Source organism: Akebia trifoliata, chromosome 5 (assembly GCF_017979445.1).
Source record: "Akebia trifoliata isolate Shusen 1 chromosome 5, ASM1797944v1, whole genome shotgun sequence".
Lineage (NCBI taxonomy): Eukaryota > Viridiplantae > Streptophyta > Magnoliopsida > Ranunculales > Lardizabalaceae > Akebia > Akebia trifoliata.
Window position 1 is genome coordinate 5,475,179 of NC_141379.1, and position 71,516 is coordinate 5,546,694.

Sequence of the window (71,516 nt, forward strand, 5' to 3'; positions counted from 1 at the left end):
AGCCCCATGTTTACACGTTGAAAATTCGTGGACCGTCCATTTTTTGTAAATCAATTTTGATGGGGTTAGAAGTTTTGGAATGAGCTGATTTTTGGTGAGGATGATCTCCTCACCATAGAGATCATCCTCACCAAAAATCAGCTCATTCCGAAACTTCTAACCCATGTAAGACAAAACGCGTTTGTTAAAGTGTGTGGTAAAACTAAGGGTGGCGAACGGGACCCATATATATATATATATATATATATATATATATCAGCACCCTAAGTTTTACCACACATTTTAACAAACGTGTTTTGTCTTACATGGGTTAGAAGTTTTGGAATGGGCTGATTTTTGGTGAGGATGATCTCTATGGTGAGGAGATCATCCTCACCAAAAATCAGCTCATTCCAAAACTTCTAACCCCATCAAAAATGGTTTACAAAAAATGGACGGTCCACGATTTTTCAACGTGTAAACATGGGGCTAAACATTTCGGAATGGACTGATTTTTAGGGAGGATGATTTTCTAATCATAGAGATCATCATCACCAAAAATCAGCCCATTCCAAAACTTATAACCCATGTAAGACAAAAAACGTTTGTTAAAATGTGTGGTAAAACTTAGGGTGCTGAACATTTCCCATATATATATACGGTTCAAGGGACATATGTAAAAACAATGGTTTCTCAAAATATGGGTTAGAGGTTTTGGATTGAGCTGATTTTTTGCGAGGATGGTCACTATGATGAGAAGATCATCCTCACAAAAAATCAGCTCAATCTGAAATTTCTAAATCCATCAAAAGTGATTTACAAATTATTGATAAAAATTGACAAAAAATCGATGATCCACATTCTAAATCACTTTTAATGAGGTTAGAAGTTTCAGATTGGACTGATTTTTTTTTTCCTGATGATCTTCCCATCATAGAGATCATCCTAACAAAAAATCAGCTCAATCCGAAACTTCTAACCTATATTTTGAAAATTTATTAATGTTACATTGTTTTTACATATGTTTTTTCACATGTCCCTTGATCCTGACCCTATATATATATATATTTTGGACTAAAAGAGGGTGAGAAAACATGAAACTGTATCTGGCCAACATCATCAAATACAGTCTCTACATTACAAGGCTCCTATGAAAGATTTACTAAACAAGTGGCTTGGCTCCTGACCTGATAAGTCAATTCCTTCTATTCCTCAAATATCCCAACGAGGTCAATGAATTTTAATTACAAATCAACGTTTTGAGTGCACTATTACCATATAGATGTTGGATCCAAAACATTTCAGGATTAAAATGGCATGAACACCCAAAACACACAAATGAAATTACATGGGACTTGGGAGAGCTACTACACTTTCTGATTCTTAGTTGTAGTCGAACAGACAGGCAGATACTTTCCATCTGTTGATGTTGTTGGAAGGTTGAATAACCATCGTATGATGTACAATTTGTTTGTGATTGATTGCTCTTCTTTAGAATGTTGTCTGCAACAAAACAAAAACAACAATTCTCTTTTTCAGTGTGACAAAAAAACTAAAAAAAATGGGCGTTTACGAAAACGGGTATGAAGTTGGCAAAAATTATAGTCATGAAGATCACTGGATTAAAGTATTTTATTGGACAAAAAATAAGTTCATACTGGAGCTGCAAACCATAGAGCCATGTTTGGGAATCACTAACCTTCGAGTTGATTGTCCCTATGTTGTCCATTTCTTGGCATGACGTGGGAGCCTTCTCGCGTTCTATCGACTTGGTGAACTGTCCAAGAAAACACCACGAATAAAATAAGTTTATACTGGAGCTGCAAACCATAGAGCCATGTTTGGGAATCACTAACCTTTGAGTTGATTGTCCCTATGTTGTCCATTTCTTGGCATGATGTGGGAGCCTTCTCGCATTCTATCGACTTGGTGAACTGTCCAAGAAAACACCACTATAAAAATAATAATGCATACCTTACAGTTTCTCTGAGACCTTTTGTATTATCCAAAATTTATGATTCATAAACATGCATGCTTGCAGAAACAGGTGCACACATAGGGGAGTGAGAAGGGGGGGGGGGGGGTGTGAGGACCTGTGATGCTTTGAGTTCGAGTTCTTCCCACTCTAAGGATGGATTGGTTCCTTTAACTATCCCAGCTCCTGCATAAATTAATGCCCCAAGACCCTAAGGACTCAAGTTGATCAGCACAAAACATATTTTCATGATTAGTATTCAAAAACAAAAGAAAAAAAAAAGAAGCCTTCTAATTGAGGGGTTATTCACGAAGTTCACCTTTTCCACTAGGGCTGATCTGATCCCAACAGCAAACTCTGTCTCTCTTCCTCCAAACCATCCAACAGGCCCAGCATACATTCCCCGGTCAAACATTTCTGGATTACCCCAAGAACCATGTTTAAGTAGCTAAACTTCTTCTTCTTTGCTCTCTTTTTTCTTTTTTTTTTTTTTTGCATTAGATAGCATTTAGAATTTTGTTCTCTAAGATCAGATTCAATTAATTATAGAACTTGAATTAGCACCCAAGAATAAACAGTGATGGGCATGATGCACATGCTACCTGACAATGTTTTTATCTCTAAACAATTTGTCCAGATTTATCATGGTATCAGAGCAGGGGCATATTAAGTTCAGTCCCAGATCGGGGAGAGTTGTACCATGACATGCGATATATCTCACAGTTTCTGTCGAGTTTACTCCCAGATCGGACACTCATTGCCTTGTCCCTCTCCTTATAAGCTCCTAGGGCTCTCCACTCATTGCCAATTGGTTTTGAGTTGGACCCTCAAATTTATCATGGTATCAGAGCGGGCCTTTCTCTTCTCCACGTCGCGCAGTTCATATCTCCACATGCTTTGGCTCAGTCCAACCCACACGTGCGGGGGCGTGTTGAGTTTAGTCCCAGATCGGACACTCATTGCCTTGTCTCTCTCTCTTTTTAAGCTCTTGGGCCTCTCCACTCATTGCCAATTGGTCAAAGGTGGAAGCCCAACCTTAGTCAAAGGTGCTATTATAATGTTTTGTCATGCTTTTGTGAATCATGTGGAAAGAGGGGGAACATGTGATTCTCTTCTCTAAACCTAAGCATTAAAAAAAAACAAAAAATGGACCTCTGGACTAAGTAGAAACAAAACATTCAATGGTTAGTTTCCTCGTGAAATTATTGCTAAACAGGAGTAACATAATGGAGTGTATATACCAGTTTCTGCTATGAATTGACGCGCCACTTCTGTAGGAAATCCACAAACTGCTGGGCTTGGGTGAAGAGATGACAAGATGTCAAACTGGGAAAGAAGAGGAAAACAACAAAGCTCGCCATAAATGAAAACTAATCCACATTCCAAGATAACAAAACCACATGCTCAACTCATTCTTAACGTGTTCATCAAAGTCTTCAACTCAGTAATTCTGTAATTAAATAAGGCAGCCGAAAAATGAATGAGGAATCCAAGATTTATGGCTTGTGATGATGAGGATTTCATGATGTGATAATTAGAACAGAGTTTACCTCATCATCTTCATTTCTCAATCTGCCTGATAATTGAGCATACAAGTGTTGTACTCTTGGAAGTTTCCGAATTGCTTTCTTTGGTTCTACTAATACCACGCTACATACATCCTGCATAGAACAGACTTTCAGGAGAAAAAGAAAAAAGGAGTCCGAGAATCATTGATCTCCCAAAACACTAGTGGTTTAATGACACATTCATGTCAGATCATGAGTGAATTGTTAGTTGGATTGACAACCCCTTATTTTAACTTTTCTTTTCTGGTTCATTTAGATGGCAAGAAAGAATTTTGTCTTCAATAGAACCAGACAAAGCCCTGCAACTATCAAATGAAAGATTTTTTTGAAGCTATGAAACAGACTTGACGTAAAGGAATCTAAAACAAAGTAAATATGTGTACATGTTTTGGCATCTGTTTAAGAAGAAAATAACTAAGATATGAAAAGGGTATCCAAAGTCAACTTGCCTCTAATTTCCTTCTAATGCTCTCTCGTACTATAGTAAACTCAAGATGATCCTTTGGACTGAAAAATGAACAAGAAACCACCATTTAATGGCATAAAATTGAATGTCAATTGAACATGAACAAACCGGATTATTCCTAAACCATGCATAATCAAGACCGGTGCTTAGGAAATTTTTTCTTTTAAGTTGAAAGTCAGAAGAAAACCTGCAATGTAAATCATTTTCTATCTGAAGATCAATAGCCTTTGATCCACCCCTGGCACGAGTACCAGCTAAGGCTTCACTAGAAACAGCAAGGCGTTTTCGGTGAAATAGTTGCTCTGGCTATTCACAAGTTTGCGTAAGTAATTAGTCAGAAATAATCACTTAATTCAAGCACTAATTCTATCTGTTAACTCCTAGCATTTTATAGAAGGATATAAAGAATAACATAATATAAGTGCAAGCATATTTGCATAAAAATAGAGAGGGCATAAAAGCTTCCTTATTGTCAAATTATACATACAGTGTTCCCGATAAATGCAGGTGCGTTGGGTGGCTGAATACAAAACTGATAAGCATTTTGTCCTTCGACCTGCATTTATAGAGAAATACTAAATTTTTATCCCCAAACTGAATGTTATAGCAAATTTCACTGACTAAGAGATTCTAAAAAGAAAAAGAAAGACGGGAAGTAGTACCTGTAGATAAGCTAACCATGCTATAGGATCGATATCAGTTGCAGTAATTACTCGACTACGACGTGCAAGTACAACCTAAATTTCCATGAAAAACTTGCTATATCAAATTAGGCCATTGTGATGAAGTGGGTCACAAGTTATTTGATGTCCTCATTATTAAGTAGAATGCTTGAAGCAAGCTGTTATTGAATAAAGAAAAGTAATGCATGGTACCTTAGAAGAAAAGGTTAGTATGATACCCTCAAATACCTTAACTAGCTCTGAGTTGCTTCTATTGATCTTTTCCAAAGCTTTATTGACACCGATGTCCCACAATGCCTGGTTTGGAACATGATTATTTTGAAGGATGAGTGTGCCTGGAACTTCTTTCCGTAACTTCACGACGATGGAGGAGATCTGCAACACTTTTAACAAAATATCATATAGGGTGTTTTATGAAAATGGGTATGAACATTTTGACAATTACAGAAGCGGTATGAAAAAAGAAAATTAATTACAAAACAAGCATATACCCATTTTCATAAATAACTTTTTGTTACAAAAATGGATAAAGCAGCGAATTTACTGCTTTTTTTTGTTGTTGTTTAAAAGCGGAGAAATCTATATTATCAAGACATAACTTTTGACCCAGGCATCTATTTGCATATTATTATATGAGTCAAGATCCAAAATGCTGTCCCATTCCTATAGCAACATACAGTGTCTACGGGGCATGTTTTGGTTGGAGATTGAACACATCGGACTGCATGCCATGTAGAAAACGGCTTGGTTAGGAGCCCAATGTATTTAAACTCCAACCAAAACGTGCCGCATAGACATGGTTACTATTCTATAGGAACAGGACGCCTTACCTGATCCTGATTCTTATTATATATGCTTTTGGGGTAGTTCGCGAAGATCTATCCAGATGTAACAGCGAAGCGGTTCGACTGTTCTTATTTTTTGCCACAAGTTTGTAATTGTTCAGTTCAGTTTCACTACTAAAATAACCTTGAAATGAGAAATATAAGAATGTTTAAACCACTTTATTGTTCCATATCGATATTTAACCCACAAAGCATCTATCATTAAAAACTGACCTGACACATTGTGGCCCGAAGCATGTCCACTGCTTTTCTCCAAGACCACAAAAGGGTGTCGTCCCATGCTATAGTTGCTGCAAGCATAGAACTTCCTTCAAGCTCATCAAATTCGACCTGTCATTCAATTTCTAGCAATGGGTTATTAATTACTGAATTAAGACTGCAAAAATTATTCGCATAAACTTGACTGGAAAAGAATTTATAACTGGTTTACCAAGGGAACCATAAAGTAGAATGAACCAAAGCCCTCCCATTCAAACGAAATGTTAGTCCTTGCATCGAAACGAATGGCTCCATATGCACGAATTAGAGGGCAGTCCTCAGAGAGGAACCTTCATTCAAAAGTTATATTCAAAGTATTCAAAAATTAAGAAAAAAAAAATATATTTTTAATTGCAGTTATAAAGGTAACAACAATGTGATTTAGATGTACCCCTCCACGTTTTGGTGCATGTTTGATGTAGGTGTATAATTACACCTGCTGACTGAGAATTCTTAGATGAATATTACATGAATCCTGATAGGATATTTATAGGGATTACATCAACCAAGATAAAAAAACTAGCCTAACATAAATATTCAAATTTATTAGAACTTCCTAATGTAGAATATCCTAATTGATATTGCTATATATATTATTCTCCAACATTCCCTTTCTTTTGAGATGAGATACATTGATATGATACAATGTATCTCATGTATTATAATATGTTGCATCTAGTTCTCTAATATCCTCCCACAATTGTATGGTCCCTTGAAGAAGGAATATGCAATTGGCTTCTCCGAATAATTTTTCTCGATCTCATTAAGTGGCACGTTATTAGATCGCCAAAAATCCAATTCTATTTCTTGGAGGTCACTGCCTGTCTGTGAAGGCCATCACTATCGCATCCCACTCTTTTTTTTAGTCCATTGGAGCCAGTGGCTTATGAGACTAGGTCTGTCATGATCTTTCCAAGAGCAAAGAAATTAGGATTGTGCGATTTAAATGAAAGAATTCTCATTGGAGAGATTTTTTTTTTGTAAGGAAAAAAAAATGAGATCGTAAGAGATGAATGTATAGACGTGGGAGATTTGTAGAGAAAAATGAGATGCGATTTTATTAAAGAAAACTATAATAATAATAATAAAGTAAAAAAATGGATTTAGGTCCAACGATGGCGGTGGCGCCATCGCCAAAAAACAGCATACCAGAATCGATGCGTTTAGTGGAGTTTGAGCTTTGATACCATGAAGAAATCTTAATTTTATTGAGAATTCTCGGATGAATATTACATGAATCCAAAGGATATTTATAGGTATTACATCAACCAAGATAAGGAAACTAGCATAACATAAATATTCTAATTTATTAAAACTTCCTAATGTAGAATATCTTAATTGATATTGCTACGTATATTATTCTCTAACATTCTCTTCATTCTGAGATGAGATACATTGATAAGATACAATGTATCTCATATATCACAATATGTTGCATTTGGTTCTCTAACACTAACGTGTGTCAATAGAAAACCTCCACATGGCCGTTATTGCATGAGTTAGATGAATTAGGATGGAGACATGTTGCACGGTTTGTGTTAAAGAATTGACTCAATTGACAAGTGGTTTAAGCTGAGACTCCCACGTGGCAACTCTTCTAAGTCCCAAAGAGGACGTAACATGTGATTGGAGTGAGCACTCGACTGAAGACTAAGGGCATTTAAGACAAATTCCATTGGTCTTCTTAAGGGTGTATGTCATTGTCATCAATTTGAAAATACACGGGCATCCAAATATTCACCAAAAAAGGAAGGGTATGTCTAAATCAACCATAATAGTTCTTATATTATAATTTATAATGAGGATTGAGGAGAGACATAAATAAAAGCTTTGGGTTAGTATACCTTTGTATGCACTTCCAGTGATCCAATGAGAATGGATTGGAATGTTGGAATAATACAGAAGCCCCCACTCCAGCAACGCTAAGTAACTTCCACCCCACAGAATTCTTATGACTTTCTCCATTAATGGAGTCGAAGATGAGATCCGACACAGTACTACCCTGACTTCTACCAGAGAAGAAACAACGAGGAAACAGCGGGTGTTGTGCCTGGAGCCAATCAATTGCTTCTAATTCTTGCTCAATTGGCACCTTCACTTCCACCACAACATACAATTTCAGTCATTTTATGTTGGCGTTTCATCAAAGACTAAAGTCAATAAATATGTCATTAGCTCGAAGACACAAAACATAGGGGGGATCTCTAATTTCCAAAATCCAGGAGGGTTCTTCAAAATTAACAAACCCGTAAAAAATTTAAAAATAGGGAAAAATTCTTAATGCACCATGTGTGAAGGTGGTCTTTTTAAATGCACCCCGAGTTTTGGGGCGTATTCTTAACAATACAGTAAGTAAAATTTTTCTAAATGCCCCCTCACAATGATGACAAGGAAAACTCAAATCCTAGAGATCCAGGATTTGAGTGGATGATCTTGACGATTAAAATTGTTGATTCATGTTGAAATGTCGAGCTCTACAATTGTGATAAGGTTGATCTCAATGATTTACAATTTTTTTATCATAATGGTTGTAAAAGATGATCTTGGAGATTGGAACAAAGATTGATTTCAATGATTTGAATGGTCCATCTCAACAATTTGAATCATGGATCTCATTAATTGAAGCGGGTGATGGCATTAAGGAGGAATTTTGTTTTCTAAAATGGACCATCAAATAAAGGTGAAAAAATTAGAGGGATTAAAAAAGAATTTCATCCTATGGGGGTACAGTATGTAATTTTTCCTTAAAATAAAAGTTCAGTTATAATGTTATTTTATGATATACCAAGACCACAGCCCTGATATGACAGTGCACAGATAGCCATAGATTTCTTTTCTTGAGATAAAATTTTAAAAAATAAACTATTCTCTATACATTGCCACGTCAGCTCAGCGTTGAACACAGTTTCCAATAAAGGCATTCCAGCATTTTCCTTTAAAAAGAAAAAAAAAGAAAAAATTTACAACATCTCACGTACTATCTCAGTTTTGACTTTTGAATCCATTCAGATATTTAAAATGGTGAAGTAGGTAGTACTGGACGCTTTCTCTGAAATTATTGTATTAGTAGAAAGGGCATTTTAGACCTTATACAGATTTGGATAGATCAACTTCTTTTGTTATCTCTTTCTTCCAACCAACGCCAACGACAGAGAATCCAAAATCCTATCTTCTATCTACTTCGAAGAAAAAGGATTCACTGTAAAATGTAAATTATTATTATTACCTGGAGACGAATGATTCCAGAACTAAAAGCCGGTGGATCGGAATTTAACTCAGAAATCGCCGAGTTTAATCGTTCCATGGCCATTTCTGGAGTTTGGACAGGCGTAAACGTCCGAGTCTGAATCGTCTCCACTGGAATCGTAAGGCCTCCTTCGCAACCATTCATGGACAATGAGCAACACTGGTTCACAAATTCCACTCAGAAAATTTAAAATCAAATCACTTTGGATACCAAAATTAATTATTTCACACACACACACAAACATAGAGAGCAAAACTTACTCTAAGAGTTGAACGAATGGACTGATGGCTTGGAAAAGCTGAAGCAGAGAAGTAACTTGTAATGGATTCCAGAGATGAAAACCTTGCAATTGAGTGCTTCGCCATCGCAGCCATTAGAGAGAAGAGATGGCTTCAGAAATGGAGATATTTAAAACTTCATGTTTTGCTTTTGCTGTCCAATCTCCAATGGGGACTTTGGACTCTTATCTCATCAACTGATGTATATAAAGACTAAAGAGTGATTTAGATTTTAGACTTAACCTCCACGTTTTCATTAATATTTGATATATATACCCCTATACTTTTAAATCTTATAAAATGACTCTCTCGTATATTATTTAGCCAAAAATCTATTTTCTTCTGTTTTTTAAATATCCTATCTTCTTCTTGAGGTTTGAAGTAGAAAAAAAAATCTCACATTTGAAGATAAATTGCACTCAAGAGGTTAAGATTAACTGGTTTTGGGTATTAAAAAAAATCCAGAGGTTTTTTGGCTACAAGTTGAAAAGGAGGGTATTTAAGTCATTCTAAATGTGTATATAAGAGTAGATCAAGGTCAAGGGGGCATATCATCAATTTCGAAAAAAAAAACAGGGGCTTCTGAAACATTCACCAAAAAAAAAAAGTTGGCATCCGAGTCGGACGAACCATTGAGGCAGTACAGTGACATCTGACATGTAGGAAAAAGGAAAAGAGATTGCAGATTACCAAGGCAAACTGTATCCTTCTTTCGCTCTCCCTCTCTCATGTATAAAAAAGGAAACTGGTTGCTTAGGTAACCGGTATGTCTTTCCACATTCCCTCTCATTGATGAGAGATGAGTGCGTCATATAAACAAAATCTTTCTCAACTGCAGCAGGAGGTTACTTCTGTAACTTCACCCCTCTATACCAGTTGAATGATCTTCTTGGTGTTCTTCACACAAGTAACCTCAACCGTTGAAACTTTACCTTAGACCATATTTCTAGCTAAAAAATGGCCAGGCCCCACACTACAAACATGAAAATATATACAAAATTAAAAGAAAAATGTCTTGGGTTCGGCATTCATGTAGCATTTTCATGTCATAATGGTATAAAGTTCCTAAAATATTCCATCAAGAACTACTACTACTAGAACAACTAAGAGAGCAACACCACTACCGCTGTACGATAGACTACTTGCTGTCAGATTTGTTCCCTGAATTGACCATAGCTGGAGCACTCTTGTACTCGCCCATGGCTTCCTTATAACGCTTCTGATCAGCTCGAGCCATTGTTTCGTAAGGCTCTTTCTCCTCCGCTGCTCACAAAATGAATCAAGAAAAAGGTTTAGTCCGTCACCAATGGAAGGGCAGAGTGGTTCACACTAAAACTAACAAATTAATCCATCCTAACAAACTGCAAATATGGGTTTAATGAGTAACAAACAATGCAACAAGTTCCCCTTCTTTTCCCTTTGTTTTTCAGAAGGGGAGCTGATTCTGTCTTGCTCTTCCTACATGTCAGTGTCTCATTGGTCATGAGACGTATAGACATGTGTCCACTCCATGACTTGGCCCATAGCACACTAATCAACATGCAGGACAAGTCATTCAGGGGTCAGACTTTTCATGAACGAAGTAAGCATGGTCTCAGCCACACTAGAAACCAGGTTCTAAGTTGACAAAATGAACAAACACATTGATATAAATCTAACAGAATTAGATAAACATACATGTCAAGTTCCTCCATTTCTCTCCGAGAGCCCTCCCCACATCAGTAAATGCCATACCAGGATTACTTTTCCTTACATTCTGCATATACATAAACAACAGAGTCAATAACCATTCCAAAGGTCTGAATGGGACACGAAAATGAGACCATAAAGGTGTATTTGAGAGTTTGTTCACTAAAATCATCATTATCAAAGCATTATTATTATTGTTGCTACCATTATAGGTAAAAAATTTATTAAAGACAAAAAAGGACACAAAAGTGCTCCAAAGGAGGTTGAGGACCTACATTAAGTAACATAACCAAAGACCTACAACAAAAAGCTAAGAAATTATGAGTTCCCTCCCAAGCTATTTGAACAAACCATCTCCTATTTGAACATAAAATCCCCAAAAAGAACCCAATCAAATCAGGATGCTCAATCTCGCAGTCATTAAGAATCCAATGCCAAGATCCTAAGGAACATCGTCCTCCCATTCTAAGGGTTGAAGCATGATGCATGAGGTGTATAAGCCTTGAATAAATAGGCTCATTACGTGTTTAAAAAGTTATTTTATCTTTTAGTGGCTAAAAATCAGAACATTCGGGACTACTCCAGAACTCATAACTAGGGCCCAAATTAGAACAAAAAATTTGGATAATTTTCAGTTAAATGGCAAGGCATTAAATTTCAGTGTCTATTGTGGTCTTCCCAGAAATGGGAATGTACAGAATTATTTCTATCCATATGGAAATTGTAAATGTAGTGGAAATATTGAGGAAAGTTCAACTGAAACCACCGGAACTGATAAAATAGACATGGAAATACACTCATAAATCATCAAATTACAATAAGTAACCATATAGAGTATAGAAATGAAGATGAGTAGCGTATTGTATGTAAAGATTATATAATCAAATCTAAAATTAATATCTTATTTATACTAAATACATATGTTTTATTCAACTTTTCATAAGGCGTACACCCGGTGCACCTTGCACCTTGCCCCTAGACTAAGGTGCAGTCAAGGTGTGCGCCTGGCTACGCCTCACTTACACTACCCCGCCTCACATGTATTAAGGCGAGTTCGGTCTGCCTGCCTTGAGGAGCACCAAGGTGCTCGCCTAGATTACACTTTTTATAGTAAGCTCACATTTTAATATTTTTAGTAAATTATGAAATTAGTAGTTTAATAAATTATTGTTTTTGTAGTTGGTTAATTAAAGAAATGATTAGCGATTAGTTGGTTTGAATTTACTAAATTGAGTAGTCTAAAGGTTTGTCTCATTGGAATTTTTAACGGTTGCTTAAAGTATAGTATTGTCTAATTAGGAGTTTCTATTTCCATAAAGGAGTTTCTTGGTTATTAGGACCCTAGAATGTAGTAGTTCAAAATCCTAGTAAACTTCTGTTTCTTTTAATTAAATAGTCTAAGGTTGAGTTTGGTTCACAGAAAAATGAATAGAAATTAAAACATTTTCCTTTAAAATTCAATTTCCATGTTTAGTAAAAATGGTAAGAAAGCATAAATGGAAAATTGATTTCTTAAAATGAATTAGGAAAATTGAAAAAGTCTTCTTTTAAACTCCATATATCTTCCATTACTGCCCACCTCATTCTTTTCATCAATTTGGACGGTTGAGAGACTCCCCAAAGTTTCTAGCTAAGGTAAAAAATGGAGTTCTAGTCTACCTGAACAAGATTTAGCAGGATTGGATCCTTAGGTGTTAGGAATCCAATCTTGTTAGCGAGTATTTAGATTCAATTATCAATCAAATGTGGTTGACGAGATGAGGATCCCTAGTGATTTGAAGTAATTAAGAAGCTAACTTCAATAACAAATCCCACTTGAATAATTAGTGTTCAAAGAAGACACCCTTAAACTCTTTAAATATCTTGCTATGAAAAGCCTACAATGTTAACACTTCTGGGAATGGTTGCTCCTTGCCTTTTAAGACAACTATTTCTCTCCTCCCAAAATCTCCAATAGGTGATAAAAGGAATTAAATACCACACTATTCTCTCTTTACCTCAAAAAGTTCACGATTTCTAACTTTCAAACAAATAAAGAACCGAACTAGGGAAATATCCAAAATTATGAAATAAGGACACAAAATGAGCCCTCATGTTCCATGCAAAAGACAAATGAATAGGACGTGATTACCGACTTATCACTAGCTTTACATATGGAGCAGAAGTTAATTGATGTTATTCCTCGGGCCATAATGTTGTCTAGGGTTAGAATTCTATTTGAGTCGGCCAAACATACCAAAAAGGTTATCTTTGAAGGTACTTGATGCCCCCAAGTTTCCACCTCAGGAAAAACTCGATGAGTATTTAGATATAACAAGTGATAGAAAGGCTAGACCAAAAACATATTATCCATAATACCTTCACAAAATATACAATCCTCTTCTAATGGGTGGATATTCAACGAAGATAATATGATTGATAGAATGATAGGAGCAGTTATAAATCGGATTTCCCAATCATTGAAGTATCTTTAGAAACCAAATTCCAATTAGCTCCTCCCTGGCCCGAGTCATAAAACTATCCATGGCCAGCATTTTTTTTATAAAAGATAATATAAATGTGGAAACTTTTCTTTCGGTGGTGAAGCACAACGCTAATGATCCTCCCATAAACAAACTGTACTCCCATTTCCAATTCTAAAGGATATCCTCTTTCACAATTCTGCAAGAATCATAATGATAAATCTCCACACCCCACTCCCAGAAGACACTTGACCCCACCTCCCATCCAAAGTTACTAACCTCAAATTCCACCTAATGTTTAGGAAGTAGATTATAAATAAGGTTTTAAGGATTTGGAATGAAAAATTTGGGAAAAGATCATTATGAGGTTTTGCCCCCTCAAGTCTCTCTAAAGATGTATGGATAAAGTGGTCAGATCAATAAAATATATTAGTTTTTTTTTTTTCTATTTTCTTATATTTTTATTTTCATGCATTTTCTTGGACGAAAGATTGTAGCTCAATGGAGGATGAAAATGTTGTAGAGGTTAAAGGTCGGACGAAAACTCCCTCGAAGTGGCTATTATGAGGAAGACTCCCTTGAAGCAATCACTTTGATTTTACAACTATTTCATAATCACACTGCACTTACGTGATGATATGAAGATGGAAAGGACAAGAAGAATAAAATGCGACCAACAAAAGTTGGAAGACTTTAATTTTCAAATTTTAACCTTGAAGACCAAACTGGTCTCATTCAAATGATAACCATACATACACTTACTATTCTTACTATTAGAAGCTATAACTATTTTAGTACTTATTAGATTTGGTTTAAATAACGTATTTAATAAAATTGGAGTTGTATTGGACTAAGTTTCTTAGAGATTTGATTGATGATGTGATTGGTTAGGTTAGTTTGACATCCCTATCTTGTCTTTAATAAGTAGGTTATAAATAAGGCATTGGGGATTTAGGTTGGGAAGATGGAATGTTTGAGAGGAGTCCATTACGAGGCTTTTCCTCCTTGAAGAGGAAAGATGTAAGGAGATTGTACCCCTCAAAGTTATATATATATATAGAAAACAAGTTATATGATTTGGGAGGCATTGGCCAAACTCGGATCTGAGTCGAACATGGATCCACCCTAAATTCAATTGGATCCATAATACCATTTCATTATGTATGGGTTGGGTTTCCTCTAGGGCTCTATCAACAAACCCAAAGCCGGCATTTGATGTATAAAATTGGATGTTGGATTGGATCAGTTTGGTTGAATTGAATAGTGTCAGATATAGTTTTAGTTATTGGGATCTGAGTAGGATCCTCGTTTTTGTTGCAACAAGTAAATATTTTTCGTCATTCTCTCGCATTCAAGCAGGCAAAAAGAGCATGAATTTCCTACATGATTTCTAGCAACCTAATTGTGTAAGAAGAGGACATACCAATCCTTGTAAGCATGAAGCATGTTTGCTAAAAACGTACCATGTTTACTTAATGGATTGATCAATGAACGGACAATACCACATGCAGCGAGCATTATTGAATAAACATTAACAAAGAAATGAAATAGGAACATGTGATAAGGCCTTTAAAAGATAAAAGGTGAATTTTCCCTTCATGAACATCACATAATAATAAGCTAATATTTTAAGAATAGAGGGCCTTGGGTGTGTCATTGACTCATTGTGAGGATAAGTGATCAAACTGGATCTCCAAAATCTGTTCTTATTTATTTCATTATTTCCATAGTTGATTAGTTATATTAACTTCATAACTCTTTTATGTTTTTCTCAAAGCTTTACATTTTTAATTCAAGACCTATGCCTCATAACGCTTTGAGTTTTGCACTTCGCCTCATTAAAGGAAAAACACTCATTCAAGCCTAGTGATTCTTAAAAACACCAATCCCACCTAACTGGGTTGGCCATGTCAAATAAAGATGATAAATAGAATAGCTCAATTATTTAAAGATCAGATATGATACCAAGAGAGAACCTGAAATGTATTTGTCCACTCTTGCACTATGTGCAAAATTGAATTGGACATAATGCAGTAATGAGTCTAGCAAAAGTTTGAATCATAGGTTTCACAGAGCTATGAAATGTTTTAAGTGAAACAAGCAGAAAAACTGTTCTAGTTTACTACCAAGAGGACTTACTTCTCTTTCAGCCTTCGAGAAGAACATGAAACCAGACATTGCTTTCTTTGGTGCATTTGGATCCTTTTTCTTCTTCTGTTTTCTTCTCTTCTTTGAACCTTCTCCATCTCCATCTTTGGTTTTCTTGGCCTTACTTGAAGATGGCTTGGAAGAAGCTTCTTTCTTCGGTTCCTTTTTGACTGGTTTCTGAAATGGCAGATCAGACCATTTGATATGAGATACATTAGAGCTACAGATAATATTCAACTTAGTAAAATGCTGATGGAATATCCAATGACCCGAAACCCAATTCCCCATTGATCCCATGAACTTTTGGTCCATGTATGGTGAACACACACACACACACACACACACACACACACACACACACACGCAAACAACACACACACACACCCCAAAAAAATCAGCCTGATTAATGATTTCTAAGCACTGAGCTGGAGCATTTTTTTTCCCATGGAGGGCTTGATAAACAGGACCAAGGGTGGACTGCTCAAAAATCAAAATCCACGGAGGCATGGTCTACTAATCAAATGGGTAAGCCCGGTGGTTCCAGTTGAGCCTAGCCAGGTGCTGGCAGTGGACTGGTTCAAGGTCGTAATTTACGGGATCAATGCAACAACTAAATATCCCCAATCAGGCTGATTTTCAGTGTATAGGTCCAGCAAAGGGTGGACCAAAATTACTGGGGTCAGTGGACCTAAACGAGACATTTTTGGGTGAGGAGACTGATAGAGTGGTCCTTCTGATTAAGATGAGCAAAGAAATGATAATCAATTTACCTCTTTGTCATCTCCACTTTCACTTTCAACAGATTCCTCTTCCCCAGAATCATCAGAAGGACAGCCTCCGTCATCGTTTTCAGCATCAAAATCCTCATCCTGGAAATATAAGTACAAAAATTAATAATCTAATATATAAAGATCTAGGATTAAAATCTAAATCTTTTCAATTTAAAGTTTTTATGAGATTTAACCACAAAAACAAATTTATACATATGCAAAACTAGTGCAGAATTGTCAAAAAATCAAAGACTTAGTGCAAAAACTGAGATGTACCTCCTCATCACTATCGTCACCACCAGCTTCATTTTTAATCCGCTCAAGATGTGGATCAACAGCATCGTCGTCACCATCTTGAAGAACAGCAGCAACACCATCTGTCTTTTGGACACCTCCCAGGTTCATGATTTTCAAGCCCTTTCCACTGCTCAATACCAAGTGGAAGAATAATGTATAGGATAACCAATCTAAGGTATTGTCCTTGATAAGGATGGTAGGGGTGGTGGTGTGTGACAAACCTAATGAACTTGATAAGTCTATCATACTCATTCCTCTGAATATTCCGAAAGAGATGTTCTTGCTCATTCTTTAGTTTGATGAGAAGATCAAAATAGTGCATACTTGCACCTCCTGCTCCATGCCTCTCAAACTCAACATATTCAATCTATATTAACAAATGAAGTAGACAAGGTCATACCCCACCAATCAATCGAGATTTAGAACGTTCATATCTATTATGCATGTTAAATCTATATTCCAAAGAATGATACCTCATCATGGAGAATGAGAGTTGGTGGTTTGGGTAGAAAGAAGAAGCCCTTCTCTAGTGGATACAATACTCCATCTTCAGCTTTCAAGGATGATTTCACCGCATATCCATTCTGACAACTACGGAACTTTCCTGGTCTAGTAACTTTTGCGCCTGATAGGCCACGCAATATCATAGTGAAGACCTCATGGATTAGCCCCTGAAATGCATTAGAAATCCAATTGAAACATTACATGAACATGTAAAACACAAGAGGTAAAGCTGGAGCTTCTCAAGGTTTATAATGATCTAATATTGTTGCAGAAACAAAGACAAAAAAGATTCACAAATATCTAGAGCTCAAGTATGAGAAAGCAATTAATTTATACTTTATAGGATCCTTCCAGCCTGTCCTTATACTTGGTATTCAAGAGATCTTTGTTTATTGTTAGGATACTCTCAATCACGAAATCTGTTTCAAACTGTACAAGATGGGGTACAAAAGCACGTCAGTTTAAAGTTACAAAAAATTATAAGGGACCAAAAAACGAAATCATAAATTAACTAAAAATACCTGCAACACAATATGAGGATACAAAGTTTGCCCTTTACGTATGGGTGGATCAAGAGTAACAACAACAAAGGTATGGGGTTGATTAGACTGTACATATCAGAAAACATGTCCACATGAGAACTGAATAAGGTTTGCATATCAATTAAAAGAAAGAACTCGATTAAAACCAGAAAGATGACAAATTTATAATTTGTTAATAGGCAATATGGTGTTGAGATATGCAAACCTTAGGCAATAGAAAAAGACGAACAACACTGCTGTATTGAATTTTGAAATCATTAGCCTGTCCTTGGAGCCGGAAGAAAGAAAGATGAAGTTCAACACTATATCGTCCCCTACAAAAAGCATAAGTATTTTGTTAGCTTTCATTCAGATACAGATTCTGAGGAAAGAGAATAACAATGACTACAATAACCACTTCTTCGCCTTGGTATTATATGAAATGTACCTTGGAGTAAGAATAGCAATCCCCTCAAATGTAACAACCGCTTCTTCGCCCGATGCATCAACATCCGCCATTGACATAATTTTGTCACGGAAAACCTAATAAAAGAAGTCAATTCACATGATAATGGTACAGATTCATCAGAGATTTAACCAGAGATCCCACCAAACGGCATCGATTTACCTGGGCTGGAGGACGAGCTTCATCACCAACATATTGGGTGTTGGAATTAGGTATGTGAAAGCTAATCTCCATCAATGAATCTTTCTATATGATTACAAAAATTGAATGTCAGAAAAATGTGCAAATTACTACGATTGGGTACCCTTAAAGGACGGAGTTTAAAATTTCGTACTTGCAAAGCTAAGTTTAACGACAACTACCATTTTTAAACAGAAATTAAGGTAAGATACTTCATTAATCAAAGTCTTCAGACATAAGCCATGTGAGTATGCATTTCTTAAGAAGATAAGTAAGTAGTTACACATGGAAGTATATTGCAAAAGTTCAAGAGAGAACATTTGTCAAATTTAACTTGTAGATAGTGCTTCAGTTGAAGATCAATTAGGGCTTGACCTGTACACAGCTAGAGATTGTCAAAATTGCAAACTGATTAGGCTTCTAGAGTTAGAGCTTAAATAATTAAATGTTATAATACTGAAAAATTATAATTATAAAAATCATTACATAATGATAGTATGATAATACCCCCCCCCCCCCCCCAAAAAAAAAAAAAAAGAAGACGAAAAAGAAATACAATGGATTCCCATAAGGAGCATGACTTAGTCAAAAAGTACCAAAGAGGTGCATGAGTTCCCCCAGGCGCTTGCTTTTCAATCCTCTTGACATAAAGTGTAGCCTTAAAGAAGGAAAAAAAGGCTTTTTCTTAAGGCACACGCCTCCAACTCCTTTGAAAGCATTGAGCAAAGCTCGTGGGGAGTTCACAGTAAGGAGGATCAGCTAGGCCATTCATGCTAAGATAACTTTTAACTAAAGAAAACAAAAGAAGAGCTAGGATGAGAATTTTGAAAATTTACAAATGCAATAAAGCCTAAAATGGTTTCATTCCTATTTCCATGAGCCCAGGAAACAACCAAGGCATATGATAAGTGAAAGGAACTAATTATGCTCCTATTTTCTTGTCAAGTTTTATTTAAGACAATTAGGATATGAGCAAAACCGAAACATGTAATCAAAAGAACGATAGTGGAACTTGACAACGTGTGCAATTCAATTGGACAATGAAATTACATTCAAATTAAACTATAAGGATCCAAAAAGGATAAAACATTTTGAAAAAGAAACGATGCATGTAAGAGTAACCTTCCTACTTTTTCAAGTCATGTATTCTCTCAAGTAAGGATATCACTTCCCTTATATTTCACCCTTTTAATCGATATTGGGAGTATACGAGTAAAAATATATACCCAAAGGTAAGTATAACTCATAGATATGACCAAGGAACAAGTATCTATGTCAATATCACCATGGTGGATTGACAGAAGTTAAAAGACACAACATACATGCAAATGCCATGACCAACAAATGCAAATACCGCTTGCCGGAATACTAGATTTTAGAAATGTAATAATATAAAGGAAAAATATGAGGAAGTTGGTAAATGAAACTAGTTATTTAATGAAACATAGAAATCGATAACAAAACCTCATTAGCCCCAGTTGTGTCATCCACATGGAACTCCAAGGAGACGTCATTCTTCCCTTGAAGTTGTATTTGCGAGACATCTGCTAAAGATATTTCAAAAGCCTGCTTTGAACCTACTTGAAAACTTAGCATATTCCCTGTGAGGCATATGTAAAGTTTTGACAATTTCAGAATGATAAAAGAAAACAATCATATGAGTAACTAAAGGGATAAGTATGTAAGATTAAGGTTAAAAGAAGAAGACAAAGCAACAGACCAGTCAATGCAAAATAACAGGTTAGAAAAGTTATTGAGTCAGTCCGAAAATGAAGGGAATACAAGAGGTTAAACATATATCAAATCCACAAGATCAACCTCATTTTGAGTGTACAAAAAAAGTGCAATAATTAGACCCCAGATGCTGTCCATAGGTAAAAATCAAATAAGGATGCAGTAGAGTGAAGCCTTAAAATTTTGTGCCTGAATATACCCAGGTGAAGTATGTCAAGATGAAAAATGTGGTAGACAATACAGCGTGTCTCACTAAATAAAAGATCATGCTAAATGCTAATTCAAGTGCGTTGGTGAAAAGGACCATGATGTTCCAAAGTTCCAACCAAAAAATATTAAAAAATCATTTGTTTTCTTTTCATGGTTCTATAAGCTCAACCATAACATGAGAGAAAAAAAATACACAATCAATTGTACAAATAAATTAATCAATATCAAAAAACGTTTGCAATAGCAACTTTTGCCAATAGAAGTTTCTGATAGGTATAAGATAATGGAATTACTCATCAGATACAAGTCCTTCAAAACATATGATGGTAGTACCTCTACCCACAGTAACAATAACTCAAAGTAAAATGGTTAGAGTTGGAGTAGTAGAAGCATGTAATATTTAAGAAAAAGATGCAATGGAAAAAGAAGTTACATTAGCAAGGGGATAAAGATAAGAGTGAAGCCTAATATAAAGCCCATCAATAATTGTTTATCAAAAAATAAAGCACATCAATATTTGGGAAAGAAAGCTTACACACCGTTGATATCAATGTCTCCCCAGTTCCAGCCACTAACGGAAAGTTGTTTTTCTTCTGGTTTTATTCCAATACTGTTTTGGATAAAAGTTGTTACATTAGTAACATCCTGCATAGGAGCATTGAAGAAACAAATTAGAAAGTAACAAGAATGTACAATCACTTAAACATATCTACAAGAACCTTCAAATAGCTTTAGTGAAGACTAAAAACAACAAATCGCAGGGATGGTTGAGTGGTAGACTTGGGTATTATTAGGTTTGCTCCCTAGTTGGTCTCAAGTTTGAATCCCACCAACTATGTTCCTGTGGTGGCCACGCACTGGCTTGGACCAAGCAGGCACCAGCCATAGCCTGGGTGTGGGGCGTAGGGACTAGTCAGGATGCGCGCAAGCTGGCCCGGATACCCTTCATTTTCAAAAAAAAAAAAAGACTAAAAACAAGAAACAATTTTTTACCAAGAATAATGTGAGGAACACAATGGTCAACTCATAATTTTTACTGCAAATCAAATAATAATCACTACTCAATGGAACATGAAATGAAGGCTTCAATTTTTCATTGTAGAGTGAAATGAACTCCTCACTGGTCCAAGTCAACTTTTTATATAATATTCTCAATATTAAGAGAAAAATGACTACACTTTTCCTAGAACATCATCATAAGGTACAAAGAATTCTCCACAAGACTTGGAAAGAAAAAAATATGAACTTTTCATCTCATAACCAAAAGCGACTCGAATCAATTTTTATTTTTTATAACGCAGGGTATCCCAAAACCCTTTTGGGATATGGACTACTCCCTACGGTTGCACGTCCCAACCCCATGGAAGTTTCCCGACATGCAATTGGGTAAATCAAGAGGCCACCTAGTTTCGAACACACAATCATAGGGAGCAAACCCAATGTTGCTAGTTTTACCACCGAGCTAACCCCTTGGAGGTTAGCTCGAATCAATCCATGGTATATATGGAACAATAAATTGGAGCCAAAACTCGATAAACTCGGCACAATGCTGCTTAACAGCAAACTAAAGCAACCATCCTTCATGATGAAAAGCTTAACAAGAAAATTTTTGAGCATATAAAGAACATGAAATAGAAAAATAATCAATCCAGCCAACACAGATGTACTTGGTAGATCACTGCATGACATATTCTATATTTAAAAAAAATGAGGGGCTGAACTTGCAATTTCCAAATATATTCCTAAATGAGTGAAATTTTAATTTCTAGAACTATGATTCAATTCCCACCCTATTTCAAGGTGCCTAAACTAGAAAAATTATGAGTGATTAATAAGCTTAGAAGATTATAGTTAGGAAAGTTTTTTAAAGTTAGCAATCGTAAGTGCGAGAATTTTTAACTCATTCTGAGTAAAACTAGGATGATATGTATAACCAGGTGTGTCGGTTAAATCCAAAGTTATGGTGCCAAGATACGAAGTCAGTGCTAAATCCTATTGATACTGGTACTCTGGTCATATATAGATATCCAGATCATGGTCTAAAGAGTGGACACTGTGATTAGTTGGTAACCAATCCAACACTAGTAGTTGACTCTAGGTTGGGTGGTTTGTCTTCCATCACAAACACCTAGAATTCCATTTCAAGTGATAAACTATTTAAGTAACACTCCAAAGCCCAAAGAAAATACAACTTTAGGAAGTGAAGAAAAACAGTCAAGGAATTTTTTTGCCAATAACCAAAAATAAAAATAAAAATAAAAATAAAATAAAATCTTCACAAATGCTCCGATCAATTGCAATACTCAAGGTGTTCAAAATCTCCAACAAAACGATTTTTTGGATCATTGCCTAACTCCCTTTTCCTCTCAACTTATCAATTCAGCACTATTGTCGTTTCTTTCTTATTTCTAAAATTGTAGTAGTAAAAATTTCTAGTTACAACAACGAAAAATAATTCCTCAGAAACTACCGATTTTGAAAAAGATAACTCACCGAACAAAATAAAGAAAGATGATATCGAAAACAACAAATAAGAGAGCAAAATGTAAATGAACAGCGATGAAGAACACCTGATCATGGAAACCTGTAAACTTATAGAATAAGCCATCTTTTATCCGAATCCCAAGCTGATAAGTCCTGGGAACCTTCATCCATGTCACGCCGACAATGTCTGCCTTGTCTACTTCAATTGCTTTTCCACCGCCCTGTTTCTTCCATGAAATACCTCCCGAATGAACTCTTAGTTGCCCAGGCTTCTGCAGTGCCAACGTAAAGAAATAAAACACCGAATTTCCAATATCATGCATTCCAAAGTAAGATAAAAATTGAAAAAAATAAAATAAAAATAAAGAAATTGTACATCTATCTTAAGAATTAAAATTTACAATCTTGAGTTTTGAAAAAGAAGTTTGGAGAAAAAATCAAACCAGAAACCTTAACAATACATTAATAGAATATGGATTTTTGAAACCATTTGATCAAATTGGGGGCAGTAAAGTAGACAAAGAGGGCTTAAAGAAGGGGGAAAAATCCATATTTTTAGAGGAACCCTCGATATAAATAACTGGAATTGAAAGTTTGAAATAGTAAGTCCAAACCTTCAATTTTTTTTAAAACGATGAATGAAAAAGATATCATAATGGGAAAATTTTCAAATTTTACAATTTACAAACAACAAATTTCAGAAAAACTCGCAAAAAAAAGGTTGAAAATTAAGGTTTGTATGCCATGCAAAAGAATTAGCAAAAAAATCGGAAGAAACCCTAATCCTAGGTACCCTGTATGATAGTTACGCCCAACACTTCAAATAATAATGGCGAAAGAAAACCCACTTTGCTCACAAACTAAAAGAAACCCAAAACAAAAGAAGAAGGAAAAAAAAAAAAAAAAACAGAACTAAATTGAAAAAAAAAAAATTCAAAACCAGGCACCTTGGAAAACTTCAAAGATCACGCATCTCTTCTTAGTTTCAATCATAGCTACCAAAGCTGAAGGAAATAAATCGAGACTCAAAACCAGAAAACTAAAAAAACCTCACAAAACAGGAAACTTTTCTGAATTTGGAAACACAGATTCAAGGAAAACAGAGAGAAAAAGAAACAATCAAAAATCAAAAATCAAAACTTCACTCAAAATCACTAAAACTTAAGAAAGCTATGATTTTTTTTCAAATTTTTTTTTTTAAAGAGGATGATTAAGGTTTTGAAGACGATCAGGGTTTTCGAAGATCAAAAGAAAAAACGGAGACAAAAAATATATAAATAAACAAAAACAGAACTTACAGTTCCACCACGACCACCAAGAAGAATGTTGTTAAAGAGATGACCGTCAGACATGGTTGAAAATCAAGAGAAAGCTTCGAAGCAGAGAAATGGAGACTCTGGGGTTTGGTGAGAGATGCTCTTCTATATTAGATAGAATAGCTCGAACGATAACCTTAAGCGTTATAAACCATCACCAACAATACTCTTATACTCGTAACTGGTTTTGCCGCCATTTTGCAAGCTTGTTCTGACGAGAACAGTAAATATATGACACGTGGCATCATGCATTGTCATTTATAACGTTTTTTAATAGAGAAATGCTAAACTGAATTTCTACAACTCAACCGCTAGCCCTGTACTTTCTTGGTAGTGTACAAAGAACCATAGATTCCTTCTTCGCGATACGTTAAAACTTCTCGAGGAAAATGGTGGTTATCTGGACACATAGTGCAGTAGGTAGTGTTGTAGAAAGTCAGTGTAGTCTGGCAAGGCTCTTTAAATATTATTAATTAGGATTACTGGGTATTTATATATACCCCTTCATGTTTTTTGAATATTTGAGATAGCCTGTGTTTTAAAACTGATAACATACCCCTTGACCAGGGTCTTCTCTTATAGAGATATAAGAAAATGACTCAAATGACCTTGTCTTCACCTCTAGTAAATCACTGATTTTTTTTTCCCCCAAGCCCCAGTCATCTTCAATCTCTAGAGTAAACTTTGGTTTTCCTCATTTCAAACTTAAGATTCCATCTAGTTCAATCTTCAAATCTCAAGCAAAGATTGAAGTATTTATGAAAAATACAATACGATAGAATTTTAGGTAGGAAAATCTAGGATTTCTAGATAGGGTTAAGAAGAGATTGAAAATGATGTAGTGAAGATAAAGTTAGAGTAGATTAAAAATAATTTATCATAGAGGTGTACAAGAGTTTGAAGATAGCAGATTTTTGGGAAGAATATCAAGGACATATCATTTATAGAAGACCAATTTGATAATCGGTATTTTATATAAAGAATAAAGGGTATTATGGGTATTAATCTTTTAAAATAATATGGATCTCACTTTTAAGGTTTGCTGGGTAACAACTTGATAAAGGAAAGGTCTCTTTGAGATGTCAGAACTCTAAGGGAGTTTTGTTCTAAAAACGCAATAGTGAAATTTGCCTAATAAATCTCTCTAGATTGTATAGTAAACTTTCTATATTAGTATTTAAAATATTAATTTTCTTACTCAACAAACCTTGAAGTGGGACCCACATCATTTTAACAAATTACAACCAGTAAAGTTCTGTACATCAAATATTTATTATATCCTCTCTATTCTCTCAACAATTATTATCTCCCAAAACCATGAATCAAGTCAAATTATGATTTTTGTTTTTTTATTTCAAGAAAATCTGAGTTTTATCATGGAATTTAGAAAGTTGTATCGTTGGAATGTGACCCAATGATTATTTTGGGAAATATAATTGATATTGAGAAGAAATGTTATACTAAATATTTGATTTAAATAAGAGATGTGTTATTGCCACACCAATTCGTACATAAATCATCAAAGAATTGCACATAGTTGGTGTGGCGTGAGTAAAAGTTGGTGTCAAAATAATAACTCTCTTAAATAATAAGGATATTATGAGTGTTTAATTGTTTAAAATGATGTGGATCCTACTCTAAGATTTTTTGAATAACAAACTTGATAAAGTAAGGTTCCCTTGGAATTGTCAAAAACTCTAAAGGAGTTTTTATAATAAAAATGCAACAATGAGATTTGCCCGATAAATCTTTTTAGATTGTAATAAACTTTCTATATTAAGATTTAGTATTATCTAACAAACCTTGGAGTGGGCCCCAATAATTTTTAAAGAAAACATATCTCATAATATATTCAATTTTTTATATCAAATACCTATTGTATCCTATTTCCCCTCTCAACATTTATTATCTCCCAAAATCATGAATCAAGCAAATTATGTTTTTTCATTTATTTTATAAATTGAGTTTTATCATGGAGTTAAGAAAGTTGTGCATAGGATTGGCAATGTGACCACATGGACCCATGGTTTCAAAATTCGTCCGAGATCGAGATGTATTGCCCAAGTCATCTCAATATCAAGCGTGGGTGAAACGAATGGACAAATCAATTTTTCGAACGAGTGATTAAACCCCGCGTTCATTTTTTATTTTTTTGAATGAGACATCTCAAACGTATCAAAAAACTCATCGGAAATGACTTGATATCTGGCATGGACGAGACAAGACACGAAATCGAGTTTTCAAATCATGAATGGACCTAATTATGATTTTGGGAAATATAATTGATATTGAGAAGATATGCTATAATAGGTATTTGATTTAAATATCAATGATATTATGAGTATTTAATCGTTTAAAATGATATAGGTCTCATTTCAAGATTTGTTAGGTAATAAACTTGATAAAGTAAGGATCCCTTGGAGTTGACAAAACTCTAAGGGAGTTTTTGTAATAAAAATGAAACAATGAGATCTATCCGATAAATCTATCTAGATTGTAATAAAATTTTCATTTTAGGATTTATTATTATCCAAAAACCTTCGTGTGAGACCCACATCATTTTAAAAAATTAAATACTCATAACACCCTCATTTATTTATATCAAATATCTATTATATCATCTCAACATTTATTTTCTCCCAAAATCATCAATCAAACCTAAAAATATTTTTTTTAAATATTTTTTTCTAAGTGAAGTTTTATCCTGAAAATTAGAAGGTGGTGGCCTTAAATTTTCAATGTGGCCATGTGGGCCTAATGATGATTTTGGGAAAGATAATTGATGTTGAGAAGAGAGAGGTTATAATAGGTATTTGATCTAAATAATGATAGCATTATAAGTATTTAATCTTTATAAAAAAAATATGAGTCTCATTCCAAAGTTTGTTGGATAACAAGCTTAATAAAGTAAGGTTCCTACTTCCTATGGAGTTGTGACAACTCCAAGGGAGCTTTGGTAACAAAAATACAATAATGGGTTTGCCTGTTAAATCTCTCTAGAAAGTAATAAACTTTCCATATTATGAGTTGGTATTAGAGATTTGGTTTGATGTGGGGATCAATTAAAAAATATTTTTAGAATGTTGTGAGATTTAGGAGATTTTCCTTCTATTCATAAATTTAGATTGATCCACCACAACCATCTGAGTGCCGGGTTGGTGATATGGCCAAGACACAACTTAAGACATGGAAGTCTTGAGTTTGAATCGCCGAGAAATTACCTAGTGCGTGTGTGGGAGGGGGGAGGGATTACACGAGCCATGAGGATTAGTTGGGTTAGGGGAGGGGGCTGCATGTGGCCCAATGATTAAACAGGTGCTCTAAGAGGTCCATATGCCTTAGTCCCCCCCCCCCCCCAAAAAAAAAAAGAAAAAAAAAAAGAAAGAAAAAAAGCTCATCCATCCACACAATCAATAGGCACTAACAACCCAATACATGCAAACCATCTCATTAACCTCTAACCGATACCCACACCTAGGAAAGAAGGCTTCAACTTGTTGGAAGGTAAAGATGTTGACGGAGGGACGTAGAAATAATACAATCCCAATGCATGATAATTTGAAGGAATATTGTCACCTTATTGAAGAAATGTTGCAAAGAAATCAGGCATTGTCTCATTAAGAGATCATCTTGTAAATGTTTGTTTGGATGTAGTTAAAAATGATCCCATGATATTGAAATCTGGTTTGGGTCTTGCCTTAACCCGATAATCTTTCAAAAAAAAGAAAAGAAATGAGTAAGAAATACATTTAGAATTAATCTATTTGAATTTAGGAGATTGACTATCTCAAATTAATCTAGGAAGTCTAAAATACCCATTATTAATGTTGTTATTAAGGTAGCTTTGAGATCTTAAACTTAACTAGAAGTCATTAAAATGGGTGGCAAAGATCATCTGATTGGATCAAATTTTACTTTCACGAAGAAATCATAGGTAGCAAATGATGGAAATTATAAATAATTTATTTTTTATTTGTATATTTTCCATGTGACTGGTCAAGGTTATATTTGTTTACGCATGGAAAATGGGTGAGAAAATGCATTTTCCATGGAAAATTGCTTTTTAATTTCATTGTTTAATTGATCATTTTATGTGGAAAATGATTTTCCATCCTCATCTACAACCCACTCTTTGAAAACTGAAGTCCACCCGCTCTCTCTCTCTCTCATCCTGTTTTGTAGTTTTTTTAATGGTTCCCATTTTCCTCCTTTCATTTTCCCAAAGAAATAAAAATTCACAAAATTTGATTTCCCATAATTTAATAGACCCTAAATATATTTTTTCGTTTACTTTGTGGGAGTCGTAGAAGTCTTCCTAACTTCGTTTGGTCACCTTGATTTCTATTGCACATGGATTCCGCACTAATGCTCTATTCAAATTTGTGAATATCAGAGTTTAGCGTGATTGTGTAAAATGACATGCCACTTCTTTTAATCTTCCTCCACTGTGTGTATGCTATCAACTTCCATGATCTGTGGGCAAATTTACCAAAACATGCATAAAAAATCGAATAATTCTCAAAAGGGAGTACTTTTGAACTTATTTTAAAAAATAGTAATTTATTGTGTTCGAAAATTTTTCATATCAAAACGATAAAAGGAAAAAAAAATGAATAATAAATGAATAATTTTATATATTGAAACTACCATTTTTTTTTTAAATGCTCAAAGCCAATGGGATCCTTTAGACATTATAAAAATTAAATTTTGATCTCCTATAAAGGTAATTTAAAAAAAAAAAAAAAAAAAAAAAGAAATACTCAATGATTGACAGGACCCTTTTGACATGATATCAGATTTTTATGCTGTGTTAAAAGATCCCATTGACAAACATGGTTTTTAAACTCATCCAAGACCAAGACGTATCGCCCAAATTAACTCGGTATCAGAGTTGAATGAGATTAACTCACAAAGTCATTTTCTTGACCGAGTTTTACATCTCACGTTTAATTTTTTGAGTTATCTCACGAGACATCTCAAATGTATCAGAAAACTCATCTAAGACGACTTGATATCAGAGCTGAACGAGACGAGACGCGAAACCGAGTTTAAAAACCATGTTGACAAAGAATATTTAAAAATATATATACTCAATGCTAACAAAATATTTTTGACATAAGATTAGAATTTATTTTTGTACAATGTCAAAAGGATCCCATTGACGCTGGACATTTTATTTTTTTTTAAAGGATATTTTTGATAATAAATATTTTTTTTTTATACCGTTTTAGTAAAAATAATAATTCCCAAAACGATAAATTACCACTTTCAAAAACAAGTTCAAAAGTGCTCCATTTGAATAATGCCTTTGTAGGGAAATCAACCTGTATTTCGCATGTGCATCTCCAACAATGGGGCTGCCTCTCAACTTATCCCCATCTCAACTACGACAATATCATCACTTGGAACATATACTAGGAATTAGGAGGCAAATATTAGGAATCTCAACGTGATGTGTGTTAGGAGCCGAGTTGACTATTTTAGACTTCAGTTCCATCATAAAAAAACTGCAATATCTCAAACAATCGGAGAAGAACAAAAGAAATAAAAAGCTAGAGATAAAAATGCTCAGCAAGGAAAAAAAAATAATCCCATCATGTAAAACTACCTTTCATGATACGTTTAATATTCAACAAAAACGTTTAGGATCTCATTTATTCCAACCGATATTAATCCATAAGAAATGGATGACGTTGAGGTCAGTTACCAACTTGATCTTTCTTTCTACTAGGACACGTCCTAATGTTGTGCCCTTTTCCCTTACATAAGTGGCATGAATAACTCCTACCTCTGGGAGGCATGAAGCCTTTCTTCAAATCATCACTTGGTTTTACTCTAACCCCTTGAGGACATGTCCTACGATTATGGGCACTTTTACCACACACCCGACATTGGTGGTGCCTTCTGTCCCTCCTCTTGGTGGGTTCACTCGATCTTGACTTCTGACAAGTTCTTCGGTTATGCCCCCTTTGCCCACATAACCCACATCTGAACCGCCTTTCTACTGAACCATCCTTGATAAGTTCTGGACAGTAGTGTCTCCTATGCCCTTCCCTTCCACAGTAACTACAGAAAAATTTCACTCCTGCAACAGAAAGAGGAACTTGGTTGACATCAAGTAGATAACAGCAGTAGTAAGATTATAAAAGAATAGATTACATGAAAATATGAAATATAACAACAAATGCATTTATAATTTTTTTCTTTTTTGATAAATGCATTTGTAAATTAAGCATGGAAGTCCCAGTGTGGTTGCTTAAGTTTAGAATGAACATATAGGTAAAACTTTAATATACATCATAGGGAAGGAGATAATTCAAAATAGTTAAGAGCATTACTTTGGTTAATAACATGAAGAATTATATTATTAATGCTATTTTGATAGAACAGCTGTTCTGACCTTTCATGGAAATGCTTCTCTTGCGACGGTTCTCTGGATCGCGGAAGAAAGCTTTCAAAGTTTCAGATGCTTGTTTCCTTGCTGCAGCAGTCCCTTTAGTTTTCTGCAAATATAATAAATTACTACTAAACGTAAGGATTTCTATAGTTTTTTTTCTATCATATTGGATATTGTGGGTTGAGATGTAGTCCGTTTCCAGTTTATGCCACTTCATAGACATGGTTGAGCATTTTGATGTATAAAATCTATTATTTTTTCATTTACTTAGCAGCATATGCTTTTTATTATTATTATTATTACATGAGTTCACATAGTGATACATGATAGTTCTATTCTTACAAATATGTGATGTGCTTGTATGTTGCCCGGGCTCATTCAGGATAATAGTGGGTAGTAGATTGAAATTTGATAATGGGATTGGACCATAGAGATCGATCAGCGTAAAGGACTAAATTCTATGAACTTTGAACACAAAAATTCCACAAAAAAAAGTTATTTTTCACCGTTGAATTTTAATATCAAATTTGGGAGCTAGGTGGAAGTTCGGTAGCCATCCTTTTTCAAGACCTTGAATCAAGTCCAAAAGAAAAGAAAAAAATGATTTTTTTTTTTTTTGGATCTGAGTTTTTCCACGGAATCTGGAGGGAAGTGGTGTTGGATTGCCAATGTGGTAATTCATTTGAGCAAAACGACCCTTAGTAAGGCTTAAAATCTACTAAATTAGAAAGGAAAGTGTTAATGATATTTTTACTATTTGGGGACATTCTAGTTCTTAAATCTATTTCTTTTCCATACTAAAATGTCATAATGCTAGATAAAGAACTATGTTTTTGTCATGAGCAAACCTTTGAACACGATATTATTAGAGAGAGAATTGACTTTGTTGCCAAAGATCTAGAAATCTTCCTATGGATGAATGTTTTTAAAAATCCTTCTGCAACTATAAAAGAAAATATGCATGTAAACATAAATTTCCTTACTATTGGATACACATGCTTGATTATTTGCAATCAGGTAATGTTTAGAATTGAAAATCAAAACTCTAATTTTCCAAAATAATAAATCTTCAAATACCAGACCTTAATTGCAGCCACCCTTTGTGCATGAAGCTTAGGATCACGATGAAGAATCTTCATATGTTTACTAAATAATCCTGTTTTTGCATTGAGACTCTGCAAACATCCAACTAAACGTAGAAAATTAAACTTATGGTCCCATTCGCATAATAAATCTATGCTAGTTCATTGAAGCTATCTCCCCAGAGTGAATAGATCTGCAAACTAAATATTAATGTGAAACTTATGAAATATCAAATGCCTTCGGGAAAAAAATTGACTAACTGGGCTTTCCTAGGAAATACCACAAACAACGTAAGCCACAATAGTTGGATTGAATCATAAAATGGGAGTCGTTCCATGTACAAATGTAAGAAAAATTAAAACAGGAAACTAACTCTTAGTGCTCGGCTGATCTTTAAGCCCACTTCAGGGGGTGGTGATTGGTATACACGTTTTGATTTCCTTCTCACATCTAACTTTATATCTAGATTGTCTACTTCATCATCTTCCTTGACTTTAAGTGGAGATCTGCAGAAGGAACAACAAGCACAGATGAGTATACCCAAGAGGAGCATGTTACATCCACCTAAAATAACTCCTGTAAGTGACACACAGAAGCATCATTATGATCCTTTAGGGAATTACAGCATATAATAAATCAATGTGCATTGGAGATTCAAATTACCCATCTATAAATAAATGAGAATCATGATAGATTTAATTTAAAATCTAGAAGATTATTTTTAATGGTGAATGTTTTAAGCAAAATTCTTATAGAAAACTTTAACCAGGGAAGATATCAGATCTAGTTATATAAGAACCACCTATGACATATTTGGGGCCATGGCATTCACAAGTAATTGATATTTGATACTCTTAAATTGATCACTCTATTTTGTTAATGGGTGGATATATATCCATGGAAAAATGCCATAGGGAATTTTTTTTGAAAGCAGTGTCATGAATCATCCCAAAACTGCAGAAGGAATGGTAAGGTGATCAAATAGAGAGTGAACCATGTAAAGTAAATAAATAAAACTTAGTTCGAGCTCACTTACGTGCTTTATGAAAGGTATCCATATAGACAACGATTTGCCCGAACCCAAATTTAATGTGCTTATAATTAAAAAATAAAATAAAAAATAAAAAATTTTGAAATATCTTTTTTTCTTTCTCATTCACAGTTCACATTTCAAACTTTAGTTAACCATCATCTTTTTCTTTACATCTACTTGTAATTTCATGTATGTGAACTTTGAAATATATTTTCAGGATAAATAATTGCAAATTTTATATGTTTTTTTACATACCACTTATCTTTATATAAGCGATTATCATTACTAAATTATCTAGTATTAATGAGGAATGAACCAACCCAATCAACCCGACTTGGGTTAGGCTTGGGTTGAGCATATCATGCCCTAGGTTTGGCTGGCACAGGCACAGGTTGGTGTTTGTCCAGTGTGGGTTGGACGCAGGTTGATCCCCAACCCAACCCAACCTGCCTGAGTTGCAGCCCTACTATGCAATGGTGATACAGACATGTGTCAACGTTCAATAAAGGTACAAGGCGTCAAAAACATTTCCTTGAAAGTGGCTGAAGTGAGGGCAAGTCCATGCATGTGTACTATTACATAAAGTTTAAACAAGGGGATTACTAAAATAAATATATGGAGAAGTAAAAGGAAACATTTCAATGTACCAACGAGCTATCCAACTTAATACAAGACTAAATTTATATTAGGGAATGTTATCAAACAACTATAGTTGTATTTTGCAACTAAATAAAGTATTGTATAACACCAACCCTCCTTTAGAAATAATTTTTAATAAAAAGAAAAAAAAAAAAAAACCATTAAAATAAAGGATGAAACTGAAGCATGTCCACATGTCGATTTGGAAAAAAAATTAAATTAAATTGTTGTGTCTTTGATACAAAAAATATGTTCTTCCTAACACTGTGCATAACATCTATGTTAGAGAATGCATTCATTATGCAATTCTCCAATAATGCATAGATCGTGAATCAGTTTAGTTAAATAAATGACTTGGTTGATAAGAATGGCAAACGAATGAGACTTCAGGATCAGAAAGGGCAATATAGGCGAGATCAGACTACAAGCAATTGAGAAAGTTTCAGAAATGGACCATGAAATGATTTATACCAAAAATAACCTAAATCTTGAAGCATGATAAATTGGGAAGTAATATGCGCATGATAAATTGGGAAGTAATATGCCGCCCTCCCCACTTTCTCCTCTCTTTCATTAAATCTCTTCCCATAACTTGGGAAGTAATACAATATTTAGCAACTACATAGATGTTAAAGGATATGTGACAATTACAGAGTTAAGTGCAACTTATTGGCCATGAAGATCACCAACCATGCAGATGTGGGTAAATTGGCAGCAAATTCTACGGAGAATATCAAAACCATAATTTAGCAAACGAAAAGAACACTCAAAAGAAGTTAAATACTTACATGGACCGAGCCCTTTCCCATGGGCGTTCATCAATTGATTCCTCCCATATCACACAGTCTCCAAAGCACTGACGACAAGTCCTTATACCCTGTTATCATTGATGCACAAGCACAAGTACAAAAACCATGTGTTAGAACTTCTACGTTTGTTGAAGAGAATAAATACCTATTTGGATCGCCATTGTTGCACCCAAAAAAGATGTTTTTTGCATGAAAAATCTATAAAAACGTGTTTTTTCTAATCCAAAAAACAAAAATTGGTGTTTGGAACATGAGCCACACCAATGATAGAAGTACTGACGAAACTATTAAGAATAGTTGCACCCTATTCAACAAATATTACAAATAAATGTGCATGGCTAGTAGCAAATGTACACACCTTTCCATTACATTGTGAACAATCTAACCTAGATCTTTCTATGCCCCCACACTCGGTACATTGCATATAACCCCTACCCCTACAACAAGGGCAAGGTAGCTCTCTGATATACTGGCCATTTGGACCAAACCAAGACCTTTGTTTGGGTGCCTTGGAAACAGCATTCCTGAAACAACAAGCTATAAGTCACCCACCAAAAAAGAACATAACAAATCGTCACCGGCCACGAAATCTGAATGAAATGTCATTGCCAATTATATAGGAGTCGCTTCAACATACAACAATTTGTTCAATATTAAGAAAACAATGCTAGAGTGAATGCACAGGACCACTGCATTCAACATTGAGCTACGTCATGGTATGCACGGAACCATAGATGCTTTTCACTCGTATCTCGAGCAAAAGCACCCATGTTTCTATGCACACCTCCACGTCAGCACAGTGTCGTAAGGAAGTCACTTTAGAATTATTCTATATAGAAATTAGAAGTACTTTACCAGAAAATGCTGAACTGACTTCCCTCGACACTGCACTTCAACACTGTGCTGACGTGGCAGTGTGCAGAAATCATAGATTTTTTGTCTTGTATCTCGAGGAAAAAAATCAATGCTTCTCTGCACACTGCCACGTCAGCTCAGTGTTGAAGGAAGTCAGTTTAGAACGACTTGTACATTACCTACAGATGCTTTTATGTGACAAAGAAAAAGCACATAATAATAAACATAGAATAGCTAAAACCTTGGTTTTAGATCGACTTCAAGTCCAAAGAAATCCTCCGAAGGATCATAATCAATCTGTGGAGAAAAAGCAACGAAAACAAGTGATAATTCAGGGAAAAAACGAATTAAAAAAAATGCTGTTTTTAGTCTAAATTTCTTAATAATTCTCTATAATAACACAAAAGAAAATAAAAAGGGGAAATCGAGTAAGAATTAGAGATTACCCGGTTTTGTTTCGGGTCCGAAAGTAAATCGTCGTCCATTGAAGAAGAATTTGTACAAGAAATTGAGCTAATTATTCGATCTGAGTGGAGAAAAATCCATAAATTTGCCTTTCTTCGTCTCCATTGTGGGATTAGGAGACGAGGAGATGAACAAATGGAGAACATTTGTAGATAATTCAGAGATTAGAAGGTAGAGGTACAGCGGTCGGAGCTAACGAGAGCGATCAAATTATAAGATTTTAAGCTAAAAACGATCTTTTGAATTTGCAGAAAATTAGTCTAAAAGGTGGAAAGGAAATTGGGAGAATTTTATGTGTGGTGAGATAAGATATAGTAGGAGTGTTGGACAAGTACCAGCCACCAATGGCTAAGGTCCTGTGCCGGGCACATAGCCACATACCGTACGTGGTTTTTTTTTATAGGTGATTTCGATATACCCCCCTAATTTTTTATGAATATTTGAGAAGCGCGCTATATTTTTAAAATTATGACATGCCCTTTGACCTCAGTCTTTTCTAATAGACTAAAGAAAATCGATTTAAAAATTCCCTTGTCTTGTAAAACAAAACAAAAAAATTGATTTTTCTTCTCAAAACAATTCATCTTTTTTAGCCTACTCCTCAACTTTGAATTATTTTTTACTTTTTTTTACCATCCTCTCTTTGACCCCAAGATTCTACCTACTTCAACCTCCAAACCTCAAGAATGGTAGGTTTGAGGTAAAAGATGATTGAATTTTTTTATTAAAAAATAAAAAATAAAAAAATAGAGGATTTCTTTTTTAACATGGGATTAAAATAAATTTGACAAAACAAAAATAAAAAAATTGAAGATGTGGTTGAATAAATTAAAACTAATTTACTATAGAGATGTAAGATGATTGGATTTTTTAGAGGTGATTTCGACATACCCCTTTAAGTTTTTAATATTTGAGAAGTCCCCTGTATTTTTAAATTGATGACATGCCCCTTGACCTCAATCTCCTAATAGACTAAAGAAAATCAATTTAAAAGTGCCCTTGTCTTGAAGTCGTTAAAAAAACAATTTTGATTTTTAATTAGTTTTTTTACCATACTCTCCTTGACCTCAATATTCTACCTACTTCAACCACCAAACCTCAAGAACACTAGGTTTGAGGTAGAAGATGATTGAATTTTTTTATTAAAAAAAAAAAATTAAGGATTTTTTTTTTACTTGGGATTAAAACAAATTTGGAAAAAAAAAGAAGAAAATAATTGAAGATAAGGTTCAATAAATTAAAACTAATTTACCATATAGATTTAAGAAGAATGGATTTGGAAAGAAAAATTAACATGATAATTGGCATCTATGGTTCTCATACACTTTCACGTCAAGAAGTGTGATACGAGGTTCAGCTTGAGGTCATTTCAGCATTATTCTAAAAAATGTCTTGTGAACTTTTGATAAAAGACATCTACAATCCTAATTAAAGTTTCTATTTCTATTTTTAGTAAGATTTCTATTTCTTAGTTATGTTAGGAGTACAATTCCTTATTAATTTCTAATTCGTTTTTATTATTTAGACTATAATTAGAGATGCTTAGAAGTCTTCAATTTGAATTCTAATAGGATTAGAAAATTAGTATTATGTTATAAATAGTTTAATAATGTTAATTTTTAATATTTTAGTAGAATTACAAGTTGTTATGATGGAGTTATTTATATAAAGAACTCCAAATCCAAAAATTAATAAATCAATCAATAATCAATTCAATTATTTTTTCTCTTTTAATTACTTTTTAACTTTATATTTTATTTTCTTTCAAACTATTACTTGTTTATCAATTGAATCTATTGATTCAAATTAATTTAAAATGTTCCATTGAACACAACTTATTGAATCTATTAATTCACACACTTTCGCTATGTCAACTTTGGATTGAACTGTCATTGTTATAAGGATAATGTTGAAGTAACATTGAAATGTACATTGTTAAGGACATTTTTTATGTGAATGTGCATTAGGACCATAGATGTTTTTTTATCAAGAAACGATGTACATCGTAGGGGGCATTTTTGACGTGAATGTGTGCAGAACATAGATGATTTTCAATGAGATATCATGTCAAAAATGTCCCCCATGATATACATTTCAATGTTACTCCACATTGGCCCTAATGGACTGTCTATCACAATAAATAAATTAAATAAAAAATTAAAAAAAAAAAAAAGATCATACCAAATCCAGTAAAAAATTATTGTTCCAAATAAATCGATAAGAAGAATCATGCATATTTTATATATTTTACTTTATCGTTGATCATGTGGGAATAAAATAAAATATATCTAGTCCATTTATTCTTTTAGAGCAAGAGGATCTCCTACATTAAACTTGTAACAAGAGGGATGCAATTATTTATCAGATCCCATTTAAGGTTAATTGAAACCAAACCCTATTCCCTTCTTATTGGAACTGATTAGAGTCGGATAAAAAATGGATCTAAACTGATGGGTTCTAGAGTCGTAAGGTTTCTTCTATTTGACAGGTAACCACAGGTACTCGGAATCGGATTAATTTATCATTTTTTTAATAATATAAATGATTAAAGATTTCTTATCTTTTAAAATAAATACATTTTACATAAAAAGTTCATTAATTTATCATATAAACTATGTATTAAAGTTTAAAAAGGGTCATCTCTTCTAAAAGTTTATTACTTTTAAAGAAGATAAATTTTAGTCTTTGAAAAAAAATCATTAACTCCTATCTTTGGTAGAACAAATCGTAATTAAGTTGAAATTTTTGTAGATTACAAGTTTTGAAAAGAATTTTTTTTTACAAAGATTCGACTTAATTTAGACTACATTTCTTGATAGTTCCAATTCTAATTCTAAATACCTTAGGAAACGACTCATTGACACCCCTAATCCATTTTGGGTATGTTTGATGGGTCCCGTTCACCACCCTACGTTTTACCAAACGTGTTTTATCCTACATGGGTTAGAAGTTTTAGAATAGGCTAATTTTTGATGAGCCATTCCAAAACTTCTAACCTCATAAAAAATGGTTTATAAAAAATGGACGGTCCACGATTTTCAACATGTAAATATGGGGCTAGAAATTTTGGAATGGGCCGATTTTTGGTGAGGAGGATCTTCTAATCGTAGAGTGATCACCAAAAATCAGTCCATTCCAAAACCTCTAACCCATGTAGGACAATACACGTTTGGTAAAGCATAGGGTAAAGTGTAGGGTGTTGAACATTTGATTCCACATGAAAAAATAAGGTAAAAAATATATATTTTTAAGGAAAATGACATTTTCATGTGTTTTATTGCAATTTTTGATGGAAAGTGATTTTTCACCCTCTTCCAAAAGCCCCAAAAAATCTGGATTTCATTTTCCGACTCTACCTATGGGAAAATGAAATTCACTAGTATTTTTCATCTTCAAATCAAAACCCTAACTTCATCTCTTCTTCCCCACCACCATTATCAGCATCATAGCCATCATTAGTATTATTTTTCATCTTCAAATCAAAACCCTAATTTCATCTCTTCTTCTCTACCACCATTACCAGCATCATACTCATCATTACGTTCATTATCACTGGCAACCTCTCTCTCCCCCTCTTTTTCCTCAGATTTTTTTTTTTCATGATTAAATCGAACAATGGAATTTGATTTTTCAACCCTCTCCATTTCCACTATGGGTATGTTTGATTGCATGGAAAGTCACTTTCAATGGAATTTGAAATCCATGGAAAATTAGTTGTGGAAAATAGGTAGGGTTGGAAAATTAGGGCCTGTTTGGATACCAGGAGTAGAACTACTCTTCCAAAGAACAGGAGCTGAAGTACTCTGTGGAGGAGTTGGAAAAGTAATTCTGTGCAGAAAGGGCGTTTGGCAATCAACTCTGTGAAGTACTGGTAGAAGTACTTTTGTGCTTGAAGTCTGTTTGGGAACCATACTGACTTCTCATAACTTCTAGAAAAAAGACCAGAATACCCTTATATTATACTAGTTATTGTTTTTTGTCTTTTAGTGTCATAATATGCCTTCAAACTATACTGCTTTTGACATTTTAACTATAAATATTAATATAATATAATATAATAAATATTAAATATTAATATAATATGTTTAAATTCATTATACTAAAAATTTTAAAAAAAATTTGACAGACTATTTTTTATATAATATGACATAATATTAAAAAAAATTTGACAGACTATCTTTTAGTGTCATAATATGCCTTCAAACTATATTGTTTTTGACATTTTAACTATAAATATTAATATAATATAATATAATATTTTAAATATTAAATATTAATATAATGTGTTTAAATCCATTATACTCAAAATTTAAAAAAAAAATTGACAGACCGTCTTTTAGTGTCATAATATGCCTTCAAACTATATTGTTTTTTATATTTTAACTATAAATATTAATATAATATAATATACTATTTTAAATATTAAATATTAATATAATGTGTTTAACTATAAATATTAATATAATATAATATAATATTTTAAATATTAAATATTAATATAATGTGTTTAAATCCATTATACTCAAAATTTAAAAAAAAAAATTTAATATTAATAAAGGTTTCTTTCGTTTGATTTAAGGGCAAATGAATTAGGAATATTTTCATAGAAAATTAATAAAGTTAAGGGTATTTTGGTCAAACGAACTGTTAGATTTTGACTCCCCGCAAGATGAGTTTTGAGAAATAGGTTTTCTCGACTTCTTCACAAAGAGTAATTTCTTACTCTTGCGCGGAGTAACTCTTCGAAGAAGTTGTTCATCCAAACGCATCCAAACGACTTCTAACTCCCCGCAAGAGTCAGAAGTAGCCAAGGAGTCCTATCCAAACGCCTACTTAAATTCCATTGTTTGATTTCACTTGGATAAAATCATGAAAAAATAAGAGAAAAAGAAGAAGAGAAGGAGGAAGAAGATGAGAGGAAGAAGAAGATGACGAAGAAGAGGGAGGGGGGAGGATGTGGTGACGAAGGTGGCAGCGACGACAAAGGTAAGTGAGGAAGATGGGGGGAGAACGTGGTGATGGTGGTGGCGAAGGAGGTGAGGGATGGAGAAGAAGGAGAAGAAGAAGAGAGAGAGAAGGTGGTCGGAGACGGAGCCGACGGCGACGGCGACGATGATGGTAACAACGGCGATGATGACGACGGCGAGGTTAGTGTAATGGTGGTGGTAGTGAAGAATTGATGATGGAAAATATGGGTGGAAAAATGAAATCCATGATTTAGTTAACTTTTTGAATGGGGTGGAAAATGAATTTCTATTTCCATGTGTAATCAAACACTTGAAAAATGTCATTTTCCATGGAAATTGATTTTCCACCCTATTTTCCATGTGCAATCAAACATACCCTACTATTTTTCCATGAATTTAAAATTATATGAAAAATCACTTTCCATGGAATCAAACATACCCTTCAGTAATTTTTTTTCTTTCTTAATGGTCTATCAACCATATCTCCCTTCATAATATTTTTGAAATACCCAAACTACCATATTTATCTTCTTCACATACGTGGATTTTTCAATGATGATTGCCTTCATTTCTTACATGAATAACCAATGGAAATGATATATTCCTTAAATACTTGAATGTATTTTTCGTTGATTTATACCAACAAAAAATGAAAAACAAAATAGAGATTTATAATTTTTCAAGATTTCATATTAACCTTTGATTCGAGTGTCGGGTTAGCAACCATATTATATGCATTTTAGAAATTTCAAGAAGATCTATCTACTACCAAAGTCAGAAAAAAAAAAACCAATAAACAAACGATTAAACAAAAAAAGTGAAAAAATTTGAATCATTTTTACAATGTCGAGTTCACTTTTTGTTGTAGATTTCAACATTATAGCAACGGATATCCGTCGCTATAACCTTTTAATTGTCGAATTCCACTTGAATGCGACAACTTTTAAGAGCTATTGCAACAAATATATCCATTGCTATTGTATTGAATTTGAGAATTTTTAAAAATTATCGAACTCAACCATAAAAAGTGATGAACTCAACCTTGTAAATGTGAACCAGATTTCTTTTTCGACTTCAATATTGAATGTATCTTCTCCAAATACCCAACATGCATATATTTTAATTGTGAAATGAAAACTTGAATAAAAAAGTACAATGAAATCTTCAAAAAATTTATAATTTCATCATCTTTCTTCAAAATTTTTTTTTGAAAATTAAGAGTATAGCATTCTTCATTTGTCATTCACAATAAAAAAAAATCGTCAGAAACGATTATAACCGTTGTTGACAAACCTACGTATGTGAAGAGGATGAAAAAAAGATAATTTTGAGTACTAAAAATATTGTAAAGAGAGGTCAAGGGACCATTTAGAAATAAAAAGTTAATAAATGAACCATCAATTTACATCCAAAATTTAGGGACTTTTTGGAAGATAGGAAACCAAAAAAAAAAAAAAAAACCACCACCTCCCACAGATTCTATTTAGTAATTTTCCCTATTTTCAAAAGACAACATAACGCCTCCATTATAAGAAGAATTAATCATAATTATATTATCTTGATGTGGAATTTCTTTCTAAAAAACCCCTAACATTTCCACAGTAACTTGGCAGTCCATTTAGTAAAGTTTTTCTTTCTTAATGCCCTCTCAAACCCCCTTTTAATTGGTGAGAAATTGTCAAGATCAGACAATTCATATCATTGGATCAACCTTTGATCCAATCATCGTGATCAACATTTTAAACCTTCGAGATCAACAATTTTAAATCATCAAGATCGACATTTGAACATGAGTCATTGCGAGACAAACAATTCAAGTTGTCCAGATTGACCTTTCTACAAAGTAAACCAACCAATCACTTCTTAAAGTTAATCTCAACAGTTCTAACTAAATGAAATCATACACAAATCCTCTAATTGTGCTCTAACCCTCTAAAATTCCATCACTACAGTAGTATTTAAGGTAATTTAATAATAATAGAAGCATAACTCAGTCATCAGATGTATCAGAGTAAACCTGTGGTTCCCAAAACTTGGACCAGTGGCTGTCCTCACAAGGAGAAATAGGACAAGTAGCATTAGTGTAATCCCTGGAGCATACAAGTCCTGATTCTTCACCCATGGTTGCAGTAACGATTCGGTATCCATTTACAGCCATGGCATAACATCCATGGAGGGATCCTGATATCTCAGGATTACAACAAGGGAAAGAATTAATTTGCTTACCTGTGTCGGTCTCCCAGACATTAATACTAGGACTGATTGGGGTTGCTGTGACTATTTTGTATGGATCCATGTGTAAGTGTGAGACAGGACCATTAAAGTGTTCAAGCTCGACTACTGGTACTGGTTTCACTTGGCTTTTCCTAATATCCCATAGCATTGCTCTGCAGCACAAAGTACAAATTTTTTAAATGTAATTTTCTTAGAATCGATTATATATTGTTTGGACCAGCAATTAGCGTCAGTTGGAGATGCATCTGTGCAAAGAACTAGGATGATTTTTGTCAGAATGAAATTCTACTAGCTCAGTCAGCTGTCTTCTCGGGCACAACCATCATGTCACCGGGAATGCATGACATGGTTTTAAATCTCGTCCAAGACCGAGACGGCTCAGTATTGTCCACCAACGAGACGGATAGACAAGTCAAACGTAACGGACGAGATTTAAAACCACTGTTCATTTTTCTCATTGTTGAACGAGACAATTCAAATGTATTGGAAAACTCGTCCGAGACAACTAGATCTCGTTCATGGATGAGATGAGACGACAAAACGAGTTTTAAAACCATGATGCATGAAGACGTGCCTTCTAGTGCATCCAGTGGTACCCTTCTAGTGGTTCCTTGGAGAACATCTGAATAAAAAATGGGTTGATGTCCCTTGAAATATAGCAAAATAGGATAGTACAACAATTACAAAGACATAGCAAAACAAAAGTTGAACGGTCCGAAATTATCTGACCCGACAGACCCAAATCAAGCAATTAGGTTGGGTCAGATCCGAATAAAAAATTTGGATCTGCATATTGATACACTCACTTCCGGCTTGAACCCAGCCCATTTTAAGCCCTACGTCGCCATGACCACTGAAATCCTATAATATAATTGAAATTTTCAGAATCACAATTTCTGTATTCCTTGATTTATGAAGCAGCATCTTAACTTGGTCCATATCAATGTTTTCAAATGCTGAGGTGTGAGGCAAAGCTTTCTGCTGGCCAAAGGCTCAAGGCATAACGCGTAAGCCTCACATGCATAATATTTTAAAGTAAATAATATAATATTTAAAATACCTAATATGAAAAAAAAAAAAACTAAGGTAGCACTGTATATTTCCAAATTTCAAATCCACATAATCAAATTCCAAATTTTAAACCATTACAATAAATCATAGTTCAACATATTATTATATTTTAGCAAAAAACGAAATATTTTGTTTTTGAATAGTTGAAAGTTTTTACAATAAATAACCACTTCATATTTATTGCAAAAGACAACTACATATTATTTTTCAATAACCTCTTCTTTGCAATACTAAATATGACAAAAAAATGTTTATAAATCAACACAACTCAACGAATTTTCTTTGCATATACAACTGTTTTGTACTTGAATTCCTTTCTAATTGTTCCAATTATGTTGCAAGCTAGCTACAAAGAAATAGGAGTAAAGAAGAAAGTTATAAAATCTTGCTTATTTAGAAATAGAGAAAGAAGCAAAGAAGAACGAAAAGATTAAGAAAAAGAAGATGAGGATTAAGATATTATTCAAACAAAACGTGTATATCTCACACTGAGTATGCCTTTTCGGCGTCTCTTGGTCTGAGGCGTAGGAGTTAGAACCTTAGGTCTCATAGAGTTTTTAATGAGCCTCATCTTGAAGTGCACCTTGAGGTGCAAGCCTCGCACACCTCTAAAAACACCAGTCCATATTCCAACAATGTAGCACTCCTCATTATATGTGAAGTCAGAAAAGAAAAGAAAATAATAATGTGAGCCTTTGGGATTCTTTGAACTGGGGAAAAAATTCTCATCATGCTTTATTTGGATCTTGGAAACATTCTGATTAGGGCAAGGATTGGGATGCTTATCAATTATCATAACCGTCCAACTTTATCTTTTAATGCTAAGAAATGTTTCCAAGCTAATAGAAAAACTAGATGAAAAATAAACCAAAATAGAAATTCTTACTTGTCATTTGCCCCAGTGCATATCAAATATTTGGATGGAACCATGTCAAATGAATAGATTTTCGAGTGATGGATTGCAGCAGTGAAAGCTTTTTGCATTGATCTCAAGTCAATTGCAGTAACCAAGGAGCCAACAGCAACATAGCTTAATGATTCATGGCATTTCATATCACGAGGTTCATGCAATTTCGGACCAACACAGCTTGAAGAATGTGCAGCAGGCACCGAAGTCATTCCCACACAGCCTGAAGAACTAGTTAAAGATGATGCAGTTGTATCCCATACCCTCATCTACAAAGAGTAAAGAGATACAAAGATGATGTACCCATGTGAACAATGAAAATGTTTGAAACTAGACGAAAACTTCCTAAAAAGTTCTTAACAACCCCTGAAAGTCATCCAAGGTTAATAGATTTATGAAGCCCACACAAGTTTCTAAAGTACTTGTGTGACACAGCCCAAAAAAGGGTAAAGATTTGGAGATCATAGATTCCAATCCTCTCTTCATTGTGAAAAAGAACTTATCTTGGCTAAGTAACCCTCACTTAATGCTAGATTCCTTCTTTCCAACATTTCAAGCACATTTTTCAGGGCAGATATTTTTCAATCAGTCCCGAAAGGTCTTGGAAAAAAATTCATTGGATTCTTATTAGTTTACAAAATTTCTAAGTTCTTTCTCTAATGACTGGTGTGGTGTGAGACCATCTTGGTGTGATTCAAAGATAACATTCATCTTCTCTATCGACTTCTCGTTCGAGGCAAATTTTTGCAACTTTTTCTAATCCATCTCCCCCTTTCCATCTTCTTTATTTATTTTTTCTATTTCTAAATATCCAGTCAGAACTTTCATGTCCGAATTGCCTACAGCATCCTATTGCTGCAGAAAGTTGATCCTCCTGGCTGTTGCCCAATATTGCAACAGAACTCAGTTTAGTACCTAAACCAGACCAACCGAACCCAAATTGCATTCCTAAAACACTGCTGTCTCAATATCATAGACACTGCAATCCTTACATAATCAATCGCCCAACCCTCTTGCCCCTAAAATCTTATTCTAAGGCACCCATTGTACCCTAAACCCCAATTGGCCTTACACATACAGCCCTTTACACAAACCAAACCTATATGATCCTTACACATATACCCTAACCAACCATTAACCATTCTAGTAAGCCAATAAACAATTCTTTTGGGAATGATTACTCTTATCACTGCTGGGTCCTTTGTTGAAAGTTACATTATCTCTCTAATTGCAAAACTTTGAGTTTATTGCTCCAACATATAGCCAATTGGGATTGTTGAAACCTTTACAATGGAAAATTAAAACTCCTGGGCCTAATAAATCCTTAAAATCATTGAACGGATCAATAGAAATCAAACTGACTATTGAATTGAGACCCTTGGCTAGCGGAATTTTAGAATGATCATTCAGATCACTGATTCATATTTTAGGGATTAGCTCTCTAAGCCTGTACTTAACCAAGAACTATTTCTTCATTACTTACTGATTTTTTCTTTAACTCACGGAAATATTAGCCTCTTTTAGGGGTTTCTTTGTTCTCGGTAATTTAGCCAATCTCAGCTTCATTATTCTAGGTTAGTCCTATCGTTCTACGTTAATGGAGCTACTCAATGCAAAAATTCATTTAATGCCATAACATTTACTACTACACCTACAGGTGCCAAACCAATGTGGGCTCGCTCTACAACATAACTAGTCTTCAACTATAAAGTATGAAGAACATCAAGTTCCCGTGCATAAAGAATTTTGATAGGTAAGCTCCAGTACATTATAGGAAAGATAAAGCTGATCTTACAGCCAAACTATGCTAAGACCATCATTTATGAATGCTACAGAAGCTGTTATAACTTGATTTTGAGGCTTGGAATTATAGATACAAAGTCTCCAACTTGCAAAGAAGTGTCTCAAAGGTTTAGGAATTTTCATTTTAGAAACATAATGGCATTTTTTTTCCTATTTGCTTTTGTTTCATGTATTATCCTTTTTCCTTTCCTTTTCTTTTCTTTTCTTTCCTTCTTTCTTTCTTTCTTGTTTTTGACATTTTTCCAAATGCATAACAATTATTTTACCCTAAAAAATGCTCACAAATCTGTCCATGAAGAATACTCAAATGTTTTTTTTTGTTAAATTCATATTATGATAATAGCTGTGATTTTGTCCCCTTTTCAACCTAGTTTATCGAAAATGTTTTTTCTGCGCTAGTGTTTTTTCCAAATGCATATCAATTATTTTACCCTAAAAAATGCTCACAAATTCGTCCAAGAAAAATACTCAATGTTTTTTTTAATTCATGTTATGACAATAGCTGTAATTTTGTATCCTTTTCAACCTAGTTTATCGAAAATGTTTTTGCTGCATAAGTGCTTACCCAATCAAAAGCAGACATGTGGCAGTTCTTTTGTCAAATGTGAGTTAGTTCAGAGAGATTTAAATGAACTAATGAAGTGATAAAAAGACACTACTAAGATGCAACCCACTGACATGAAGCATTAAAAGAGTGTAGGTGTAAGGCATCCACCTTTTTCAAAACCAATCTAAGAATCATATACCTCAATAACTTTTAGGACTTTCTCATAAGGTGCAGGGCACTTTGGACAAGCCCTTCTCTGAGGTGAAAGCCTCAAACCTCTTTTAAACATTGGTTTTTATCAGAAGGTATGAAGCTAGTCTTAAATTCCCTGTTTTGGAACATGATCTTTGGCACAACCCCACTATAGCCAACCCCAACTCTTTGGGATAAGGCATTGTTGTTTGTGGTGGTGGTGTGTTAAGACTAGAGCAAAGGTCTGAATACACAGCTATTTTCCTAATCTCCAATAATATTAAGGAACAAAAAACAATAGAACAAATCAATAAATAAATAAATAGAACAAGCTACAAAGCACGAAAGCTAGGGCATGGTTACTATCAGCTTTAGAGGTTCACTAATAAAACACAAGCGTTGGGGACCAATTCCATTTTTAGTGCAGGGGTTAATTGTTGCTAGTTGTGTTTAAGAGATGGGGAATCAGCTAACCATATTCAAATTGTAGTTTCACCTTTGAGATTTGGGCGCATTTCTTTAGCTAGTTCGGAGTTTCAACGTGCATGCCTTAAACAATTAGAGATCTCTTTGTTTCGTGGTCTTCCCTTGGTTACTATTTCTCAGGTGCGAAGAGGTTGTTGTGGAGCCTCACTCCATTTCCAATGTGTTGGGGGTGTTTGGAAGAACGTAATAGTCGCACCTTCGATGGTATTGGGAAGGATTGTAAGGAAATGATCGTGGCTATATTGAGTCTTGTATTTTTTTGGTCCAAGGTTTTCAAGGAGTTTAGGGGGGTTTCTTTGAGGATTTTGTGAATAATTGGGAAAGGGTGAGTTGTATTGCTATCGAGTAGTCTCTTTTGTATTAGTTCTTGCTTGGTTGCCTATCTCAGCCAATCTTGCTTTCATTAATGAATTTTTACTCGGAAAAAAAAAAAGAAGAAAAAAGAAATAATTAACTGGAGAAATTTGTTTAAGAAAGTATGCAGTTGATTCAATAAAATCAAGGAAATCGATTTGAAGTGCTGTTCATGGTTAAAATCTCACAAGTAAGGCAATCACTAGAGGGGGAAATCATGTGTTAATCAAATCTTTGAGACATGGAAATACTGAACTATTCATTCCCTTCAACAACAGAAAATTGGCAAGAAATCATGCAAAACTGTATATTAAAAAAAAGTTATTTTGGTGACCATAGCATGTGTTACATACCTTGGCATCCTTTGAAATGCTCACTAGGAGAGAAGTTTTATGCCTGGCAAAAGGGGAAGGAAACATGGACGGGTTAAACTGTTGACGCAAACCAAGAAAGTTTGTAACCCTCAATAATATGACATGCCAGTGTACAATAGTAATACAGCATGTTTAGAATCATTGCATCACTATATGCAATGAAACTGAAATAGTATAAAATTGATGTTGTAAAGGGAAGTAGTCTATTTCATTATAATTTTCTTCATTGGTGATTAGTTACACTTGTAAGAGAATTATCATCCACAAGTAGCAACTGCATTTAAATAAAATAGGGGTCACATTGAGCCATATATTACCCCATCTCTCTTCCATTCTATAAACCCTAAATATTACTAGAGAATAATTCAAGTACTAAACAAAATGCTTTTCTTTTATATATTTAAACAATAGAATAACAAAACAGACCAAAGAATGGACAATCAAAGACTCATCTATGGCAATAAAACACTGCTGAAGTATCTTTATCCCTAGCACCCCTCAGACAATAACATGGAGTTCACTTATCACACACTTCATCAAATATATCATATATGAAATTCTTTTATCACACACTTCATCAAATATATCATATATGAAATCCAAGAGCTTTCTTGAAGATGAGATTGTACTGAACAGAGAAGAAATATAGCACACAGATATCTCATTAATCCGTCTTCGAAGTACACATCCTTTTCTTTTACAAAATATTCTTTGTCAAACTAGACAATTTTTCCTTTTTGCTAGGTGAAATAGACAATTTAATCAAACAAGAAAATTCAGTTATATTATAATTTTCAGGCAACAAAATGAAAGATTTATTTAAAAATTGGTGTTAAGAAAATTTATGCTCCAGAAAATATATTTTTTCCCTTTTCTTTTGTGGATAGTAATCTGGTAAACAACTACCATGAAAATGTTTCATACCCAGAGACTGATAACAATGATATTGGTTTCTCATGCCCATAAAGTGTTGTTTTTAAGGCAGGTTGCCTGCGTTTGCCACTTGAGTTAAGAGACCAAAGACGAACGGTACAATCTTCACCTCCACTTGCAAGTACTTTTCCGCTACAATCACCCAGTAATCTATCTGCAAGGGTAGTAACTGGGCTGCTATGACCTCTAAAGCAGCGGTGACAATCGCCCTACAATTAAAGCATGTCAACAACGATGAATTCCTTGAGGCAAAATTTTCTTCTTCTTCCTTTTTTAAAAAAAAAGTAGAGGAAAGAAGAGATGCGCAAGAAGAGATATTTTCAGTATAATTCCATTACTGAGACAATATATATAGGATTAGGATCCGTGTACACACATATCTACTCATATATCTACAACGTGTTTTGTCCTATATGGGCTAAAAGTTTCTGATTGAGCTGATTTTTGGCGAGGATGATCTCCTCATCATAGAGATAATCCTCACCAAAAATCAGCTCATCCGAAACTTTTAGCCACTAGGACAAAATGCGTTGTAGATATATGAGTAGATATGTGTATACATGGAACCCGACCCATATATATATATATATATATATAGATCATCCTCACAAAAAATCAGCCCATTCCAAAACTTCTAGCCCCATCAAAAGTGGTTTACAAATTAACGCGAAAAATTGACAGTCCACAAGTCTTCAACATGTAAACTGGGGTTAGAAGTTTCAGAATGGGCTGATTTTTTTGTTAGGATGGTCTCCTCACCATAGAGATCATCCTCACAAAAAATAAGCTCATTCCGAAACTGCTAGCCCATATATATATATATATATATATATATATATATATGTATGTGTGTGTGTGTGTGTGTGTGTGTGTGTTGACTTAAGAAATGACACAAGATGTTGACCATGTAAACACAAAATCCAATGGTTGAAAATTATCGTTGAGATAAGCATAATTGGGATATGTATCGTTGAGATATGCATAAAATCTCAACCGTTGGATTTTGTGTGTACAAGGTATGTATAGATCTTGTGTCAGTTCTTGAGTCAACGGGGCCTGACCCTTATATATAAATATGATATTAACTTCTAAACAAATCTAAAGAAAAGGTCTTACCTTCCACCACAGACGAATAGTGCGGTCGCAGCTTGAAGTTACCAAAACATTATCATTTTTCTGTGCCTCCTTTCGAAATAAAGATGTTTCTTTGAGGGGGAACAATCTGTGGATCAAACCTTAATCCATAACCATCACAGACAATACAAATTTATAGAGAAGTAACATATACAGCTCATTCCAAATACAATTCAAACACTAGAAAAGGTCCAGACAAAGAAAATAAAATAATGACAAGTTCACACTTTTATTTTAGCCATAACTTCAAATGCATCTGTCTGGACCCAAAATTACCATGAATTTCATGGGTTCAATTTTTCCATACACCTATTTGAGTTCTCATGCAGCAGTTAAGAGTTTTATTCTGGAAATGATGGATTTAGAGAAAAGTGCTTGTAGTGCATTTTGGGAGGAACTCCATGATATAATTTGTTAACATGCTAGAGATCACAAAGTGCAATGTTCCGATCTCCGAAGTTTGAAAAAGAAAATCTCTTGCGAATTTACGTCAATGGGGGGTAACACAAAATAAAGGTTGTCCAATTTATGTTGTCATGCATTTCTAGATTACATACAGAGGTCTAGTAAATAATAGATGCAGTATACCAAAATCAATGTGTAACATAAAAAAAGATGATTGGTAGCAAAACGAGAGAACACATGTGCACTCCTCACCTCATACAAGTAATCCTTGCTCTATGATCATGTAGTGTGACAATAGAACCGCTTCCAGAAGAAAAAGCATCTGTCTTCATTATTATCTTTGAATTCTAGTAATTAACATTAAAAGTAATACCATTAAATTGCATGCTAGAAAAGGTGACCAATAATTCAACCAAACTCTTCCTGGATAAAGCTAACAGAAACATGAAAGCCCCAAGTGCAGTGAATACAACCATAAAGCAACAGTAATAACATATTAACAACCACAAACTAATGCAAAATAGAAAATAAAAATTGAAGGCCAAAGGAGAAAAGATTGAGACTGAAGGAAAATAGATAAGTTTTGTAAATGCAATTTGAATATAATTACATAGAATAGCAATAAGGTAAGGAATAATTTCATTGCACCTGAAAACACACTTGGCAATATTTTCACAATGTACTAAATGCATTTTGGTTCTTTTTCAATGATCAACAGCCAATTTGTTTGAACTTATCAACTTCTAACCCATCCAACTGGACCCTAAATAAAGAGAGCTGCTATAGGCATCCCAACTTTTGCTTATTAAACCCCAATTTCTTAAATTATTTCATGCACCTTAATTAAATATTAAAACACACCTTTCAATGTATTAGAAAAGCTTAGTTCAAGTTATTACCTCAACATTACAAAGCATTATAACACATTCATACAACTTCAACACTTGTTTACAATTAGGATTAGGCTCATATAAAACCTTAAATCTAATAAATAGAAATTCAAACAAAAAAAGAGAGTTTCTATTGGCAGCCCAACTTTTACTTATTCTCAGTCATTTACTTATTATTTTTAAGTTAATTGGGGTGTTATAAGTAAAAGTCGGGGTGCCAATAGCAGCTCTCTATATAAATAGGGGGAAAAAAACTGAATACATCCAAATAGAGGCAATGGTAAACAAGCATTACAATAGACTGATTCTAAACAAAGGCAGCAGTGGAAAGTTAAGTTGGGGTGCCAACAGGCAACAGCAGCTCTCTAAATAAATAGGGGAAAAAAGCTGAATACATCCAAATAGAGGCAATAGTAACCAAGCATTACAACAGAATGATTTCTAAATAAAGGCAGCAGTGGAAAGTTTCAATTACATAAGGACATTAACCAAAAATTCAATTGCATCATGACAATTTAAGTCACTTCATCGTTTTACCAATAATGTAAATGCTAGTTCTGGTAGAATCATTGTTAATACTTCACAGATATTTATTATGCGATGAAATGCATTATTTATCTTACTTGGGTTATATGGATTGTGTGTATGTTCAATCAGAGACAAATATTTTACTTATCAATGGAAAATATACCTTCATTGGGACGATAGCGACCTCCGATACTTTGTATTTCCAATGATACCCCTTTCTTGTTTAGTCTTTTAGTGAAAAAGTTAAGGAAAATTTAGTCTTTTGGATATTAAATACTTACCTTCCACTTACTTTTAAAAAAAAAATGATTATCTTCCAAATTTAGAATCATGTGGTCTTTGACTCCTTTTGCATTTTGTTGGGGCATTAAGAAGAAGCGGAATTGTAGGTTCTTTGAAGGAAGAAAGTATAACCTACATACAGTCATTTTGAAAATTTTGGGACAGTTTTTCTCCTGGAGTAAAGTTTTTGAAGAGTCCCAACGGTTCAATCTTCGACGATTTCTCTTTTAGTTCACTTTTAGATGGGACTTATTATGCTCTACTTAGCGTTGCTTTTGTTTGTTAGGGTGGTTGATCCTTGTTGTTGGGTGGCCACCTTGGATACCTATCTTTATTACCTGTTTTTTCTCTCTAATAAAATTTGATCTTTTTACCTATAAAAAAAAGGTTAAGGCATATTTTAGTCTTTGGATACTAATGTAATAAATGTTTCATTTCTTGTTTTGTCTTTTTGTGAAAAAGATAAGGACATTTTTGTCTTTGGGATATAAAATGCTTATCTGTTATTGAAAAGGTAAGGGCACTTTGGTCTTTGGATGAATGCAAAATATTGGAGGTTGCTAATGACTTAATGAAGCATTGGATGTTAGCATACCTCATACATACATTTATATACAGGGAAAACCACTTTACTGGAATAATAGTCACATTTTTGTAGGAAATCATTCTTATTCACTCATTTCTTATGGAGGTAAAAAATATAAATCATTTGGAACAAAATGTCACGGGAGAAATTTCAAAGGTTCACATTCACAAAAAGATCTTCCAAAAGACCACTTCATTTGGAGAGAAACACAATGTAATATTACTAAGATATATGAGGTTAAAACAAAGTACAGTAACATTGGAGAAATACTTTTATCCACTATAGAGGTCCAAGGGAAAAGGAAGGACAAGTAACATAGCTTCATACATTTCCACTCTAAGATTCCCTTGTATCTTCTTTTGAAAGAATTGGATAGAGGTTCTTGATAACTTAAACTATCAGATCCAAAATTTATATGAATACATACCAAGTGAAAATATTCCACGTTTCAACTTCATATATAAGGAAGATGATCAATGTCAGATGAGATTTTAGTTGAATTGGGTGTACTGCCTAGGAGAAAAGAGTATGGTATCAAAGGGAGGAAACCTAATATAACAAAATTTTCAATGTCACTAAATGTCAATTTGATGATAAACATATATGTCAAGTTCAACAGCAGTAGCTGGACAGGCAACATTACAAAAGCATAATATAGAACAAACAAAACACATACTCTTAAACATTCCACAACCTCAATTTTCACAATCAAATAGGCCAAAATCACAAAATCATCGTATCAACTGACCAAAACATACTACTCAAAAGGCCCCATTTAACAATTCAGTACACTCATCCAAAATCTATCATCTAGGATGTTTCAAGAGCACAGAAAGAAAGTATAAATTTCAATCCAAAGTTGCAAAACATTGAATTTAGGAACCTATGTTACCTGGTTCTTCAGTTTGCTTGGTTCGAATGCAGGTTCGTTGTTCAGAGGTAGTATCAAAGAGGGCATTTAAGTTAGTCCTAAAAAAGAAGGCTTAGGTCAAGGGAGCATGCCATCAGTTTGAAAACACAGGTATCTCTAATATTAGCCAAAACCAAAAACAAGGGATATCTCTAACATTGACCAAAACATGGTGGGCATCTCTAATATTGACTGGAAAAAAAAAACAACGAATTTGCCGTTGTCCACGAACCCAACACTAACCGGTTAACATTTAGGCATGGTAGGAGCGAATCCGGTAACACAGGTAAGCACAAACAATTTCTTGATTTATCAGATGGGAAACCATAAAAAACTACAATGGTTTATACCTGAGAAAGAACGATATCATTTTTGTCAAGCAATATCTGTCTGTAAGGTCTCAAGCTTAAATTGAACTGACTAATAAAGGGATCAACAAAACTAAATTGTTGCAATGCTATATGCCTAGCCAAATATGCTTCCCTAACTGCTGATGAAGTTTGATTAAAGCTAGAAGTGTGGGGCCAATGTTTCCTGCAGAAATCAACAAGAGATATATAAAAGATTAATAAAAAATTTATGGAAATAAACACTCATTAACCCCAAAAATGATTCAACACTGCCTAATCATCCTCCTACTAGACACTGTTGTAAATCAATTGTGTTTCGCCTACAACCGGTCAAAACAAAAAAAAAAAACTTTAAATTACTCAAAAGGATTAAAAAAGAATCTTCTTTGATGAATTTCTCTGAGGCTCTCTTGTACGTGAACTTGAAAAAAAAAAAAAAATTCTGGTTTTGACACACAGAAATACATTTCAGGGAACATTAAACAGCGCCATGGAGGGATTTTTTTTTTTTTTGAAATTTTATAACCTAAAATGCTCTCTGGATTGACCGTTTACCTAGTTTTCGAGGTCACAATTTACAAGTACTTGAATTGGAGAATTTGGAAGTAAAATTCAGAAAAAGATAGGTAATTTCAAAGAGAGAGAGAGAGAGAGAGAACATGAACATATGTTGCCAGACAGAATCAGAATATGCAACTGATTTGAAGAGTTTGCAGGTCATGGCCATGTTAGAGAGGTCTTGCAGGTCCATATAAGTAGCGCAGTGAGCTAAAGCATCCATCTCCATATCCATAACTGTTCTCGAACAACTCTCATTCGTCGAAGAAGAAGACGAAGGATCATCCATCTCTGTTCTTCTTCGAAGATCTTGAAACCAAGAAATTAAGGGTGAGAGAGGTATTTTTACAGATTGAAAATGGCTATGTTTTCGGTTTGGCAACCAGTTTTCGCGTGACTGTACGAGATTCTATATCACGCGAAATGCGAAGCGCTTTGTATAACCAACCTTTAATAATCGGGAAAATTATTAAAAAAAACCGAATAAAAATATTATTTCTTAAAAAAAACCAAATTTATTTAAAATTTGCAAAAAGGTAAAAAACCGGCCATTGATTGGCCGGTTGTTGTCTCTCTCCTCCTTCAATTATTTAAAATAAAAAAAATTCGAATTTTTTTTAAAAATAGGTCATTAAATGATCGGTTGTGTTTCTCTCTCCTCTATTTAAAAAAAAAACAATTTTTTAAAAAAAACAGGTCATTAAATGGCCGATTTCTCTCTCTCCTCATTCTCTCTCTTCACTTTCTCTCTCTTAATTATTTAAAAAAAATCAATTAAAAAAAAAATTCATTGAATGACCGGTTTTATATTTCTCTCTCATCTTTTTCTCTCTACACTTTCTCTCTTAATTATTTAAAAAAAATCAAATTTAAAAAAAAAATTCATTAAATAACATATTTTTTCTCTCTCTTGAAAAGAACAATTACAAATAAACCCTTAAAAAACTTATGATGTTTCACCTGCCACTTTCTAATTAATTAAAATTAATATTGTACGAGAGAGAGCGTAGGATGGAAATGGGAGAGAGAATCGAGATTAAAGGTATAGATCAGATCGAGCTCGAGATGCGGATCATGAGCACAATAAAAAGCAGCCATGATATGAAATGGATGTTGAGGGGGGGGGGTTTCTATGTAACTCGATCAATAGTACAACAAAGTGGGCCCTTTTGTTGAGCTAGAGAACATGAGGTAATATTAATAACAATTATAATCAAAGGAATGTGCAAATTAAAGATTTTAAAAGAATGAGAGGAAGACCTGAAATGAAGCGCTAAGATTTTATGATTTGTATTAATATTACAATCAATCATAAAAATTTATTTTGTTCTTAGTTTTAAATGTATTTTATGTTATTTTAGAATAAGAATTAAAATGTCTAATAAATAGGTGTAGAAGTATCCCAGTGTCCATAATTTTTAATGAAGTTTAAATGTTTGATAAACATACATAGAATTATCAAATTTTCTTAATTTTGAAAAATGAGATAAAAATAATAAGTCATAAAAGTATTGGGAAGTTCTCTATCTAAACATCCAGTTATTAGTACAACGAAAACACGAGAAGTTTGTAGAGTATTGAACCTGAATTACACATGAACTATTCTCACATCGAAATTTTTAGCTAATTTTTACATACATAGCTAAATGTATGTTCCAAATGTATCGTACTCGAATAAATCTTGTAACGATTCTTTCCTGTACACCGAATTGATAGAACAAGAATAACAAATGGGGATTGGCTTAGTAACGGGCTTCACCTTAAACAGAGAATTGGCCCTATAAGTAATTGGAATGGGCTCAATTGAACTCCATATCTCAATGGGCTTGTTATTGGACTCAAGCCCTGTATGTGAGGAGTTAGACCAGTCCAATAACCTACTCATTAACAGTCCTATATATAACATTTCATCCCCCATTTCTATAAAGAGTCCTGATTTACTAACTAGAAAATCTTCACTCTGTCAATACTTGGCTGATGTGGCATGGATACAGAATTATAGATTATTTTCCTCGGGATATATAACTGTACCTCTCATTAAATCTGTGCAATTGTGTATCTCGAGAAAAAATTGTGTCCGTATCTTTTCCGTCGAATATTGATGAGTAAAGACTTTCTAGTTAGAAAATCATTATTCTTCCATAAATAGGACTTGGATCTGTACCTTATATTGTTTCAACTAGATATTTTTCTCAACTAACCTCAACTCTTTCATTAGAATCCCCTAATGCTCCTTTGATTTTTATTCCCTACAATACAACAATGATCAAACAACCATCAATTTATCGAGGTGATCTTTATTAGTTCGTTAAAACTCAAAAGGTAAAATTAGTCTCATTTCGATTTGAATCGTGATAATTTGACACTCTTTTTTGTATAATCCCTTCACAGAATCATAGATCCATTGCTTCAAGATACACAAAAACAAATATTTATGATTTCATATGGTTCTATAAAAGGTGAACACAAAAAAAGAGTGTCAAATATCCTAAGTAATCTTATACGTACGATATTAATTTTAATTAATTAGAAGGTGGCATGTGAAACATCATAAGTTTTTTAAGGGTTTATTTGTAATTGCTCTTTTCAAGAGAGAGAAAAAATATGTTATTTAATGATATTTTTTTTAAATTCGATTTTTTTTAAATAATTAAGAGAGAGAAAGTGTAGAGAGAAAAAGATGAGAGAGAAATACAAAACCGGTCATTCAATGACCTTTTTTTTTTTAAATTGATTTTTTTAAAAATAATTAAGAGAGAGAAAGTGAAGAGAGAGAATGAGGAGAGAGAGAAACATAACCGGCCATTTACCTGTTTTTTTTTTTAAATAGAGGAAAGAGAAACACAACCGGTCATTTAATGATCTGTTTTTAAAAAAAATTCGAATTTTTTTTATTTTAAATAATTGAAGGAGGAGAGAGACAACAACCGGCCAATCAATGGCCGGTTTTTTACCTTTTTGCTAATTTTAAATAAATTTGATTTTTTTTCAGAAATAATATTTTTATTCGGTTTTTTTTAATAATTTTCCCTTAATAATCTACTACTACTACGGATGGTCTTCTTCATGTCGGTAGATTTGCATTCGCATAAAGACATCTTTATCAAATATCTGATAACGATATCATAAAATTATAATCTTAAATCGATTCCTAGGAGTGATTGGAATCATGGAGAGAAGTCTGACACTGGATTTCATGATGGTATCGCAATCCAACATCGCAGCCTTTTAGATTTCATGGAAAAATTCCAATTTAAAATAAAATAAAATAAAAATTTTGAAAATCAATTTTTATTTTTATTTTTTAGGTTTGATCTAAGTTTATAGAAATAAACTCTGATCATGTTTTTTATGTCAAAAGGTGAGTCCAACGACCCTTACCTGGTAAGGCTAGTTAGTTGGACTCATACATAAAAGGATCCCAACAGGGAGATATTCTCACTATCAACATGATTTGGATGATCACAGTTGTGAATCTTCTCCAATTTAATGGATTATTCGAATAAAACTAGAAAACAGATGCTCAATTAATTTTGCATATTTTCAATTTCAATATAAACGTCAGGAAAGAGGAAATCAACAGTCCAATTTAAATGGGATTTCGTTCCTTGATTCATGGGAGAGAAATTACTGTGAGAAGTGAGAAATGATGTACCGATCATGTTTGAAAGTGCAGAGTCAGTGATGAAAACTAATTTTCTCTATAAAAAAAAAAGCATGCGATTATGATTATTTCGTGCAGTTGCTATGTGCTAAAAACATCATTATAGCACAAAGAATGCATAAACAGATATCAAAATGCAAAAATAAGTGGCCCGGCTTTATTTTTTTCATTTTAATTGATTTCTAATTTTCATTATAGAAAACTCGTCCAAACCAAACATAACCCCAGATTCTGGAATCAGATCATTGAATCTGAACCATGGTGGTTTCGAAACTCGTCCGAGACCAAGACATGTCGCCGGAGTCATCTCGGTATCAGGCATGGACGAAACGGATGGGCAAGTCAATTTCTAAGACAAGTTTTAAAATCCCACATTCATTTTTCAAAATTTTGAACGAGATATCTCAAACGTATCAGAAAACTCGTCTGAGACGACTTGGTATCAGGCATGTATGAGACGAGATGCGAAACCGAGTTTTAAAACGAACCAACCCTAAGAACACTCCCAACAGTCCTTGGACCAAAACCCAGATTTTGTTACTTTTCTCAATATAGATAGGACTGAATGCTGATAAACACATTTTCCCCAAATATATAAATATGCAGATATAACTTGCATATTTTATTACCATAAAATGCAACTCGCAAAGAATCACGCAGAGCTGCAGCACTAATATCTGCAACTTACAACAAACAGTGAGAGGACTCAGTACGATTTACAGGAATATATAAAAAGAGGAGGAAGTCTCTTTTTTTTTCCTATTTCCTGGGTAAAAGGCACCTAAAATATAAAAACAACACTGTCGTGAACTCTAGACTTCTGGTTCTGTGCCACACATTCAGAGATCCACATAAGGTTCCTGATCTCCTGCTCCCTCAACCTCATGTAACCAAAGAAAACCGCATAATGAAACTGCACATCAGAAACAAAACAAGACAATAGTCACATGTCAAATTCAGGATGGAAAGGCAGGAGATACATTGTTATGTTCACTCTTTCTACCAGTAATATAGATTCTATCAAGGAAAATCGGAATAAATCCTTATAATAGTAACAAGGATCGCCAAACCGTCATCACATCTAAACCATCTAGAAGATGTCTAGTGCAGTCAATTGTATTACTAATCTCCAAGGAGTGTGCAAGGCTTTAATAAAACTCCAAGATAGCTCATTCGACCAGTGGCCTTCTACAAGAGGGGATCCCATAACTATTGAGGACCATGAATGTATCTCCGATCATCGGACAAAAAGCTACTTCCTTTAACCTTCTGTAAGCCAATCAAAGAAAGCTCTTTAAAACTGGACTAGGTGACTCACTGGAAATAGGACAAATCTGCCAACTCTACTGAGGACTCGATTAATTTGTCTACGCCAAAATAAATTCGATAAACTTCATCAAAGAGATTTCGGGATTCCAGCAAATAACACCACAAGTGTGAGCTGCTGACAGCTGAGGAAGGTTTCATCACCATAGTTGGAGCCTTATCCCAAATATCTATTGTTGGCCAAACAGATCATGCGCTTACATACATTTCTATCCAAAAGTCCAAAACCATCTTATATTAATTCAAGTGTCTTCATATCTACTTTCACAGCCTCAACCCATGTCTCTTTTTTTTGTTGGTCTTTTTCTCTCTTTTAAAACTTTCACCTAGCATTTGGTGGTGCTGTCACTGGTCTTTGATGCACATGAACAAACCATCTCATTCGATTTCCCCTTAGTTTATCACCTCTAGGGCTATTACATTTTTCCATGTTGTGATTTTCATCTTTTGTAGTGTTCCACTTGTCCATTTCAACATCCTCATGTCTAGTACACGTTCATCATATTAACAAAAATAATTTGGTACTCCTTTTTTTCTCAGTTTTCTACCAGAAATTATTGCTTTCAACAGATCTTCACATGGAAATGTTACAGCAGAGTCAATGTCTAAGAATGTACCTGTTGTTCAAATGCCAAGCAAAGCCTTTTCACCTCCTCCTCATAGAAAGCCTTGTCCAACATCTGGCTCTCTCCATAAGACATTTTAGCAAATATTGATTGATAAGGGGGATATTTCTCCATGACAGCACGAACCTACACAACAAACAAAAGGGTACATGACGAACAAGCATTATGCAATTGCAAAATAAACATCAATACAAATTGGAAAGGGCCACAAATCCAAGGGTTGAGCTTCATGTATTAGCAGTTGACCCATGTAATGACCCAACGGAAATCATGACTTATATGAAACAGATAAGCACAATATTGATCTTTCTTCAAAACCAAATGTAACAATACCTTCACAGAAAAAATGAATATGCTCAGTAGTCTTCTAACAGTAAAGATTAGGATGATTTGGTTCCAAAGTTAAAATGGGACAGAGTAACCCATTTATTTTATAGGTATAGGGTTTGTGATGCAGGACAATTAGGGAAGAAGAGCAAACATGGGGGGGTTACAAGAATTTGGTTTGAGTGGTTTTGATTTTGGTTAAGGATTAAAGGTTGCAAGAAAGGGTTTCAAGAATTCAAGAATCAAGATTCAATCATTCAAGAGTTCTTGAATTCAAGAAAATCAAGAACAAGAACATTAAAATAAAATCAAGAAAAGCAAAAAAAAAAAAAAAAAAGATTTGGGATAGAAAGATAGAACCTTGGAATCACATAAAAAATGATGAAGAACTCACTTCAAGAAACTCATTCTTTATTCATCAAATTCTTCGTTAAAAAAAAATCCTAATACAATTTTAAATATGAATTCAAGAAACTTCATGAAAGAAACTCATTCTTTATTCATCAAATTCTTCGTTAAAAAAAAATCCTAATACAATTTTAAATATGAAGAAAATAAATCTAAGAATCCTAATATAACTAAAATACCAAATAAATAAGCTAATTTTCATGACTTTCTCCCTCCAAAATTTTCAACCCTTATAAACTTATATAAAATACAAACTAAATTTACCAAACTAGCCCTAAACATTATACTAAGACCATGGGCCAATAAAACATAAAATAAAGCCTTAAAATAGAACACTTAATAAAAATAAAATTTGTTCTTCAAGCTTTGATGTCCCCATCAGTTAGTGGTTAGCAAATGAACTTGGGTTCAAGGGGATTTGAACCTAAGACGTGAGAACAACAGTCCACACGTCTTACCACTTAGCTAAGTTGGCGCTTCAACAGAGCAAAACAAATTTGCGAATGAATTCCAATAACAAAAGCAATATCGTTGTGAAAATGACGTCTTTTAAAAATAGCTGAAGTATTAAACTTAATTACTCTAAAAAAATGTTATCAAACTATACATAGTGACATCACTAGCGTAATATTTCACTTTCTATATAACAGAGACATAAAATAATCCGGAGTTGGGCCTAGGGACAAAATTGGTGTTTGGAAAATACTACAAACATAATTTATTTCTAATGAAGTCTATATATTTCCTCATGTTAATCTCCCGCATTTCTTATGAATCTTTATGCTAAAAGTCTACTTAAAACCAACCAAACACTTATAAGCAATGCCAATCAATAAGAAACTAACTATTTCCAGCTTAAGAAAGCAAACATGAGTATTAACACTTGTTTTCATCAAACTCCAATGGGTATTGATCAAATTCTTTTTTTTATATTAGTACTGATCAAATTCTTAAAGAACCTACTTGATCTATGTCTTCACAGACAGCAAGTTCCTCATGACCATATGGATACCTGTAATGCACAAATATGAAGTTATCAAATGGAGAAGGATCCTAAATATGACTGATTCTAGAGGTAAAAAAAAAGAAAAAACAAGAATAAGCTGGAGGTTAAGCTTACAATAAGCCAAAGCTAGAGTAGAGCTTCCTGCGGTCATCTCGAGTCAGTTCAGTGCCAATACTGCAAGGAAACACATTAGAGTTCAGGCAATAATTCAGCCACAAAACAATTTTTTGTTGATCATCTTTGGTAAACTGTATTAGGGTCACCCACCCAAGTGGTAAGATATTAGACACCAATTGTTTGAGCAAAGTTTACAATTAACTCTTACCTGTTTATAGAGATATTGACAGCCCTTCTGTCAGCTTCAAAGGACAGGAGGTCAGACATTATCTCTGCAGTAGCTCCCCCTAGTTTCTATTGGAAGGCATTACGTTAGATACAGAATTCATGAAGATAAGGAGAGTCTACCACGAAAAAGCTAATTGACCTCTACCTTACAAAAACCATAGAAGTCCTCAAGGTATGCCTTGTAAAGAGTGTTCCTCATGATTTCAATATTCATGTCATCCAAGTCCTGCAGAGAATACAAATCAGAGATTACAAGGAAAGCACTGAATACAAAACCAAAAATTTCTCAAAATCATCAGTGTAACCTACTCTTTTCTGAAAGTAATTAGGAATAAGAACCTCGATTTTCCAACAGATGCATAACAATGGATTCAAATTTAGATGATAGGAGCCACCTCAAAGGGGTGTACTTATAAAAAAAAAAGGTGGTGTACTTATAAAAAGGGGTGGTATTAATATAATGAAGTGAACTTAGCAACATAAAAATATACAAGAAAATGTTTTTTGATTAAAATAATTCAAATGAATAAAAGATCTGCAGAATGTATGCATTCGAATTAAAAGGAGGTAGATCAAGTCAGTACCTCAGATGTAATGCATTCTGAGAAATATGGAGCCAATGGAGTGTCAACAAGCACCAATCTATAAAGCTCGCGCATATTCTGAGCAACTGCGAGGGTAGCAATACTGAAGAAGAAAAGGTAGAAGTTAAATACTCCTACCAATTGTCAAAGCATGAAAAGTTATAGACTACACAGGACAGAAGCTTTACCTGTCAAACATGCCCAAAGGGTGGCATTTCTCTAATAATTCATTGACATCCCTCTCGTGCAAGGTACCAGTGACAATAAGGACAACATTGTCAATCATGTGACCATACCTGGAAGGATTAACAGAAACTTTGATTTTTCTCCAATTCCACAAAGGTGACCAAATCAATGTTCAGCACGTAATCTCTCCTAATTTATTAGTTTTTAGAAGTTGTAATATCAAGATTGGGTACAAGAAAGTTGAGGGCATGGGATTTGCATGATGAAAAGCTAAAAGTGATACATACGTGATATATTCTAGGAAGGTCGATAAGGGCTCTGTGGCTTGGCACAACATGTGCTTATACTCATCAACCAGTTTAAGAGTGCACTTCTCCACAATTGTAGTTGTATGCAAAGGGGAAGGCTCTGCAAGAAATTTATAAACCCAGTAAGAAATTAAGTGCTCATGATTATATGTGCTAAGAATAGGAAACCACCAATATGTTAACTGGGACTAAACAGTGCATTTTAACATCCAATCTATTTTAACATCCAATAAAATAGATTTGCTTCTCATTCTGACATGAGAATCCCAGACTTTCATTTAAGTACAAATAGATCTGCTTTTATTTCGTGAGAGTAAATCTGCTTCCATTATGAAAAAACATATGCCTGTAAAGTGCCCTGATGCATTGAAATGATCAAGTGTTCCCACATAGTCAACATAAATTCTGGGGTCATTTAGTGCATGTTATAAATGAAATATTTATTTTTCACGAAACGTAATTTTCACTTATCAAAGCATGAAGACAGTTTTGTGTAATGTATTTATGCACCAAAGTGTGTCATAATATTTCAGTATAGCTAATGTAACTTAGCACCTCTACGAAACTTCCCTTTCATCAGCTCACTGATATGCTTAATGATAACAAGAGTATAAACAATAATCATCCATAAGTTGTAGATGGTGCAAGTTGAGCTGGCACAAGGACAATAAGCATTGATGCCACTAGGCACTAGGCATGCCAGAAAAGTAGCATGCATCCACCAATAAGGAGTCAGCAAGACACCATATGATCACCAATATGACGCCATGTGCCCGCTCCCAAGGCTTCACAAATATGCCAACTATGGTCAATTTTGATAGGGATGGTAATTTCGCTCTCTCTCTCTCTCTCTCTCTCTGAACATGAAAAAGTTGAAATATTACTATTTATTTATTTTGCTGCTTAAGCCCTGCTCAATACTTTTAACAACCATGGTTCAATCCAAGAACCAAAGCACGATGAACCTCTACAGATAGAGCACCTTAAGCCATCTGACCTAAATTGTTCTTGTACTTTCTTGTTTTCTTTCTATTATGATGTTGTTTCTAGAACTTACTGTTCTCATAGATACAATACAATATCACATTCTAAAAACCCAGCCATTTTTTAGCGAACCTTAAAATCCTAGTCCAGGTCTTATAACTGAAAAGTTTTTCTAGTTCTCTTTACAACTTATTTTCAAACAATCAAATCATTTTACAAAATAGAATTTTGTCTATTAATATATAAATAAATTTGGGAGTGGTCAAGTGCTGAACCTTAATGTGTACAATGCACTACACAGAGGATATGTCAAGTTCAGGATTTTCTAAACCCCTTAAAATTTTGACGAAGCTCCAACTATTTTCAAGAAGAGTGTACATGCCTCTGAGCTGTTAATTAGAATATTTGTATTACGTGATTAATTTAGCCATCTTTAAAAAGTTCTAAAAGATAAATAGATAAATAAATTAGATTCCCTTAAATTCCAATATTACTCCCCTCCCGCAATGTGCACAGTGCAAGAACAAAGAGGTTAGAATGAATACAGGCTTAGTTGAATCCCAAAGATAAGCCTGCCCAGATCCCTTGTACTACTGTTCGACCATCTTCAAGAAGCTTACACATGCCACTAAACTGTTTATCCAAATACTCAAATTACTTAATTGATTTCCCCATTCTGAAAAGTGCAAAAGAATTTTAGATTAACTTAAATTTCAAGACCTAAGCCACCCAACCTTGCTCAGTGTCCAGTAATTCTCCATCAAGATTTCAGTACCTCAGAAAGATGTCAATAACAGTATGGATTGAAGACACAAGATTGATATGCGAAGGAAAAAAAAAAAAAAAAAACAGTTCGAATTCCGAATTAAAGAGCTTCTTATTTCTGACAAAGAAACTGAGCTAACGAAGTACAAAAATTAAATTAAATTAAATCTATAAAAAGAAAATTTTAAAATTAGTCCAAGAATTCCAACGCTTTACATAAAGAAAAAAACAGTAGTTTCCAAGACCATCAAGTTTCGTTGAACAAAAACTGTGGTGAAATACAAGAATTATCACAAAAAAGAAGAAGTAGAAATTCACTCATAAATCAAACGAATTCAACTCACCGTTTTGCAGGTATGGACCATATTCAGTAGCCGAAAGATGCATCTTGATGTCATCTAGGGTTTCACATTGGCACAAATTGTTGTAATCGGCAGCTGTGAGAAGGCCAGATCTGTGACCTCGAACGATCGCTTCAAGATACCCTCCATGAATGTTGAAAGTTAGGGCTTCGAATCCATACATTTTTTAAAACTGATTCGAAGATCGCTAATCAGATCTGAAAGAAACACGAAGAATTCGCAAGATCGCGAAAACACCAAGAGAATATCGAAAAAGTTTTGAAGATATCTGGAAGAAGAAAAAAAGGAGATACGATGAAACGGACCCCCCTTCAGGAAAAACCCTAATTATGCAGAAAAGCAAAACGCAGGGTTGAAGACGAAGGAGGTTGATGGAGAGATTGAACTGAGAGATCACGTACACGTAGCCAAGATCAGTTTGATAGTTTGTTACTTTGTTTAACTGAAAATCACGAAAAAGCCATACTCTTCTTATAAATGGCGATATAGTCCTTAATTTCCAAATAACTGGTTAATAGAGGTATCATGGGCTCGGTCTATGTTACCTGATTCGTGGGTTAGCTTGGTTCGCGTTTGGGTTTGTGGTTCAAGTTAGTCGTTTGAGACCATGGTTTTTAAATTATGTATCACATCTCGTCTTGTTCAGCTCCGAAACCAAGTCATCTCGGACTAGTTTTCTAATACGTTTGAGACGTCTCGTGAGATAACTAAAAAAATTGAACGTGAGACGTAAAACTCGGTCAAAAAATGACTTTGTGAGTTGGTCTCATTCAGCTCCGATACCAAGTTAACTCAGACAATATGTCTCGGTCTCGGATGAGTTTAAAAATCATGTTCGAGATAGAGATGAAGGCATTTTAAAGTTGAAGTGATGAGTAGGGTTTAATAAACATTGAAGATCCCAGATTTTGGGAAGAAAAAAAAAGTTGAAAATGACAATATTTAGTTATTTTTCATTAGTCTATTAATAAAGACTAAGGTCAAAGGGGCATACTATCAATTGAAAATTTTAGGGGTAGCTCAAATATTATAAAGATGTGGAGGAAGATGTAAAAATGTTGATTCGCTACATTCATGAACCATACCACGAACTGATTTGATTTGAATTGATTCACAATTTGATGCCAAACAAAAGAATTGGGTAACCTGACGTAAGGTTAGTAATGGGTCAGATTGTATTCATTTACCCGATTCGATCAATCCAAATATTTTGGGTTTGGGCATACTTTATTTACCAATTAAGAATTAAGGGATTGACTAGTTGTGCACCTCCCATTATCAATTGCACTTCATCGTTTAAAATTTCCTCTTTGCACTCTATTTGGATGATTGCACTACAAAAGTAATAGAAAAAATATTGCACTCTTTTTTTTCTTCTTCCCCAACTATGTCCATGTCAATTATTTTTTGTTGTATCGTTTTTGTATACCAATAAAGCATTGGTTTTGACGATTTTAAAGTCATTGTGAAATTTAAGAAACTCGTTGGAATTCATGTTAACACTTTCTATTTGATTTGTGGTCATAAAATTTCAAGAGATTAGATCCAAACATAAGCTTTTATCAATTTCTAAACAAGCCCTGTATAAAGATTGGTGTCAAAGAAGTAAAATTAATCTCAAGAAAAATAGTGCACAAATATAGAAGAAGCCATGGAATGATGATAAGCCCCTAAGTCAAAAGATTACCATGATGAAATGCAATTTGTAGGTTAAAAAAAAGTATTTTTTTAATGATAAAGTGCAACCAACAACTAGTGGTGTGCAACTAGTCGGTCCCTTATTTTATCCAGACTTATTTTAGATACCCCTTATTTCAATTAATTACATGTCTTATTTGCTTCCTCCCCTCCCTCCTATCAATTTTTTGAAGATGAAATTGCCTCTCGACTAGACTTCTTATAGACTAATTAGAAATGGCCTATATATCATTTTCTTCAACTTCTAATAAAAAACCTTTGCTTTTTTTCTCCAAAACTATTCATCTTCAAGTGTACCGTTAACTATAGTTGGCCTCCACTAGAAAAAAAAAATCTGGCTCCACCCCTAATCATCGGCAAAGCCTTATCTAAAAGATTTGGGAATGGCAAAATGAGTCATGTTTTGTTTTTATGCTTGTTTGTAGGGTCCATAGGAATAACATTTTGGATAATCCCAAAGTAGAACGAGTCAATCTTTAGATAATCAATCGGTTCAAACATTTATTAACTACATAAAAGGTTAACTTAAAGTAACAATTCAAATGAACAATCCATATCTTCAATAAACCTTTTAATGAGATTAGTATATCACCATCATCGATAAAGCCTTGTCTTAAAGATTTGTGTTAACTAAACAAATCTTACTCCTCCATTCCACTATTTCTAGAGTATTAAGTTATTGAAATGTGTTAATATATGTCTACACTAACTTCATCCACATTCATTTAGGTTTTTGTTTATAGAAGCCCATGGGCCTAACTCATTCTTGCAAAACCGGCTTGTAAGGTGAGGATTGCAGCAAGTTTTTATATAGCCGAAGGTCTTGATACGTAGGCAATGTAGGACTATTGCTCACACTCCCTCTCATGTGTAACGTGTCTCTTACATCCTTGTTCTAATACCATATAAAAGCCCATGGGTCTAACTCATCCTCACAAAACCGACTTATAAGGTGAGAATTGTCCTAGGTTTATATATAGCCCAAGGTCTTGATACCTAGGTGATGTGGGACTATCGCTCACACTCCCTCTCACGTGTAGCGTGTCTCCTACATCTCTATGATTACCTGCTCTGACACGATATAGAAGCCCGTGGGCCTAACTCATCCTCAGACAACTGACTTGTAACGTGAGGATTGCCCCAGGTTTATATATAACCCAAGGCCTCGGTACCTTGGCGATGTGGGACCATGACTCTTTTAGAAACTTTGACTTGAGTATTTCTAATTGAGTAATCAACCCCCATTGAACATGCCCAACCAAACCATCTCAGACAACTTTCTCATTGTTTATTACACTTTTTTATGGGTTTATACCTGTTTTTTTCATTTTTTTTTTGTTTTCCACTCATTCTTCTCACCATCCTCATATTTGTTACACCCAATTTCTTAAGATGGTGCTTCTTGAGGACATGCTCATCTGTCTTGATCACCACCTATGAAGGAATCTACAATTGTCATTTCCAATTTCAGCCGCAACTATAGGTTCCACCAGCTCCGTAGCAACTTGCATGCTAATGTTCCATTAAAGTCTTCGAAGCTTCATTCCCTTTCTTCCTCACCAAAGATTGCCTAGCATCTTCTCTTCCTATGCACATAGTGACCATATTGACTAATCGATAGGATGTTTAATCTTGTTAAGCCACATATAAGGTTTGATGGATGAAAAATTGTTCATGGTTAAGGATTACATCCAATATCCGAAAAAAGAAAAGAAAATAAATAAGGATTTGTAATGATTAGTACTTTTCTATCCTCATTCGGATCTCTGGGATCTATTTCCATCGAAATTGAATTGGTTGCTGTGAACTATACACAAAGGGGTTCAATTCATATTTCTGTCTAGTTTCGTCATGACAAGCAAGGAAGGGAAGTTGAGATGTCATTTTTGTTACATTTTATGAGCTACATAGGTGGATAATGTGGATAACTAGTTTGATGGTTTTAGACTCAACTCAAACTTTTCCGAATCTGTTTTAATGGATTTAATGTAATATATTTTTTTTCTACTATATATATTATATTTATAGATGATTAATAATCATAAATATCATTTTATATACATCATAAACATTCAAATTATTAAATAAAAATCAATGACATAGATGTTGGATGAGCCGTTGAGATGGCTGGGGAGGATGTAAAAAAAAAACCGGTTGCCTTCAACACCGAGATGACTCACACGCTGGTTAAATCATGATTGGTTATTACTTCTCTTTGATCAGATATATTCTAGTACTCTTGAGAGAGATGTCGATTTTGAAAAAAAAAAAACTCAAGTGATTCTTTTGATTTGGTACACGCTAAATTATTGTCGATAACATAAATTAGGTTTCTCCAGATCTTCGGTTGACACTAATTCATAGATTTTCTTATTATAGCTTATTTTCAAGGATGGGAGTTGAAGAGAAATTTATTTCATAGGTGTCTGTCTTGACCAAAATGAAAGTACAACTCCTGGTACTTTGTGTTACTTACATGGCTTTGAATAGAGAATTGATCTGGGGAGGACGATGTAGGGAATTCAACCCGAAATTCCCAACCTGTGTGAAACAAAAATAGAGAAAAACACACGTCGAAAAAAAAAATCACACACACAAAACAGTATTTACGTGGTTCGACAATTTGCTTACGTCCACTGAGTTGTAGGAATTTCATTATTATCAAGAAGAAAATAAAAGTGCGGCTATAATCTCAAAAACGACAACCAAGACTAGGAACAAAAAAAACCCTAATCACCAAAAGCGATGTCTTTATACTACGCACAAGATTCACAATGGGCTACAAAATGGGCCTGTCGGCCCAAGCCTCCACTCTCAGAAAACCTCCCATCAAAAAATTACGCAACATTATTCAGGTCGGGTCGGGTCGTCAACCGAATCAAACATAACTAGGCTCCACAAAGCCCAACACACAATTCCTTCAGATCCCATATTTTTTGTGATAACGATTCAATGATGGTGATAGTGATGGCGAATAATACAAAATGTCTTGAGATTCTGTAAAAAAAATTTCTGCTAATCGCACTGAATGGCTCACTAAAGAATTTTAGACTGCCAAGGGAGACCTCTCGAAGTACAAGAACAGCCCATCCTTCACAACTCACATTCCTCTAAAAAGATCAAAAGTTACACTAACTTAACAATCATTACAAGTTTATCACTATAACACATCTGATGTTATATATTTAAGAGCCAGAAGTAACCCACATATCAAACTTAAGATTTATTAGGAGAACTATAAAATTGTAAATATACAAAGCATCTCCATTACTAACATTCATATAGAGAATTGAAGAGAAATAAAAGAAGTAGAAGACACTTATTCCAAGATTTATGATAGTGTAGAAAAGTATTCCCCGCCGAGCATCCATTCATCTTGAACTTGAGCTGAATACTGCAAATTCCATAACACATCTTCTATTGATGGGCGCTGACTGGAAACGTTTGATAGACAATTGATGGTGATTTCAACCATCGTTCTTAATGAATCGTAGGCATAAGTACCATTGATGGAGGGGTCTACTAGGCCTTGGAGTTCTGATGGGGTGTCTATTAAGCTCCGCTCTATCTGTGAACCAAAACAAGCATCTTAATTATAATTAAAAGTACACAATTAACTTTATGCATTAAAAGTATAATCTACCCCGAGAGACATCATTTTTTATGTAGGACAAGTGGCAAAAGAATTCATGGAATGTTCCAAGTGGAAGGCCTGAATGCGTTATGGAGATCATGGTTCCATGTGGCCCAACGGACTCGAACAGGTAGTGAGAGTCAGCTGTGTCAATTTTGTAGACCATTGCACAAATAACAGAGGAATGGAAAATACGTATACCTGTGTTCTTTGCACATCCAATTCAGCCTGGGATTTGATCGGTCTACCCGTAATAACTTCTAGAAGAATAACACCGAGCTGATAAACGTCGTCTTTCTCAGCATGCTCAAAACTGCGCATCGAGCTACATAAATAAATAAAAATGATGATTAGGAAAACCTGTGAAATCCAGACTCAGGCAGTTCGGTTGTCACCATGGGGATTTAGGGGTATAAATGT

The 71,516-nt window shown here is 34.1% G+C and overlaps 6 protein-coding genes across 9 annotated transcripts in view; all 6 read right to left on the reverse strand.

The window, feature by feature from the left end:
* Nucleotides 1-1,098: 1,098 nt before the first annotated feature.
* Nucleotides 1,099-10,144, reverse strand: LOC147401215 (isochorismate synthase 1, chloroplastic-like). 2 transcript variants are annotated; one of them, XM_086442402.1, is made up of 17 exons: nt 9,282-10,144; nt 9,001-9,180; nt 7,619-7,866; nt 5,947-6,064; nt 5,730-5,846; nt 4,900-5,046; nt 4,651-4,725; nt 4,476-4,544; nt 4,176-4,294; nt 3,972-4,029; nt 3,505-3,615; nt 3,196-3,280; nt 2,274-2,371; nt 2,073-2,165; nt 1,836-1,913; nt 1,679-1,756; nt 1,099-1,482 (listed from the first exon to the last, which is right to left on the reverse strand). In XM_086442402.1, the coding sequence occupies exons 1-17, from the start codon at nt 9,393-9,395 to the stop codon at nt 1,471-1,473; spliced, it is 1,800 nt and encodes a 599-aa protein (XP_086298528.1). In that variant the 5' UTR covers nt 9,396-10,144; the 3' UTR covers nt 1,099-1,470. The 2 variants fall into 2 exon arrangements, 1 of the variants encoding a protein (XP_086298528.1); XR_015178363.1 differs by lacking the exons at nt 1,099-1,482; nt 1,679-1,756 and having other exon boundaries at nt 2,073-2,140.
* A 154-nt stretch (nt 10,145-10,298) lies between these two features.
* Nucleotides 10,299-24,225, reverse strand: LOC147401216 (FACT complex subunit SSRP1-like). The gene is made up of 16 exons (XM_086442401.1): nt 24,063-24,225; nt 22,851-23,036; nt 20,820-20,925; nt 19,801-19,937; nt 18,319-18,402; nt 18,139-18,233; nt 17,917-18,025; nt 17,691-17,777; nt 17,506-17,598; nt 17,139-17,336; nt 16,887-17,032; nt 16,645-16,792; nt 16,369-16,467; nt 15,590-15,775; nt 10,977-11,055; nt 10,299-10,562 (listed from the first exon to the last, which is right to left on the reverse strand). Exons 1-16 carry the CDS (start codon nt 24,114-24,116, stop codon nt 10,438-10,440), a joined length of 1,932 nt encoding a protein of 643 aa, XP_086298527.1. The 5' UTR covers nt 24,117-24,225; the 3' UTR covers nt 10,299-10,437.
* Nucleotides 24,226-29,656: 5,431 nt separating this feature from the next.
* LOC147401217 (zinc knuckle (CCHC-type) family protein) lies at nt 29,657-35,712 on the reverse strand. Its single transcript, XM_086442403.1, has 8 exons — nt 35,343-35,712; nt 35,138-35,193; nt 34,400-34,565; nt 34,021-34,109; nt 31,934-32,066; nt 31,560-31,652; nt 30,481-30,583; nt 29,657-30,165 (listed from the first exon to the last, which is right to left on the reverse strand). Exons 1-8 carry the CDS (start codon nt 35,505-35,507, stop codon nt 29,780-29,782), a joined length of 1,191 nt encoding a protein of 396 aa, XP_086298529.1. The 5' UTR covers nt 35,508-35,712; the 3' UTR covers nt 29,657-29,779.
* A 6,398-nt stretch (nt 35,713-42,110) lies between these two features.
* On the reverse strand, nt 42,111-55,307 carry LOC147401218 (ribosome biogenesis protein YTM1-like). Of its 3 annotated transcripts, none has more exons than XM_086442406.1 (9): nt 54,871-54,967; nt 54,316-54,499; nt 53,948-54,024; nt 51,022-51,116; nt 50,347-50,452; nt 49,222-49,439; nt 48,277-48,319; nt 44,521-44,810; nt 42,111-42,715 (listed from the first exon to the last, which is right to left on the reverse strand). In XM_086442406.1, the coding sequence occupies exons 3-9, from the start codon at nt 54,011-54,013 to the stop codon at nt 42,319-42,321; spliced, it is 1,215 nt and encodes a 404-aa protein (XP_086298532.1). In that variant the 5' UTR covers nt 54,014-54,024; nt 54,316-54,499; nt 54,871-54,967; the 3' UTR covers nt 42,111-42,318. The 3 variants fall into 3 exon arrangements, with proteins under 3 accessions (XP_086298532.1, XP_086298531.1, XP_086298530.1); XM_086442405.1 differs by having other exon boundaries at nt 54,209-54,499; XM_086442404.1 differs by lacking the exons at nt 53,948-54,024; nt 54,871-54,967 and adding an exon at nt 54,975-55,307.
* Nucleotides 55,308-59,128: 3,821 nt separating this feature from the next.
* Nucleotides 59,129-66,179, reverse strand: LOC147401219 (V-type proton ATPase subunit d2-like). The gene is made up of 10 exons (XM_086442407.1): nt 65,747-66,179; nt 63,633-63,753; nt 63,348-63,455; nt 63,160-63,262; nt 62,721-62,801; nt 62,556-62,641; nt 62,345-62,404; nt 62,188-62,236; nt 60,481-60,615; nt 59,129-59,450 (listed from the first exon to the last, which is right to left on the reverse strand). Exons 1-10 carry the CDS (start codon nt 65,925-65,927, stop codon nt 59,319-59,321), a joined length of 1,056 nt encoding a protein of 351 aa, XP_086298533.1. The 5' UTR covers nt 65,928-66,179; the 3' UTR covers nt 59,129-59,318.
* Nucleotides 66,180-70,661: 4,482 nt separating this feature from the next.
* Nucleotides 70,662-71,516, reverse strand: part of LOC147401220 (putative inactive leucine-rich repeat receptor-like protein kinase At3g03770) — a 3,400-nt gene continuing 2,545 nt past the window's right edge. The window contains exons 6-7 of the mRNA XM_086442409.1: nt 71,298-71,421; nt 70,662-71,030 (exon numbers count right to left, since the gene is read on the reverse strand). Coding sequence (XP_086298535.1) covers nt 70,794-71,030; nt 71,298-71,421 — 361 coding nt within the window. The 3' untranslated portion in view covers nt 70,662-70,793. The remainder of the gene's footprint in view (nt 71,031-71,297; nt 71,422-71,516) is intronic.

Coding starts and splice junctions, on each gene's coding strand:
- LOC147401216 (XM_086442401.1), bottom strand. CDS start 24,116: ATGTCTGACGGTCATCTCTTTAACAACATTCTTCTTGGTGGTCGTGGT. Junction 18,403..19,800: donor ACACAACTGGGGCTAATGAG/GTTTTGTTATCG, acceptor GTAATCATATAG/AAAGATTCATTGATGGAGAT. Junction 16,468..16,644: donor GTGACGATAGTGATGAGGAG/GTACATCTCAGT, acceptor TTATATTTCCAG/GATGAGGATTTTGATGCTGA.
- LOC147401217 (XM_086442403.1), bottom strand. CDS start 35,507: ATGTTCTCCATTTGTTCATCTCCTCGTCTCCTAATCCCACAATGGAGA. Junction 34,110..34,399: donor GTTCACAATGTAATGGAAAG/GTGTGTACATTT, acceptor CAATGATAACAG/GGTATAAGGACTTGTCGTCA. Junction 31,653..31,933: donor AGATCAGCCGAGCACTAAGA/GTTAGTTTCCTG, acceptor GGATGTTTGCAG/AGTCTCAATGCAAAAACAGG.
- LOC147401218 (XM_086442404.1), bottom strand. CDS start 55,162: ATGGATGATCCTTCGTCTTCTTCTTCGACGAATGAGAGTTGTTCGAGA. Junction 49,440..50,346: donor CTATTCGTCTGTGGTGGAAG/GTAAGACCTTTT, acceptor CTTTAATTGTAG/GGCGATTGTCACCGCTGCTT. Junction 44,811..48,276: donor GCATTTCAAAGGATGCCAAG/GTATGTAACACA, acceptor TACTCTTTGTAG/ATGAGGGTATGGGATACAAC.
- LOC147401215 (XM_086442402.1), bottom strand. CDS start 9,395: ATGGCTGCGATGGCGAAGCACTCAATTGCAAGGTTTTCATCTCTGGAA. Junction 9,181..9,281: donor CCATTCGTTCAACTCTTAGA/GTAAGTTTTGCT, acceptor TTTGTGAACCAG/TGTTGCTCATTGTCCATGAA. Junction 1,914..2,072: donor TCGAACTCAAAGCATCACAG/GTCCTCACACCC, acceptor TTTCTTGGACAG/TTCACCAAGTCGATAGAATG.
- LOC147401219 (XM_086442407.1), bottom strand. CDS start 65,927: ATGTATGGATTCGAAGCCCTAACTTTCAACATTCATGGAGGGTATCTT. Junction 63,754..65,746: donor TGGTCCATACCTGCAAAACG/GTGAGTTGAATT, acceptor AATTTCTTGCAG/AGCCTTCCCCTTTGCATACA. Junction 63,456..63,632: donor ACCTTCCTAGAATATATCAC/GTATGTATCACT, acceptor TAATCCTTCCAG/GTATGGTCACATGATTGACA.